At 37.2% G+C, this 72089-nt stretch overlaps 1 protein-coding gene, 1 long non-coding RNA gene and 4 other non-coding genes across 6 annotated transcripts in view; 3 read left to right on the top strand and 3 right to left on the bottom strand.

Moving 5' to 3' along the window:
• LOC149189080 (uncharacterized) overlaps window positions 1-1367 on the top strand; it is a 4260-nt gene extending 2893 nt beyond the window's left edge. The window contains exons 1-2 of the long non-coding RNA XR_016255873.1: window positions 1-28; window positions 81-1367. The exon at window positions 1-28 is cut by the window's left edge and continues 2893 nt beyond it. This is a non-coding gene — a long non-coding RNA (uncharacterized LOC149189080). The remainder of the gene's footprint in view (window positions 29-80) is intronic.
• A 42920-nt stretch (window positions 1368-44287) lies between these two features.
• LOC149189079 (pentatricopeptide repeat-containing protein At3g12770-like) lies at window positions 44288-45340 on the bottom strand. The gene has a single exon (XM_089410118.1). It carries the CDS (start codon window positions 45338-45340, stop codon window positions 44288-44290), a length of 1053 nt encoding a protein of 350 aa, XP_089266244.1.
• A 415-nt stretch (window positions 45341-45755) lies between these two features.
• Window positions 45756-45829, top strand: TRNAR-CCG (transfer RNA arginine (anticodon CCG)). Its single transcript has one exon. It is a non-coding gene; the product is annotated as a tRNA-Arg (tRNA).
• Window positions 45830-55243: 9414 nt separating this feature from the next.
• On the bottom strand, window positions 55244-55317 carry TRNAP-UGG (transfer RNA proline (anticodon UGG)). The gene has a single exon. It is a non-coding gene; the product is annotated as a tRNA-Pro (tRNA).
• A 4338-nt stretch (window positions 55318-59655) lies between these two features.
• Window positions 59656-59739, top strand: TRNAY-GUA (transfer RNA tyrosine (anticodon GUA)). The gene has a single exon. It is a non-coding gene; the product is annotated as a tRNA-Tyr (tRNA).
• Window positions 59740-62005: 2266 nt separating this feature from the next.
• TRNAC-GCA (transfer RNA cysteine (anticodon GCA)) lies at window positions 62006-62076 on the bottom strand. Its single transcript has one exon. It is a non-coding gene; the product is annotated as a tRNA-Cys (tRNA).
• Between the last annotated feature and the right edge of the window lie 10013 nt (window positions 62077-72089).

Here is a 72089-nt window from a genome sequence, read left to right as displayed (position 1 = left end):
GCTCAATGCAATATGTCATTGTATTAAGGTTGGTAATTTTTGATTCATGTTTGCTCAATGCAATATGTCATTGTATTAAGGTTGGTAATTTTTGCAAGGCCACTGGAATATATTTTATCCTACAGTCGTCAGTGTCGTTATTCAAATGTCTGCATAAAATTAACATACTCTCTAGAAGCTGGTGTTAGTCCTCAATACTTATCTGTGGCTGTTGTGGAGCACCTAAGCTGCTGTGCTAATGTGGGTGTCTAATTCTAATACGCATATGGAACTCCTCGTCATAAACAAAAAGCTTACAATTAGTTTACAATTGGAAACACCGCTTGAATGGAATATTCTATATTGGTACATTGCCATACATAACCGCAAAGCTTTGCCTTTGAGCTAATCAGGTTTATTGATACTGCTTATGACGTATTAACTATTAACAGCGTGTTTGTGTCAGTTATGAAATTTTAAATCTGAACATTAGGGATTGAGTATGTTCGCTGCTGGGTTGGTGGACATGAAAGAGTCTACAATATGTATATTGTTATAGTCTACAAATGTGTTTGGATGTAAACTGCTACATGTGCAGTACTTCATAAAATGGGTTGTGGACTGTTTCTAGTTGATGCTCAGGAGATTCAGCAACAAGAGGAGGTTGGATATTTAGGAAGACGAGGGAATGGGTTTTTGAAAACATTCGGTTGTGATGATACAGCAGCATTTCTGGATATGGAGAATTTGCAAAGTGAATCCGAGTCGAGTTCTGAAACTTTGAGGTCACGAGGTTGCACAGTTTAAGTGACAGATGGTTGCTATAGGTTGGGGAGTAGGACAATTTGGGAAGTTTTGAAAGCAGCAAAAATAGTGCAGAAAAGGAGCGTGAAAGGCCGAGAAGGTGAACCAGAGCAGATTTTGCTGATGATGAAGAGGAAAACCGAATGCCATTTTGGTACAGGAATAATGTGTCAGGCAATAGAATTAAGTTGTTGTATAGAGACAAGAATGGCGGATTCTGAAAATAATAATATCCGTGTAACATATATAACTCTTTGCAGTTTTGAGGGTAGCGAAAATAACGCTGAAAAGGGATGTGAAATACGCAGAAGATGAAGCAGAACATATTTTACAGGAGACACAGATAGTGACTGCCTCTTGGTACATGAATAATGTAAAAAGCACTAAAAGGTGTTCTGTAATGCAAGGAGAAAGACAGTGACAGAGATTCAAAAAATTGAGAAAATCCTTCCATCGTATTATGGTTTTGTGTGATTTTCCTTATGTATGGTTTTGGCTAAGTGATGCTAGGCATGGTGTCTGTGAGAGAAAACCCTTTCAATATATATGCTATTGTGTAATAAGACGGTGACTTGCCCTGTGTATGGTTTTGTCTCTGTGATGTTAGGCGTGTTTGTCTGTAAATTTGACATTGTTTTGTGTGTATGCTGTATGTGCACGTATGCCCACAGAAGCAGTGTGGAAGCTATTCCCCATGGCCTCTGCCTGAAGTTATACACATTTGAAGTTTTGTACATTGAACGTGATCGTTGCATATTAGAAGTTAGCAGTGGCATTGAATCATCAAAGGAGCCGTAACAGAGACAAGTTATGTGATGTACTTGAGCTTCATAATTAGATGTCCATGTGGCCTAGTTTAATTTCTAATATATGCTCTATTGATTGTTTAGGCCTAGTTTAATTTCTAGAATATACTGTATTTATTGTTTAATTTCTAATATTTAGTGTCCTTTTGTGGGTGTTGCATAATTTGCATCCCCGTCCCCTGGGAGGACTTGTGGACTGCAAGGTAGGGATAAGTCTCAGTTCCGAAGGGATGTCCTTGACGATACGGGACTTCACCATGTTTTTTATAAAAATCAGTAAATCACATGGGCGAAGCTCGGGCAGACCGAAGTTCAAATCTCATTGAGTACAATGACCTGCTGTGGTGGCGGGTAGAGGGGCGGATTCCCCTTTCCCGTGAGTATGCTCTTCCTAAAATCATAGGAACTTAGTATACCTGACTTGCAGGTGGTTGGTTATGCTCTTGGTGTTATAGGGGCAGCTATGAGGTTTGATCCTGGGTCTCCCATAGATTAGGCCTGTCAGTTACCGATTCACCATGTGGTTAAAAAAAAATAAAAATAGAAGTCGCTTAATCTGCGGCCACAGGTGAAACTGCTGACTTTCGTGCAAGTATTGGTGTTGGTGCTTCCACTGGACAAAATAGTGGTTAAGCTGCTGGTCCAACGTCCACATCCACATCCACATCTGTACCTGTAGCTGCTCTTGCATCAAGGTTTAAAAATGGATTTGGAACGAGTTCTTCAGACGAATCAACCGGAGCTTAATCAACTGCGTAACTGACGGATAAACCAACTGGGTAAAAGGATATTTGTATTATATTAGTCACATTTATGTCTAAATATCTGTGTCCGTAGCTGATCTTGTATCTTGGTCTAAGAATCGATTTGGAACGGGTTCTTCAGACGAATCAACCTGAGAAATTTACGTCTAATCAACTGCGCAACCTACGGATAAACCAACTGGGTTAAAGGAGATATGCCTTCGTAATTTTTGGGAACTCTACTAGTTGTGCCCGTTTGTAATAGAGTACAAATATTTGTGTTTCATATTCCTTAATCCCTTTTAATCATGCATTGCAATTAGCTAGAAATTATGCTAGAATGCAACAATAACTTGTGAAATTTGAAGCGGTGCATTATGATAACACAAAATCAAGTAGGTGCATTATGATAACACAAATCAAGTAATCAAGTATCCATTATTAAGAGCTGGCCAAAAAGAATCTGGGTAAAAGGAGATGTGCCTTCATAAATTTTGGGAACTCTACTAATTGTGGGCGTTTGTAATAGAGTACAAATACTTGTGTTTCATATTCATTAATCCCTTTTAGTCATGCATTGCAATTGGCTAGAAATTATGCTAGAAACTTGAAGAGGTGCATTATGAGAATACAAATCAAATTTGAAGCGGTGCATTATGAGAACACAAAATCAAGTAGGTGCATTATGAAAACACAATCAAGTAATCAAGTATCCATTATTAAGAGCAGGCCAAAAAAAATCTGTGAAATTTGAAGAGGTTCACGTTCGCCAAAAAGAATCTGTGAAATTTGAATAGGTTCACGTTCAGTCGTCACACCGGATGTGTTGATACCTTCGGTAAAAGAAGCATCCATCATCCCCAAAGAAAACCCGGTTGTTACATCCGGTCACTTCTTTTGGGAACCTTGTGTTTCATATTCTTTAATCACTCTCAATCATGCATTTATGAGAGATTATTTATGTCACATCCACTCTCATTTGAATCATTTTTTTTCCTTGATATCAACCAGGCATCAATCATCTCATACCATAGGCCTTCTTCGTGTCGTAGTGTGTTTGGTATCTTCCCCTGCCCGATTATTGCTCCCCATTCGTTTGGGACTATTCTACTAATTGATGAGTGGACTGAACAGATTTAGTCTCACCCTTTGCGTCATCACACTGGTTAAATTGGGACATATTTTCTGAAATTTTAATTTATTTTTTTATTGGGCATATTTGCTTGGTTTCTTGTACTTGAGGGTTACTAGACCCTTTTCTCTAGGATTGCCTAGTGAATCTTTTTTTTTCTTTTTGGCTTCTTTGCAGGTTTTTTAGGCCCTTCCTATTTTAACACAATTTAGTGTAGAACCTCTCCCCACCCCAATGCTAACCTCTGTGCAGATTCTCAAAGTTATAATTTTGAAGAAAGAAAATTGGAACGATTTGGGGCAGTGATGACACCTTCAAGGGATATATAAGCAAGTTCACGACTAGGGAATAAATCTAAGTTTCAGTGTATATCGACTTACGGAGCAGAGATCGCTGGCTTGAAGATCGAAAATAAATGATGTGTTGAAACAAAGAACTGGAAAATTGGCCTCTTGCGTTGCACACCAAAAGCAGTTTTCTAAAGGTTCCCAAGTTTTTGTTAAAGGTGTAGTTAATGAAAGGTAGATGTGATGAATAAGAAAACGAAATTCTTGTTAAAGGTGTAGTTAATGAAGGATAATTGCATGATGAATAAGAACAACCAAATCATGAGAAACTCCAAGGATAACATGTTAGCTTAATAACGATTCTATAACGTGGAATAAATACTTAAAAGAATCAGAGAAACTTGAATACCCAAGAAATCATACCTCTGACCATTGATACTTGCTCACACTCTGATACTGTTTATTCTTTAACAGGGTTACACATTCGATAGAACACCTAACCAAATTGCCGAAACCTAAGCTCAAAGCTCATGCAGTACAAGACTTTCCATTTACAATTTTCTCCAGTTTCTTAGCGTCAATTCCAAATGAAAACAACAATAACAGAAAAAGAAGAGCTAAGCAGATCGTTACCAAATGTGTAAGGTCCTGCAGAAAATGGCACGGAAAGATCTGCAACATTTATCGCGGATTTCTTTCACCTGTTTGGCACTTCCAAACTCTGCTCGCTCTGATTTGATGGTGTAAGACTGAAGGGGATTGAGCGGTGAGCTTGGGGACCAAACAACAGTCTTTATAGCCAAGCTTCCATCAAGCTTGTTGTGGCCACGTGTCAAGTGTTCCACAGAACATGGTAGAGAACTGTAGAAGGAGTAATGGACCACTCTGGGAGCTCCCAACAAGAAAAGGAATCCCGTGAGACGGTTTCTATGAGAACCGGATACAAGGAGCTAACATTCTCCCACTTGGTCCATACTTCTAATCTAAGGTCTCATCTTAAAACCCATTGATACTTTGTATTAAGTAATAAATACATGAATCATGGCGATAAGTCCTTTAATGAGGAGTATTATCTTCCATGTATTACTATGTATTTATTTCTATTATAATTTATGTGGCAACAATTTTTTAATGAATAAACCTTATATCTATTCTTGGTCCTACATAGATGAATTCTCTCAAATCAAATTAAGGTGCACATAAATATGAGGAAAACATCACAATAATTAAGAATTTCATAAAAATAACATTGTCCATACAATGAGAAACTACATAATGGAACCAAGTCCTATATTCATTACATGATTCTTGAATTTTAATGGTGGGATGCCCTTAGTCAAAGGATCAGTGATCATCAACTCAGTGTTGACGTGCTCAATGACCACTTTCTTTTCTTTAACACGTTCCCTTATAGCTAAATACTTAATGTCGATGTGTTTACTTCGACTCCCACTTTTGTTGTTTTAGCCATAAAAAAAACCACTGAATTGTCACAATACATTCTCAAATGGCTTAGAGATAGAATCCATAATTCTAAGTCTAGAAATGAAACTCTTAAGCCATACACCATGTGAAGTAGCCTCAAAACAAGAGACGAACTTGGCTTCCATAGTGGAAGTGGCAGTCAAGGTTTGCTTGGCATTGCTCCATGATATAGCTCTACCGACCATCATAAAAATGTACCATGATGTTGATTTGCGTGAATCAACACATCCAACAAAGTTAGAATTTGAGTAGCCAATTACTTCCAAATTGCCCGTCCGTCTATACATAAGCATGTGGTCTTGGGTTCCTTGAAGGTACCTCATTACTTTCTTTGCAGCGCTCCAGTGGTCTAAACTTGGATCACTCCGATATTGTCCCAACATTCCCACAACAAATGCAATGACATGTCTTGTGCAGGCCTGAGCATACATTAGGCTTCCGATCGCAGAAGCATATGGAATGTTCATTTGTTCCCTTTCAAAGTCGTTCTTCGGGCATTGGTTTCAATTGAACCTATCACCCTCCACAATGGGAGTGACACTTGGTGAACAATCCTTCATTCGAAATCTCTCTAAAATTTTAATAATATAGGTTTCCTGAGACAGACCCAAGATGCCTCGGAATTTGTCTCTATGGATTTTAATGCCAATGACATAAGATGCCTCACCCATATCCTTCATATCGAAATTTTTAGAGAGGAATTGTTTCACCTCATGTAGCAAACCCTTATCATTGGTTGCTAGCAAAATGTTATCCACATACAAAATATGAAAACAGATTTTACTCCCATTGAATTTCAGGTATATACATTGATCCATAATGTTTTCTACAAAACTGAATGAAGAAATTACATTATGGAATTTCAAATACCATTGGCGGGATGCTTGTTTTAAACCGTATAAGGAATTTTTGAGCTTGCAAACCAATTGCTCACCATCACTAGAGCGGAATACTTCAGGTTGTTTCATTTAAACCTTCTCTTCTAGATCTCTATTGGGAAATGTTGTTTTCACATCCATTTGTTGCAACTCTAAGTCAAAATGGGCTATTAATGCCAAAATAACGCGCAAGGAATCTTTTTTAGATACAGAAGAGAAAGTCTCTGTGTAATCGATTCTTTTTTTTCTGAGTGAATTCCTTAGCAATGAGTCTTGCCTTGTATCTGTCAATGTTGCCCAATGAGTCTTTCTTTGTCTTAAAGATCCATTTACATCCAATGGCTTTTGCACCGTTAGACAACTCAACAAGATCCCAGACTCTGTTACTCTTTATAGAATTCATCTCTTCTTTCATGGCATCGTACCATAATTCTGATTCTTTGCAACTTATGGCTTATGAAAAGGACTCGGGATCATTTTCGGCACCAATGTTGTAGTCAGATTCTTGTAGATACACAACATAATCATTAGGAATTGCTGATCTCTTTGGTCTAATAGATCTTCTTAATGTTGTACCATTATCTTTCTGAGAAGTATGTGGTTCAACTCGTTGTTCAAAAGTTATTGGCAACTCTTAAACTACTTGATCCACTGGAATGTTGTCAGCAGCTTGTGGAACTTCAACAATTGGTTGTTCAACACCTGTTTGTACTTGAGGGGTGCTATGAACAATAACCAATCTATCACTTGAGGTGGAAGGTTGAGATTCTGAATGATCATTCTCAGAAACTATGTTTTTGGTTTGATCGCTCCCACTAATCAAGTCATTTTCAAGAAACTTTGCATTTTTTGATCCCACAATCCTAGCGCTGTGAGATGGACAATAAAATCTGTAATCTTTAGACCTTTCAGCATATCCAATGAAATACCCACTAATGGTCCTTGGGTCCAGCTTATTCTCTTGTGGATTATAAATTTTGACTTAAGACGGGCATCCCCAAACGCGCATATGTTGCAAACTCTGTTTCCAAATTTTCCATAATTCAAATGGCGTTTTTGGAACAACGTTGGTTGGAACTTGGTTTAATATATACAATGCTGTCTTAAGTGCTTCAGTCCACAAGGATTTAGGAAGATTGGCGCTGCTAAGCATACTCCACACCATGTCTAATAATGTTCGGTTTCTTCTTTCTGCTACACCAATTTGGTCGGGTGAATCAGGCATGATGTATTGGGCAAAAATCCCATGCTTTTGAAGAAAATTTGCTATTGGCCCAGGTGCCTGTCCATTTTCTGTGTATATACCATAATATTTTCCACCTCTATCTGATCTCATGATCTTAATTTGCTTGCCGCATTGTTTCTCTACTTCAGCCTTAAAGATCTTAAAGGCATCTAATGCTTCGTTCTTTTTATGAAGCATGTAGAGATACATATATCGTGAGTAATCATCTATATAAGAGATGAAGTATCTCTAACCATGTGAGTCCATGTCTGGACTACATATATCAGTATGTGTGATCTCTAATATGTTCGAACTCCTATTGGCACCTTTCTTTGACTTGTTGGTCTGCTTTCTCTTTATGCAGTCCACACAAGTCTCAAAATCAGTAAAATCCAGAGTATTAAGTACCCCTTCATTTACTAATATTTTAATTCTTTCTATGGAGATATGACCTAATCTCTGGTGCCATAATTTAGAGGAATCCTCATTAATAGCACATCTTTTAGTGTCAGTGTGAACATGCATTGAATCATAAGTGACATTGTTTTGTAAATTAATGCAGTAAAGACCATCAAACAAAGTACCATTCTCAACACAATCAGATTTATGAAACAAACTGAAAGATGTTTTTAAAAAGTTAAAGGAATATCCAAAATGTACAAGCCTTGAAACTGAAATCAAGTTTATAAAAAAACTTGGAACATTAATGGTTTTTTCTAATTTTAAAACAAAGCCACTACTTAAAGTTAAATAGCATGTTCTTATAGTTTCCACATGCGAGCCCATATTGTTTCCTGATAAGATGTTTTGCTCACTTCCCGTTGGCTTCCTTAGGTTTTGCAAACCTTGCAAGGAATTCAAAATGTGAATTGTTGATCCAGAATTAATCCACCAGGTGTTAATATTGACATTAACCATATTAGATTCATAACAAACAAACGAGGTTGGATTACCTTTGTCCGCAAGTCATTTTTGAAATTTGGCGCATTACTTTTTCATGTGTCCCTTCTTTTTACAGAAGAAACACTTGGAATCCTTCTTGATATCAGCTTGGGGAGGCATTTTACCTTTCCCTTTCTGATTGGCTTGAGATTTGCCCTTTCCACGCGTTGCCAGCATTGCACTTTCTCCCAGTGCCATCACCAGTCTCCCTTCTTCTTGAACACATATGGTCATGAGTTTATTAATTAACCATTTATCCTTATGTGTGTTGTATGAAATTTTGAAGGGTCTGTATTAGTGTGGAAGGGTGTTCAGGATGTAGTGCACCAGAAAGGACTCTGATATTTCAACCTCGAGTTTCTTCAATTGAGCAACGGTGTCCTTCATTTGCATGATGTGCTCGCGCACACCTTTCACACTGGTTAGCCTTAGGGATGAGAATTTCATGATTAGGGTGCTTGCTAATGCCTTGTCTGAAGTGACGAATTGATCATCAATGGCTTTCAGCAAGTCTCGGGCCTTTTCACGCTGATCAACGGACCCATGAATACCAGCTGAAATTTTAGTTTTAATGAACATCATGCTTAGGCGATTAGATCGCTCCCATCGTTCATAAAGCGTGATGTCCGCTGCAGTGCTGGTATTAGTGAGTGCCGGTGGTTCATCTTTCCTAATAGCATAGTCTATGCCCATTCACCCCTAATGAAAGAGAACTCTCTCCTTCTAGATCTTATAGTTATCTCCCTTAAGTTCAGGGATATCACAACGAATTTCAGAGAAATTTGCAGGTTGTACAACTACATAAAATTAAAGATCACATGCTTATGTTAAATTTGAGGCCTAAATAAAATTTCATGCTTTACCAATGTAAATCATGCTTAAAATTGAATCTAATGACATAAAAATTGTCTGTGGACTAAATTTTCAATTCAAGCAGATTCAATTATTCTTTATGATAGAATTTATCAAATTATTGACTTAATTCATAATTCTAGAGGGTATATTATAATTATAATTTGATATAAATTCTATCTTAGATTTGAACTTTATGATAAAACTATTAATTCATAATTCCTGTGGGTAAGTTATGAATAATTTGATATTTTATCTTAATTAATTATATAAATATAATAAAAATTTCTGTGATATAAAATTTATTATATTTAGTATAATTAATTACAATTAATGTCTAAATCTTCTTTTTGTGATTCTAATCAATCATAATATATAATATTATTTAATTAGAGATGCTGTGGCTATTCTCTAATCAATTAAAAATGCAGTTGTCTATAACACGACTTTTTGAAAGTTTTTCTGGCGGGTTTTTCCGGTGAAAATCCGGCAGCAATTTATTGGAATCGCAAGTTTGATAGCCAGTTTCTGCACAATTAAAGCGTCCCAGGGGTTTTTCAGGGCGCTGAATCCAAATATGCAGTTAAAAAACCATTTTAACTGCAGCAAATCATGATTTAATCTCAATTTCTTCCGCCGGATTCTGTCACCGGATCTCCAAAAAGTCGCATTATAGACAACTCCATTAAAAATTATATGGATCACTAGACATTATTTTTTTTATGCATAAAAATTAACTTGATATGGGAATAATTATAAATTTGCATAAATAAATCTATAATAGTCATGTGTAACATTCAACAATGGGTCTCGTATATTCATCCAAAATAGCATGTATTAATTAGAGCAGAAATAATCAATTCATGCAAATTAAATATGAACATAGTTATAAATTTGCACAACAATTATCCAAATTGCATATAATTAAACCAAATAAATATTATAAGCATAAAAATTGAGCAAAAATTAGACATATATCCAAATAAATGCCTTAATTCAGACAATTCTCGAAATATGGCATTGAGCCAATATGATGGCTCAATGGCGATGACTCAATGGCAATGTCTTCATAACTTGGTCTTATGGGGCTTTTTTCTCTGGTTTGTGAAAGTAGAATACAATGATGAACATGAGCTTATGGATGGTTGGATTCTTAGTTTCCCACTGGAAAAGCGTGTGGATAGCCAATATAATACTTTCACTATTGTTTTTACATGCTGGTGTTATTTTTCAGAATTCGGTCAGCGCTTGCTTTGAGTTATTGAAAGTCTCTGGAGGTTTTACAACACTTTCTTCTTCTGGTTTCTTTAATGGCTTTGGTTTTCTATAGCACTGGCATCAACTACACATAGAAAGCCATCAGACTTCTCTCTTTCTCAACATTACCAGTAGGAAAATGCAAGGGAAAGAAAGAGGGTTGGGCTGCATGCATAAAACCTCTAAAAACAATTTCTACATGATTTCTAATTCAAAACTTAATGAAACAAAGCATAATAACACGGAAATGTCGTTCATAAACACCAACGCAGAGATAAAACTGCTATGATACCAAATTTTCACTGAATAATGATTCTATAATGCGAAATAAATACTTAAAAGAATCAGAAAAACTTGAATGGCCAAGAAATCATACCTCCGGCCATTAATACTTGCTCACACTCTGATACTATTTATTCTTTAACAGGCTTACACATTCAATGGAACAACCAACCAAATTGCCGAAAACTAAGCTCAAAGCTCACGCAGTACCAGACTTTCCATTTACAATTTTCTCCAGTTTCTTAGCTTCAACTCCGAATGAAAACAACAATTACAGAAAAAGAGGAGCTAAGCAGATCGTTCGCAAATGTGTAAGGTCCTGCAAAAAAAGGCACGAAAATATCTGCAACATTTATCACGGATTTCTTTCACCTGTTTGGCACTTCCAAACTCTGCTCGCTCTGATCGATGGTGTAAGACTGAAGGGGATTGAGCGGTGAGCTTAGGGACCAAACAACAGTGTTTATAGCCAAGCTTGTTAGCTCCCTGTATCCGGTTCTTACGGAAACCGTCTTGCGAGATTCATTTTCTTGTTGGGAGCTCTCGGAGTTTTCCATTACTCCTTCTACAGTTCTCTACCATGTTCTGTGGAAAATTTGACACGTGGCCACAACAAGCTTGATGGAAGCTTGGCTATAAAGATTGTTGTTTGGTCCCCAAGCTCACCGCTCAATCCCCTTCAGCCATACACCATCAGATCAGAGCGAGTAGAGTTTGGAAGTGCCAAATGGGTGAAAAAAACAGTGACAAATCTTTCTGATTTATGTTCTTGTTGCAGATTTTTCCGTGTCGTTTTCTGCAAGATCGACCTTTGAAACTTTGTTGTTTCAGCGTCGGGAAGGTCTCTGGTTCAAGTCCAGGCTGCTCTATTTCATTTCCTTCAGTTTGAAACTTTGTTGCTTCAGTATTGGGAACAATCTTCTTCTGTAATTGTTGTTTTCATTGAGAGTTGAAGCTAAGAATAAACAGTCTCAGAGTGTGAGCAAGTATCAATGGTTGGAGGTATGATTTCTTGGGTATTAAAATATACGATTCTTTTAAGTGTTTATTTCGCATTACAAAATTGTTATTCAGCAAACAGTTGATGTTAGAGCAAGTTAGCAAACAGTTGATGTTAGAGCAAGTTTTATCTCTGTCTTGGTGTTTATGAACAACATTTTATCTTTGTCTTGGTGTTTATGAACAACATTTTATCTCTGTTTGTCTTCGAGTTATTATGCTCTGTTTCTTTAAGTTTTGAATTAGAAATCATGTAGAAACTGTTTTCAGAGGTTTTATGCATGCGGCCCAACCCTCTTTCTTTCCCTTGCATTGTCCTATTGGTAATGTTGAAAAAAACAGAAGACTGATGGCTTTTTGTGTGTAGTTGATGCACTGCTATAGAAAACCAAAGCCATTAGAGAAACCAGAAGAGGAAAGCGCTGTAAAATCTCCAGAGACTTTCAATAATTCAAAGCAAGTGCTGACTGAATTCTGAAAAATAACACCAGCATGTAAAAACAATAGTGAAAGTGTTTATATTGGCAGTTCACACACTTTTCCAGTGGAAAACTAAGAATCCAACGATCCATAAGCTCCTTTTCACCATTGTATTTGTTATATACTTAGGGGGGGATAATATGAGGTACAAAGGGAGGTACCCAAGGTAATACTGTAATAATGGGATAAGGCATAGTAATAAATAAGGTGGTTAACCCATATCATGTAAGGGATCACAAGTAGTTAGTAATAATGTAATGGGCCCATGGTATTAGTTTGATAGTATGAGGGAACCATGGTAATGATTCATGGTATTGTATGTATGAGGTCTATATAGAGGCTAGAGACTTCAAATGGAGAGGTGTCAAGGAATATTGTATGAACATGCATATGGCTTGTGGAGTGTTCTCCTTCTTTAAGGAGTGAATGTATGATGTTGTCCTACCTTAAGGGTTTGATATTAATAAAGAAACATTTCTATCTATTTCTATTTTATTATTTTTGGGTTTTTTTCTATTATCTTATATTTTTGGATTAGATCTATAACAAGTGGTATCAGAGCACTTTCTTGGGCAAAAGTGGAGATTTTTTTTTTTTGAAGGAACTTTCTAGGGCGGTGAGTTTGTAGATCATATCTGGACGTCTTGATGCAAGATCTGTGGAATCTAATTGCAGATCTGGATTCTTTGTGAAAAAATACCTGATTTAAAAAAAATCAGTTGAATCGGAGTTCGGATGAAGGAAATATCGCTGATCTAAAAATCAGTGGTGTTGTAGACAATTTTTCAGAGTAGCGAGTTTGCGGCACAGATCTGGAGGTCTTGGTGCAAGATCTATATAAACTAATTGCAGATCTGAATTTTTTGTGAAAAAATACCACTTGTTATAGATCTCACCCAAAAATATATGAAAATGCAAATAAACCCAAGAAATAGCAAGATTGAAAGAGATAGAAATAATTCTTTATTAATATCAAACTCTTAAGGTAGGACAACACCATACATTCACTCCTTAAGGAAGGAAAACACTCCACAAGCCATATGCCTGTTCATACAATATTTCTTGACACCTCTCCATGTGGAGTCTTTAGCCTCTATATAGACCTCATACATACAATACCATAGGTCATTACCATGGTTCCCTCATACCATTGAACTAATACCATGAGCCCATTGCATTATTACTAATTATTTGTGGTCCCTTACATGGTATGGGTTAACCACCTTATTTATACTATGGATCATTCCATTATTACATTATTACCTTGGGTACCTCCCTTTGTATCCCATATTATCCCCCTTAGGTATATAACAGTATTCTACTTTCCCAGAATTAAAGCATTTATTTAGAAAAGTCTAATTTTTGCCCAATTTCTATGCTTATAATATTTATTTGGTTTAATTATATGCAGTTTGGATAATTGTTGTGCAAATTTATAATGATTTAATTTGCATGAATTGATTAATTCTACTCTAATTAATACATGCTATTTTGGATGAGTATACGAGACCCATCGTTGAATGTTATGCATGAATATTATAGTTTTATTTATGCAATTTATAATTATTCTCATATCAAATTAATTTTTATGCATAAAATAAATAATGTCTAGTGATCCATATATTTTTTAATAGATTAGAAAATAACCACAACATTTCTAATTAAATATTATTATATATTATGATTGATTATGATCACATAAAGAATATTTAGACATTAATTGGTATTAATTATACTAAATATAATAAGTTTTATTCCACAATAATTTTTATTAGGATAAAATATCAAATTATTCATAACTTACCCACATGGATTATGAATTAATAGTTTTATCATAATCTTCAAATCTAAGATAGAATTTATATCAAATTATAATCATAATATACCTTTTAGAATTATGAATTAAGTGAATAATTTGATAAATTCTATCATAAAGAATAATTGAATTTGCTTGAATTGAAAATTTAGTCCACAGAGAATTTTTATGTCATTAGATTCAATTTTGAGTATGATTTACATTGATAAAGTATGATTTTTTTTTTAGGCTTCAAATTTAACATAAGCATGTGATCTTTAATTTTATGCAGTTGTACAACCTGTAAATTTCTTTGAAATTCGTTGTGATATCCCTGAACTTAAGGGAGATAACTATAAGGTCTGGAAGGAGAGAGTTCTCCTTCATTTAGGGTGGATGGACATAGAGTATGCTATTAGGAAAGATGAACCACCGACACTCACTGATACCAGCACTGCAGCGGACGTCACGCTTTATGAATGATGGGAGCGATTTAATCGCCTAAGCATGATGTTTATTAAGACTAAAATTTCTGTTCGTATTTGTGGTTCCGTTGATCAGCATGAAAAGGTCCGAGACTTGCTGAAGCCATTGATGATCAATTCGTCACTTCATACAAGGCACTAGCAAGCATCTTAATCATGAAGTGCTCATCCCTAAGGCTCACTAGTGTGAAAGGTGTACGCGAGCACATCATGCAAACGAGGGACACTGTCGCTCAATTGAAGAAACTCGAGGTTGAAATATCAGAGTCCTTCCTGGTGCACTACATCCTGAACACCCTTCCGCACCAATACGGATCTTTCAAAATCTCATACAAGGATAAATGGTCAATTAATGAACTCATGACCATGTGTGTTAAAGAGGAAGGGAGATTGATGATGGCACTGGGAGAAAGTGCAACGTTGGCAACGCGTGGAAAGGGCAAATATCAAGCCAATTAGAAAGGGAAAGGTAAAGTACCTCCCCAAGCTGATATCAAGAAGGATTCCAAGTGTTTCTTCTGTAAAAAGAAGGGACACATGAAGAAGGAATGCGCCAAATTTCAGAAATAGCTTGCAGACAAAAGTGATTAATCTCATTTGTTTGTTATGAATCTAATATGGTTAATGTCAATATTAACACCTGGTGGACTGATTTTGGATCAACAATTCACATTTCAAATTCCTTGCAGGGTTTGCAAAACCTAAGGAAGCTAGTGGGAAGTGAGCAAAGCATCTTATCAGGAAACAAGATGGGCTCGCATGTGGAAGCTATAGGAACATGTTATTTAACTTTAAGTAGTGGCTTTGTTTTAGAATTAGAAAAGACCTTTTATGTTCCAAGTTTTTCTAGAAACTTGATTTCAGTTTCAAGGCTTGTACATTTTGGATATTCCTGTAACTTTTCAGAAACATCTTTCAGTTTGTTTTATAAATTTGATTGTGTTGGGAATAGTACTTTGTCAGATGGTCTTTACTGCATTAATTTACAAAACAATGTCACTTATGATTCAATGCATGTTCACATTGACACTAAAAGATGTGTTATTAATGAGGATTCCTCTAAATTATGGCACCAGAGATTAGGTCATATCTCCATATCTCCATAGAAAGAATTAAAAGATTAGTAAATGAAGGGGTACTTAATACTCTGGATTTTACTGATTTTGAGACTTTTGTGGTCTGCATAAAGGGAAAGCAGACCAACAAGTCAAAAAAAGGTGCAAATAGGAGTTCGAACATATTAGAGATCATACATACTGATATATGTAGTCCAGGCATGGACTCACATGGTCAGAGATACTTCATCTCTTTTATAGATGATTACTCACGATATATGTATCTTTACATGCTTCATAAAAAGAACGAAGCATTAGATGCCTTTAAAATCTTTAAGGCTGAAGTAGAGAAACAATGCGGCAAGCAAATTAAGATCGTGAGATCAGATAGAGGTGGAGAATATTATGGTAGATACACAGAAGATGGACAAGCACCTGGGCCATTCGCAAAATTTCTTCAAGAGCATGGGATTGTTGCCCAATACACCATGCCTGGTTCACCCGACCAGAATGGTGTAGCAGAAAGAAGAAACCGCACATTATTGGACATGGTGCGGAGTATGCTTAGTAGCTCCAATCTTCCTAAATCCTTGTGGATTGAAGCACTTAAGACGACAGTGTATATATTAAACCGAGTTCCAACCAAGGCTGTTCCTAAAATGTCATTCGAATTATGGAAATGTTGGAAACCGAGTTTGCGACATATGCGCGTTTGGGGACGTCCGTTTGAAGTGAGAATATATAATCCACAAGAGAAAAAGTTGGACCCAAGGACCATTAGTGGGTATTTCATTGGATATGCTGAAAGGTCTAAAGGTTACAGATTTTATTGTCCATCACACAACACTAGGATTGTGGAATTAAGAAATGCAAAGTTTTTTGAAAATGACTTGATTAGTGGGAGGGATCAAACTAGGAACATAGTTTCTAAGAAGGATCATTCAGAATCTCAACCTTCCACATCAAGTGATAGATTGGTTATAGTTCACAGCGCCCATCAAGTACAAACTAGTGTTGAACAACCAATTGTTGAAGTTCCACAAGCTGCTGACAACATTCGAGTAGATCAGGTAGTTCAAGAGTTGCCAAGAACTTTTGAACAATGAGTTGAACCACATACTTCTTAGGAAGATGATGGTACAACATTAAGAAGATCTATTAGACCAAAGTGATCAACAATTCTTGATGATTATGCTGTGTATCTGCAAGAATCTGACTACAACATTGGAGTCGAAAATGATCCCGAGTCCTTTTCACGAGCCATAAGTTGCAAAGAATCAGAATTATGGTACGATGCCATGAAGGAAGAGATGAATTCTATAAAGAGTAACGGAGTCTAAGATCTTGTTGAGTTGCCTAATGGTGAAAAATCCATTGGATGTAAATGGGTCTTTAAGACAAAGAAAGACTCATTGGACAACATTGAGAGATACAAGGAAAGACTCGTTGCTAAGGGATTCACTCAAAAAGAAGGAATCGATTACACGGAGACTTTCTCTCTTGTATCTAAGAAAGATTCTTTGCGCGTTATTTTGGCATTAATAGCCCATTTTAACTTGGAGTTACAACAAATGGATGTGAAAACGACATTTCTCAATGGAGATATAGAGGAGGAGGTTTACATGAAACAACCTGAAGGATTCCCCTCTAGTGATGGTGAGAAATTGGTTTGCAAGCTCAAGAAATCTTTATACGGTTTAAAACAAGCATCCCGCCAATGGTATTTGAAATTCCATAATGTAATTTTTTCATTTGGTTTTGTAAAAAACATTATGGATCAATGTATATACTTGAAAGTCAATGGGAGTAAAATCTGTTTTCTTGTTTTATATGTGGATGACATTTTGCTAGCAACCAATGATAAGGGTTTTCTGCATGAGGTGAAACAATTCCTCTCTAAAAATTTCGATATGAAGGATATGGGTGAGGCATCTTATGTCATTGGCATTAAGATCCATAGAGACAGATTCCGAGGTATCTTGGGTCTGTCTCAAGAAATCTATATTAATAAAATGTTAGAGTGATTTCGGATGAAGGATTGTTCAGCAAGTGTAGCTCCCATTGTGAAGGGTGATAGGTTCAATTTGAACCAATGCCCGAAGAACGACTTTGAAAGGGAACAAAGGAAGAACATTCCATATGCTTTTGCTGTCGGAAGCCTAATGTATGCTCAAGTCTGCACAAGACTTGACATTACATTTGTTGTGGGAATGTTGGGACAATATTAGAGTAATCCAGGTTTAGACCACTGAAGAGCTGCAAAGAAAGTAATGAGGTACCTTCAAGGAACCAAAGACTACATGCTTATGTATAGACGGACGAACAATTTGGAAGTAATTGGCTACTCAGATTCTGACTTTGTGGGATGTGTTGATTCACGCAAATCAACATCAGGATACATTTTTATGATGGTCGGTGGCGCTGTATCATGGAGCAATGCCAAGCAGACCTTCACTGCCACTTCCACTATGGAAGCCGAGTTCGTCTCCTGTTTTGAGGCTACTTTACATGGTGTATGGCTTAAGAGTTTCATTTCTGGGCTTAGAATTAGGGATTCTATCTCTAAGCCATTGAGAATGTATTGCGACAATTCAACTGCTGTTTTTATGGCTAAAAACAACAAAAGTGGGAGTCGAAGTAAACACATCAACATTAAATATTTAACTATAAGGGAACGTGTTAAAGAAAAGAAAGTGGCCATTGAGCACATCAGCGCTGAGTTGATGATCGCTGATCCTTTGACTAAGGGCATGCCACCGTTAAAATTCAAGGATCGTGTAATGAATATGGGACTTGGTTCCATTATGTAGTTTCTCATTGTATGGACAATGTTATTTTTATGAAATTCTTAATTATTGTGATGTTTTCCTCATATTTATGTGCACCTTAATTTGATTTGAGAGAATTCATTTGTGTAGGACCAAGAATAAACATAAGGTTTATTCATTAAGAAATTGTTGCCACATAAATTATAATAGAAATAAATACATAGTAATACATGGAAGATAATACTCGTCATTAGAGGACTTATCGCCATGATTCATGTATCTATTACTTAATACAGATTATCAATGGGTTTTAATATGAGACGTTAGATTAGAAGTATGGACCAAGTGGGAGAATGTTAGCTCCCTGTATCCGGTTCTCACGGAAACCGTCTCGCGGGATTCCTTTTCTTGTTGGGAGCTCCCGGAGTGGTCCATTACTCCTTCTACAGTTCTCTACCATGTTCTGTGGAAAACTTGACATGTGGCCACAACAAGCTTGATGGAAGCTTGGCTATAAAGACTGTTGTTTGGTCCCCAAGCTCACTGCTCAATCCCCTTCAGCCTTACACCATCAGATCAGAGCGAGCAGAGTTTGGAAGTGCCAAACGGGTGAAAGAAACAGTGACAGATCTTTCCGATTTATGTTCTTGTTGCAGATCTTTCCGTGCCGTTTTCTGTAGGATCGACCTTTGAAACTCTGTTGCTTCAGCATCGGGAAGGTCTCCGGTTCAAGTCCAGGCGGCTCTATTTCATTTCCTTCAGTTTGAAACTCTGTTGCTTCAGCATTGGGAACGATCTTCTTCTGTAATTGTTGTTTTCATTCGGAGTTGAAGCTAAGAATAAACAGTCTCAGAGTGTGAGCAAGTATCAATGGCCGGAGGTATGATTTCTTGGGTATTCAAGTTTAGGATTCTTTTAAGTGTTTATTCCGCATTACAGAATTGTTATTCAGCTAACAAAGCTTCTATCAAGCTTGCTGTGGCCATGTGTCAAGTGTTCCACAGAACATGGTAGAGAACTGCAAAAGGAGTAATGGACCACTCTGGGAGCTCCAAACAAGAAAAGGAATCTCGCGAGACGGTTTCCGTGAGAACTGGGTACATGGAGCTAACATAACACACATGGATGAACCTGGAATTAGAATTGTAATCTTATGTCTCGGAAAATAATATTTCATGAAGAAACTCCAAGGATAACACAAATAGATGAACTGGGAATTAGAATTGTAATCTTATGTTTCGGAAAATAATATTTCATGAAGGCTATTTTGTTAAACTTTATACCAGTAGTTGTTTAAAAAATTCAATCAACGAGCATTTTGTATAAAAAAGGCAGTGTCAGTGATATGCAAATTTTGTACTGATTCGCTGCTTTTACATGTGGCCTTGTATTAATTAAAAACTCAACGAAACAACTGTTTTAATTACTATGTTTCACTCTTCATATTCTACACCATCTCCTTTTTATTTGAAATCATTGTCCAAGAGTAACACATAATAGTTGAAATTATTGTTAAAGTTTTGTTAGATGAAATTATTGTTAAAGTTTTGTTAGAGTTGAGTGGGTAAAAAAATTATATATATATATATATATATATATATATATGAATATGTTTGTATAAACTAGAAAATTTCAATAATTTTATGATAGCATATATTTTAACGGGTGCAGTGTAATTTATGATAGCATATATTTTAATGGGTGCAGTGATAATTATTTTTCACCAAAATCCAATGATCAAATTTCAAGCAAGATTGTGATTTTCTTTTGTTTAAAATACATTTTTGAATGCATATAAATGAATTCAGCACCCTGAAAAACCCATAAGGCACTTGAATTTTGCAGATTAAACAATTTTAATTAAGTTACAATTTTAATTCAAGTTTTTAAAAATATGTACTGGATTTTGGATAAAATTAACCCGAAAAAATGCTGTGAAAAAAACTATTTCATCTATTAATTAGACTATAGTGAATGCATTTTGGTTTAGTGCTACCTTTGTAAATTTAAAGTATATAGAAGTTTGGGATGACTAATAATTACACTATTTAAGTCTAAATATTCAAACAATGTTAAATAACATTTGCATTATTATGATTTTAATATATTTCAATTATTGAGTTAAAACTGCAAGTTTGGTAATAGTAAGATTCTTCATCTCGGGTTCGAAATGCGTTGACAAATGAATTTTGATGTGATTATCGCTAAAACAACATCTCAAAAACTTGATATGGATCATAGAAGCTTAAATTCAATAATAGTAAGATAGTTGATCTTAAACTTGAACACTAGTCAAACCATGAATTTCGTTCCTGAAAACATAATACTTTTATAATGCATCTAAAAGGCACATACAAAATCTCAGATTTTGGATTTGATTTCTCTCTTAGCAAAATTTCACAGCGTCTCATTCGATATTTATATAAAAATTGTATCCAGTATATATTGTTGCTTCTGTAAAAATTGTATCTAATATATATAGTTGCATCAGATGACAATGCAAGGAAGAACATTATGGACACGGCTATTAGTTTATGATTCTTTCAACTTCACAGTGCCTTGATTAATATTAATGTAAAATGATACCCAACATCTATAGCTGAATTTTTTTAAAGTAAGAAAAAACGTTGCTTAATATTAAGGAGTATAAAAAGCAGTACATCATGTTCAGTAGGCAGCATCATAAATATTCTACCATATGAGTCGATCCCAAGTGATACACTGTGTAATAAAATGCAATGTAAACCAGAATATACAGGTTGTAGATCCACCTAGGCCACAACCAAAATATGTACTTAATATTATCTTCTCGTGGAATGTAAGACCAAAAATAGTGAAACATAAATGCTATAACATAACTCTGTGAAAGAAAACATAGAAGAGCAGAAGTCAATGTATTTGGTGTCAACATTGACCATACACTGTGTGGAGCATAAAAACAAAAAAAATTATCTAGGTAGTGGCATGGATCCAACATTCGTATTTGAGTTGCACATCCCAAGAGTGATATGCATGCTACCAAGAGGATCCAATGTGCCCAGCTTTGACATATCATTTGCAGTTGTATTGAATTCTCGATGAATATGCAGGAAGTTAATGTTTTGAAAAGTTCCTTTAAGATACTCAATGTTCCTAAGCCATCGCTGTAAATGTGGATGGGAGATAGAGGACGATCCCAACACATGGTTGATAATGCCTTGTGAGTCCCCATAAATTTGAAAATTTTGAATATCCAGGAAACTAACAAACCACAATAACCCCCATAGTGCAATGACTTCAGCTCTCATATTAGTCCCATTACCTCCAAACCAATGTATTCGATAGTGTTGATTTATATTATGTAAATCCACACACTGCATCCACATCTCCCACCCTGTTTTGCATTGTTGAAATACCCTGCTGGGAAGGAAATATTCGGGGCAATTTTTTTATGCGAAACTAAATTTTGTATTGGATAGTCTGCAAAAAAGGCCTCAAATAGGCAACTATGTTGCTAATGATGTGATTTAGATTGAAATGTATTGCTTTAAAAAATAATGGAGTTTCTTGCTTTCCACACCTCCCAAAAAATCACAACGGGAATAGACATTTTTCTTTTGGGTCTCTAGCTCCACCATAACAAACATGCATCAATAGAGTCACATGCAATGTGAGTGAAAGAGAATATAGAAGAGATCCTAAACCATACCTGTATAGCTCTTGGGCATAGCAACAAGATATGTAGATTGTCCTTCTTCAATCTACAGAAGACACATAGTCCAGGTCCATAGACGCCTCTCTTCCTCAGATTTTTCCAAGTTAAATTCTTATTTTTCCATGCTAGCCATGTAAATAAAATCATCTTGTATGGGACTTGGACCTTCTAGAATCTAGCAAACCAGCGAATGTTCTGAAAATTGAGGGTGTAACAAAAGATGTATAAGTATGTGTACGCAACAGATATAGAACCCCTGTGTAACCTCTCGTCCCACCCAATTTTATCTCTAATGTCAGCTTTGCGAATGCCTGATCTGCACAGGGCATTTACCAAACTGTCCCAACTTCCAACATCTTCTCCAAACAATCCAATCTCCCTTGCCCTCTTCCATATTGGTGTAATACCATTCCATGATTTTATTGCCCGTGCCAAGTAGAAATACCCTTTGGTGTTTAAATTGTGTATAAGGGATTCTGTGTAGTGCATCTCAATCCCTGTACCTAGGACACGGTCCTTGCCTATAATTATCTCCTTCCCCGAACCAAATATCCAATATGCTCGCTTTAACAGAAAGTATTTAATCTTATTGAAGCTGATCCATATGGTGGATCCATTAGTTCTTCTGATGAACCCATCTCTCATTCAATGCCCCACCTCAATGCCCCCTAAATATTTCGATCTGATGGTATCTACCCACAGACAGTTGTCGAATAAGCCTCGCCATAAGGATTTGATTTGATAAAAAGAGCCCATCCAAATTATTTCAGATTCAGAATCGCCCAACCTCCTAATCTCTTTGGAATGGTGAGGTTTTCCAGCTTGGTTAGATGGAATTTGAATGATTTTTCGGATCTTGTCCATATAAACCTTGCCATAATACCATTTATTTTTTTAATATTTGTGGCAGGGAGACAGAAGAGATGAGCCCAGTACACCGCTAATTGTTGTAGGACCGATTGGGTGAGCGTGTCTCCGCCTCCAAGAGTTGAGCATCGATTTTCCCATCCAGAAATCTTTTTGTGGAATCTGTCGAGAATCCACCACCAGTGATTGACTTTGTAATTGTTTAGTTTAATGTTATAACCCAAATATTTTAAACCAAAGCAGATCGGTTGGGTATCTACTCCAAATAGATTTGCAATGTATTCAATGTCCTCCTGTTGCCCCTCTGCAAATAAAATCAAGGATTTTCCCTTATTAATGAGGAGTCTTGAAACGCTGCCAAACATGCAAAAAATATGATGCAAAGTAACCCATTTTATCCTCGAAAAATACCAAATACCAATATGTCATCCATAAAAAAGCTATGTGAAACTCTAATGCTGTGGCCAACAAAGAGCCCACAAAAATTGTGCTCCAAACAAGAATGTTGTATTTTACGGCTGAAGCCATCCATGATTAATATAAATAGCAATGGTGACAGTGAACATCCTTAGCGGAGTCCCCTACCAGCGCCAAAGAACTTGGTGGGATAACCATTTATAATGACAACATATTTAACAGATGTGACGCAGGCCATAATCCACTCAATATTTTGTATCTCCACACCAATCTTATGAAGGATAATGCAGAGGAAGTTCCAGTTGACATTGTCATAAGCTTTTTGTAAGTCCACCTTCATGACGATAGCTTCCATTTTTTTAGTGTGGATGGAATGCATGCATTCCTGCGCTGTAGCAACCGCATCATGTATCAATCTGTCTTGTATGAAACCATATTGCTTCGAAGATATATATGTGGGCATGGTACTCTTAATCATGAGTGCAATGATCTTAGAGATAAGTTTATAAACTAGATTACATAGTGAAATGGGTTTGTAATTTGTGAAGGAGACCAACTCACTGTGTTTTGGTATAAGTGCAATGAACGTGGAATTGATAGCCGGGGATGCACCTCTCAAGCATGGATTCTTCTACCATCCGCACCAAGTCCGGTCTGACCAAATCTATAAAATGCAAGGAAAATTCTACCGTCCAACCATTTGGTCCAAGGCATTTATCTTTCGTAAAAGATTTTAGGATCGAATGTGCTTCCTCCAAGTTTATTGGCTTGTATAACTCTTTATTTTTCCTTGAATCAAACATGGTGGGATATGAATCCGATCCCCATATCTGATCCTCTATATATGTACCCCTTCTTGCTTTGTAGGCGTCCTCAAAAAAAGTTATCGCTGCATTTTGAATCTCTGGAAAGGTATGCACCATGTTTCCACTTGAGTCTTTAAGATTCCAAATGGTATTAACTTGCCTCCTATAATTAGCATACATGTGGAAATTTTTTGTATTTATGTCCTCTTTTAACCACAACGCCCTGCTTTTTAGTCTCCATGTTACCTCCTATGTGTGGAGTATCTTTTGTTTCCTATCCTCCAATTCCTTGATGCTCCTAATGAAGTATTGGGTAGGATTCCCAGCATCCAATTTCCTGCTCAATTTTTCCAACTGCGCTTTACTTTTTGTTAACTCCTTAATCATGTTTTATTTCTTTTTCTTGGGCTCCCATTTCCTTACTTCCGCTCTTAAAGCAAGTAGTTTTCCATGCATGGGGGATATAGCTGACTTTATGAGGAGGCTGCACGGGAGACAACATACTTGGGGGGAGCTGTTAGGTTATGATTCTCCCTCGGCAAATTTTAAGAGCATCTCATTCAGTATTTTTCTAGAATTATTCCCAACATCTATGGCCGCCTATATAATGAAACATTGAAACTGAAAGGGAGAGTTGTTAACATGTTAATGTTAATGTAGACGAGGGTTTGGAAAGAGATACGAGGGTTTCTCAAATAAATATACAACCAGATTTGGAAGGGGGTATTTCGAGCCTTTATTTTAAGTCCACATATTTCTTGCTTTCAGTGGAACATTTTAAAGCTGACAGTTGCATATCTATTGCACGTTCACCCGCACATACACAAACATGCATCTCTCATTGTAACAGTAGACTGTAGTACCTTTGACTGTGCATTGCATGTCATTTTGAGAAACCATTTCTATATCAGCCTTTTGAGGAAACTAGAAAGGCGACGAGTAATAATAAAACTAAGCGGCAATAACATGTGAGTGCGATAACTGAAGAACTGGAAATGAGGCCAGTGGCAATAACATGAAGCAAAGCATAGCTTGTGAATTGGGTGTGAATCACATGTATAAACAATAAATAGAATCATAATCTAGATATCCAAAATTAGAGTATTAGAACCTTCGAATCTCTATTCATGTGTAAACAATATAACTTTAAAATGTTTCATTTTGTTATATTCAGGTCTTACCTCAGCAAGGTCCCAATTTTTTGTTTTTGGACATAATTATTTTGTTTACGGGGATAATTTGCAGGCCAACGAAATTTTATCTCCGATGGAGCCTTCTTGATGAGCCAGACAACAAGCCAGAGATTCCGCTTTAGTCATGTTTTGTTTAAATTAGTTTACCTTTTTCCAGAGCTCCTAGTGGACTTTTACATCCTGAAATTCTACAGTCTGATTGATGATATGCCCTCGATAATAGGTGTCACAATACACCTCTTGAATTGATTGCTTAATGCATTTAAAAATTTATATATTAAGTTTTGGAAGCAAAAGCAAGTTGTTTGTATTCAAATATGGGCATTTGATAAACTCTTTTGTTATAGGCATTAATATACAGGGGAGATTCATGGACTGTTCGTGAAACCATATATGTTTAGGATTATATTTCTGTGAGTTTTTGCACTATCATTGTATTTCCAACGCATATAAGTTTATTCTAAACTATAATGTAGATCATTTATTCCACCGTTTCACAGATATTGCGCAGTATTGATGTATAGTCAGTGCTGGGAGAGTACAAATTTCCTTTTATATTGACTTTCAGTAATAGCGAATATAGACATTTTCTAAATGCATAGCGGAATTTTCATTTTCTGGTTTGGCACTTTTCTTTTAATGAAACTGAGATGTTTGTATTAGTAAAAGGCGACATCTTTACTCGATATGTAGAGAATTACTAAAACTATTTCAGATGCTTTACAGAATTTGAAACTCTTAAAAAATATTATTAAATAGAGAGTACCGAGAATTACTACAACTATTTCAGATGCTTTACAAAATTTGAAACTCTTAAAAAATATGTTTAAACAAAGAGATACTACCAATTGCATGCAGTGGCCATGGACTTCATAAAAACCAAAGAACCCAAGAGTCGATTGATTCTCCATTGGCATTTGTATGAGGGCGAGCATCCATTACACAAGTAGATTGACATATTTTCAGGTGTGGACAATGATGCGTGGTGTGCTCTCCTCATTTTTTGCTCGGACCCGACACATTGGAGTATCACATTCTTGTTAGTGTTGTTGTTGTGTCTTAGCTTCAACACTTTGGTTCAATTTATAATTTTCTTAAGCTAAGATTGACTGCTAAAATTAGCTCAAGTTAACTGAAAACATATTACTTAACTGTGTTTTTTTTTTGTTCCGTGTGTTTTACATGCATGTCTCATGCATGTTATAGGCAATTCATCTACATGCATGCAACTCACTTGCACACTTCATGTGTTGCATGCAAACTCACATGCATGCTTTGCATGTCGCATACAATTAACATGCAAACTCACATGTTGCATGCAACTCACATGCATGTCGCATGCAATCAACATGCAGCCCTTGTATGTCGCATGCAAGCTTTTAAAGAGGCAAAACAAGGTATTTCTAGTCAAAACACAAGGCTAGAAGTACTTGTCCAAGCTTCAAAAACCCGACACATTGGAGTATCACACTCTTGTTAGTGTTGTTGTTGTGTCTTAGCTTCAACACTTTGGTTCAATTTATAATTTTCTTAAGCTAAGATTGACTGCCAAAATTAGCTCAAGTTAACTAAAAACATATTACTTAACTTTAGTTAACTTTTTTTTTTTTTTTTACATGCATGAGATAGGCAATTCATCTACATGCATGCAACTCACTTGCACACTTCATGTGTTGCATGCAAACTCACATGCATGCTTTGCATGTCGCATACAATTAACATGCACTCACATGCATGTCACATGCAATCAACATGCATCCCTTGTATGTTGCATGCAAGCTTTTAAAGAGGCAAAACAAGGTCTTTCTAGTCAAAACACAAGGCTAGAATTACTTGTCCAAGCTTCAAAAATCAACACTCCCTCTTAGTGAGGGAGTATTTCTGGATCTATTTCTAATCTCACCATGTCATCCACTACTGAAGCTATTCCCATTGAACTATAGAACTTCTCTGCTACCATTAGGGGAGTTTTGAAGTCTAAAATGGATCTCCTAAGGAAACTATAAAATAATAGTGGAAATAATAAAATAAGATTAGATTACATCATCAAATTTTAAAGGGAAAAAAGAAAAAACATATTTTTTTAACTCATATTTTCAACTTATCTCCCTATGGGTTTATTTAAATTTCGAGCGAAAACACTCATTGGATGAATAATTTGGTCCCTCATCCAAGGAGTACTCATGTTGCATACTTTCAATGGACTCTATTACAAGAAAAATGAGAAATACATGAAAAACGTGATTGCAATCACATTTTTTTCATATATTTCTTGTTTTTCTTGTAGTAGTGTCCATCAAAAGTATGCAACATGGGTACTCCTTAGATGAGGAACCAAACTATTCATCCAACGAGTACTCTCACTCGAAATTTTAGAATATGAATTGAAAAGTAGTTCTATTATTTTATTATTTTTTAATCTTTTTACTTTTCTACTCCAAAAATGGTGAATCATCCCCCATGGTTGACATCATCATCTTGAATCCTATTGGTTCGTATAAAGATTATTTTGGTTTTACATTTTTCTTATGATGCCCATTTTAGACCTCAAAATTCCCCTAATGCTACTTTAGAGTCTAATTTAAAGACTTGTTCCTTCCAACCATGCTACTAGGATTTTGCTCTCGGGCATCCATCAATGTTAGCTCATATCAATTGGTCTTGACAAATCTAGAAGAGGCCTCCTATCTATTTTTCATATTAAAATGTTGAATCCCTAGTGTCAACTCAGTCTTCAAAGCTTCTTGCTCAATCTCCGTAACTAACATCAATCTTGTGCTAAGTTCTTCTAGCATAATTGTGGTTCTTGTCTCGGTCCTTCAAGACACCCACGAACTATGTTGCTAATCCGCCAACTGGTATAGTCTACCTCTAAAGGTTGCCAATCCTGTTTGCTGTTGGTACTGTCCTTTATACCTATTATTAATTACTACTAACTGTTCCATCAACTTCTGGAGCATGCTTGTTGCGACAGATCTTATATCCAATGACTTTGCTCCCTCTTGCAATTGTTTGATCATGTCTAGCGTGGCACGTTGCTTGTGACGTGATCCTCCTTGCTACTTTGATACCATGTTAGGTTTTCCACAAATCCAACACCTGGTATTTAATTCCACACAATTAATCACTGAACAAATACACAACTAGATTTCTAACAAAAATATTTAGCGAAAGCAAAATTGCTCGATCTGAATCACAATGGAACATAGATTTATGCCCAACAAATTAGTTTATCATTAGCAAAACTTTGAACCTACTTGGTTCCCATCTTGAGATAATGGCCCAACTAAAGAATTACATATACAATAATAAACTTAGAGTTATCCAACTGATCAAGCCCTAGATATGTCTTTCAATCTTCCTCGATGGATTTGGATCTGTCTTCGCCGCTGCTCCTTGCACCTTCTTCAGATGCAACACATTGGAGTATTACACTCTTCCTCCTCATGAGGCTAGTATCATTCAATTTATAAGTTTCCTAAGTTAAGATTGAAGACCAAAATTAGCTTGTCAACTGAAGATAAGTTACTTGACTTTAGTTAACTTTTTCATCTTTAGCTTTATTTATTTTAATTCAAGTATAAGTCATAAATTGTTTTACATGCATGTCACATTCAACTCATTCGCACACTCTGCGTGGCGCATGCAACTCACATGCATGCCTTATGCGATCAGTGCGCATACAATGCATGTCGCATGCAAGCTCTTAAAGGGGTAAAACAAGGTCTTAGTCAAGACACAAGGGTAAAAGTCCCTGTCCAAGCTACGAAATCAATAGGACATTTAGGAGCATACGACTTCTAGGAACAAGTCAAAGGGGGGGGCAAGACTTAGAGCATATTTCTGAACCATGTGGCAAGGAAGGCTTCCAACTTAGAGGGAGTAGCCATTGCAATAGATGCTATTCTAGGATTAAAGTTAATTCCAGGGGGCAAAAATACCTCCTTTGCTAAGATAAAGTGTTGATGTTTGTAGTTTGAGAAGGAACTTCTACACATGCCTAAGTGTTTACGCATGCAAAAGCGCCCCAAGATCTCTTTAGGACACTTAAGTTTAAGCAAGTTGCTAATCTAACTTATTCTAAATTTAACTTGAGAAATCTCATAAATAACATAATTGATTATGTTGGCTATTCGGTTAAAAAATAGGAAAAATAAACTATTTACTTTAATGATTATGATTTAATCTCAATTGTTGATCACAAGCGAGGTGACATCTTGTTGTCAATCACTTTGGAGATTAGGTTTAGGGATTTAACTCAATGTAAAGTTATAGAATAAAGGCCAAGGAGAGGAGAAAGACACACCACACAATAACATTGACCATTGAGAGAGATCTTCTCAAGTGAGTTGTGTGTGACACTCAAGTGTGCTGACTTTGGGGAAGGTACAAGGGTGCAACATTGGAAATCCAAATAAATCAAGGAGATCGAGGACAAATCTAGGTCCTAATTCGCTAGATCAAGCCTATGGCATGTTGTATTTGTAATTTTCTCAGTGGGGCCATTATCCTAGGACATGAGCCCAAGTAAGCTTATATTTAATGGAAAATTGTAGATTTGATAGAATTTGTTTGTCACTTCTATTGAGATTGGTTGTGTAATTTTTCTTTTGCTAATTCAATGAAAAATTTAGTCATGCATTTATTCAATAGATCTACAATCTACTAGGTTAATAAATTGCCAAGAGCCAATTCACAAGAAATTTAACACTAATTACCAAGATATTTCCTATATCTCACTTGCAACTAATTAACACTAATTACCAAGATATTTCCTATATCTCACTTGCAACTAATTAACACTAATTACCAAGATATTTCCTATATCTCACTTGCAACTAAAATATTCTTTTTATAGGTCCCTTGTGATTATTAAGGGTTATGAACACAACTCTCTATTAAACCCTTAGTAAATGTTACAGATAAATTAATTAGTTTTTGGCCTTAATCCATGCTTTGGGCAATGACAGACTTTAAAAATGTCAAAACTATGACCATCTCCCACACATACACCAAAGATTAAATATGTAAATGGTGTTTGTAATGGTTTTTGACTTCATGCATATCCCATAGAAAGTATTTTTACAATGTAACATTAATCCAAAGATTATCTTTACAAGGGCTATATGGTGATTCGACACCTTGTGTAGGGCTCATCAAGATTAAAGGCAACTCTATGGATATGCATAGTTTTCATCCTTGAACTATAGATTGCGACATGAACCCCACCCATCTTGTGCCAAATGCTGATATTATACCCATATCACACTCATACGAAAATGATTATTTCTATAATGCCTACGTCATGGTATGCACCCCATACATGGCCCATTAGATTTAGAAAAGCTTATTAAGGATTATGTCCTTAACTTGAGCACACAAATTGTGAAAATCATGCCCATATCCCATTCGTGAAATAAGTGTTCCCTATAATGGGATTTTGCACTTTTGCAATAAATTTAGACTATTTAATAGTTTGAATTTCAAAAGTGATTAAGAGGATACGAGTCTATGATTGTTAGTCTTAAAGTAACCAATTTTTGACCTTACACCATGGTTTCATCTATAAACACTAGTTATTAACAATGCGTACACATTTCTACATGTCTAAAACTCACACACATTATTTATGAACTGATTTTCTTATGTACTTATGTCAAATGCATATTCTTAGCCTCATATAAGAAAGCAAATCCATTATGTTTTTATTATAAACAATACACACATCCCAGTATTATCTTTGTCCATATACCTATTAAAAAAATGCAAAGCAATATTGAACTATTGGGAATAGTTCAACAATTAGAAATCTAGCAAAAGCTTCTGAAAACTATAAGAAATGTTCGTATTTTTGAAACAACAAAAGACATTTTGTTCTATGGGTAATATTATTGAGTTATGGGAGGTATTTTTGGCGATGATATGATCAATGCGTAAGGAATGACCAGTAATTTTGACTCTTCATTATTTGTATGTAATGCTTATTTATTTTTGTTTTTTTGCCTCTAAGGATGGAAAATATAAAAATATTTTTTCAGCACAAAAAAAAAGAATCATAGCCTTTTAGGGGCCCTGAATCTCATATATGTTGCCACCTTATAACAATAGAGCCACATTGACATGGAAATCCATTTCTAGCATGTAGAATGGAAATACAACCCTAACTCGATTGACTTGGCCCTCGGGCAATCTATCTCAACCAAGTTTTAGCCGGAAAATTATGAGAGATGTTTATATGTTTTGAAACAACAAAAGACATTTTGTTCTATTGGTAATATTGTCGAGAGTGGGGGCCTTTTTGGCGATGATATGATCAATGCTCAAGGAATGGCAAGTACTTTTGACCTTTCATATTTTTATTTAATGTTCTGCTCAAGGAATGGCAAGTACTTTTGACCTTTCATATTTTTATGTAATGTTCTGCTCAAGGAATGGCAAGTACTTTTGACCTTTCATATTTTTATGTAATGTTCAATTTTTTTTTTTGCCTTTCGGGATAGAAGATACAAAATCCTTTTTTTTCAGCACAAGAAAAGAGTCATAGACTTTTAGGTTTTTGAATCTCATATATGTTGTCACCTTATAACAATATAGCCACATGGACAGAGAAATCCATTTCCAGCATGTAGGAATCTGAATGATGGAAATATAACCTTAACTCAATTGACTTGGGCCCTCCGGCAATATATCTCAACCAGGTTTTAGCTTTAGTGTCTCTCAAACCCCTCTTTCACCCATCAATGTATGTTTGCCAAGTAAATATCTGAAGTTCAGAATCTCCCATGCAGAAGATAATTAAGCTAAAACAACATCCGTACAATATTAGAGAGATAATACTTCAAATCATTCTCTAAACTACCGTCCCACTAATAGGTTTGGTTGTTTCTCAAGCATTCTTTCACCTATTCAATGTAGGTTTGCAAAGTAAATGTGTAAAGGTGAGAATCTCCCACCCAGAGGTAGTCAAATTAAAGCAACATCCCTATGATATTAGAGAGACACTTCTTCAAATTGTTTTCAAAGATACGGTCCCACCACAGGGCATACATGGACGTTACGACATAAAATGCATAGGCCTTTTATGACTTGAATCCCATTCAATGAATCATACTTCGAGCAGCAACTCACAACACCACTTGTATTTATTAAAAACTAAAATCCATCCAACCGTGAACTCAAGGCAAGTTTCATAGATAAACTTCTTATCGCCAAAAACCTCAAGTGCATAATCTGTCCTTGAAATAATAGAATTGACATGTCCTTTGGCAATAATTTCTCTCTTAGAATCACTAATATATACATATTGCTGCCATGGCAGTCACCACACACACAAAGGTTCTTCACAATCTGGGCAGTAGTCTTATGGCTTATGTTGAGATGTCGAATGCAATGACTAACTTTTCAATCTTATGGTGTAACATGTCGTCCCTTGCTGTTAGTTTGACAACGAATTAATAACTTTAGGTAAAATGTAAGTAGACAATTTTATACCGAATAATTAGTTATGTAATGACAGTTGATGATATAAAATCTATCAAATGCCCATGAAATGTAATGTGTGGAGATTCATTGTTGAATAACAAATTCCAATTCAGTTTCGTGTCTTGGTCATTCTGTTGTGGTTTCTTTTCCTATTTTTCTCCCATTCTACCAACAAGTGGTATCAGAGCCAGTGAATTGAGTCGGGAGTCCTGGAGTGCTGTCGAGAGATTGAGTCTGGAGTCCAGGAGTGCTGTCGAGAGGCTGCATGAAGGGAGGAAGTCGAGAAAACTGAGCCAAAACCTGTATTCTCTGCGTGAAGGGTCTCTCCGTCTCTGCGTTCAGCGTGAAGGCTGCATTCTCAGCGTGAAGGTGTCTCTGCATGAAGGCAAGCAGATCTCTGCGCCCAGCCAAGTTCCACGCTGCCAGACCTGCGTGAAGGGTCTCTGCGTCCCTGCGTAAAGAGCCAGATTGCTGCCAGTTGAGTTTGCGTGAAGCGTCTGTGTGAGGCGTTTTTTCTTTGCTGCGTGAAGGAGCCGAAGTTGCTGCCTCCATGAAAGATCCTATCCCTGCGTCCCTGCGTGAAGTGCCAGATTGCTGCCCGGAGTGAGAACCTGCAGTGCGAGTTGAATAATTCCCTGTGTGAAAACCTGCTTGATGAGAACCTGCAGTGCGAGTTGAGATTGCCAGATTGCTGCCCAGAGTGAGAACCTGCAGTGCGAGTTGAATGATTGATCTGCGTGAGGCGTTTTTTCTTTGCTGCGTGAAGGAGCCGAAGTTGCTGTTAAAATCCAGGTATTTTTTAATTTAAAGAATTTTTTGTTTAAAGGGGTGAATGTGAGAAAGTCAGGAAAAAAGAAAACAGTTTTTTTTTAAAGGAAAGGAGAAAAGAAGTTTTTCTTAAAAAAGGGTTTTCTTTGAATTAAAAAAAAAACAGAGGTTTTTCCCTGGAAAAATTATTCAGCAATTGAAGTAGGGAGAGTTAAAACTTGGAAATCCTTTGTTGGCATTGGAAATTTTTTTTTTTTGGAAGAAGAAAATTGAAATATTTTTTTTTTAAACCCTAGACTGAAGATTGAAAGTCTTAGAAAATGGCCAAGATGTCGAATGCAAAATTTGAGGTGGAGAAATTCACCGGAAAGAGCAATTTTGCTCTTTGGAAACTGAAGGTTAAGGATCTGCTTGTGCAACAAGGGTTGCACAAGGCATTGGATGGGGTAACTAAGAAACCTGCAACCATGAATACTTCAGACTGGGAGGACTTGGATGCCCGAGCTCTCAGTACCATCCGGTTATGCCTAGCGGATGAAGTTCTCTTCAACATTGTTGAAGAGACTACGGCGTCAGGATTGTGGGAAAAACTTGAAAACCTCTATATGACAAAATCATTAACCAACATAATTTATCTGAAATGACAGTTATACAGTTTTCGAATGAAAGAAGGTTCAAACATTGCAGAACATTTGAATGTTTTTAATACACTAATATGTCCATTAACAGATATGGAAGTCAAAATACAGGAAGAAGATAAAACCATAACCTTGCTGTGTTCTCTGCCTGAATTATGGGATCACTTCGTAACTTCAATCAGCTTCAGCTTTGCTGATTCTTTGAAGTTTGAATCAGTCGTGGGAGCTCTTCTGTCTGAAGAAGTACGAAGGAAATCCAGCACTGAAATCGCTGCATCAGAAGCCATGGACGCTAGAGGACGCTCAAAGGAAAGAGGAGAAAAACCAAGGGGGTCTTCCAGATCGAAATCGAAGGGAAAGAAGTATAAGGCAAAATGTTGGAACTGCGGTAAAGTTGGACACTTGAAGAAGGACTGTTGGAAACGAAAGGAATCCGAAAACCCGAAGAACGAAGCGAATCAAGTCGACTCAGGTATGATAGACGAAGTTTTATCCGCTGAAGAATTATGTATGATAGATGAAACTTCACCTGAATGTAATATCTCTCAGGGTTTTGATAGCTGGCTGTTAGACTCTGGTGCTTCGCATCACATGTGCCCACATAGAAATTGGTTTACCTCGTATGAAAATGTAAACAGTAGTTTTGTGTTTATGGGTAACAATGTGTCATGTCAGACTGTTGGGATGGGAGATATCAGGATTAAGATGTATGATAACACAGTTAGGACATTAACTAGTGTTAGACATGTACCTGATTTGAAGAAAAATTTAATCTCTTTGGGAGTGTTGGATTCAGATGGTTATAAGTTTACAGGTCAGGATGGTGTCTTGAAAGTCTTTAAAGGAGCCCTTGTGGTTATGAAGGTAGAAAAGGTCGGAAATCTTTACAGGTGAAAAGGAAGTACTCAGGTCAGTGAAGCAGCGATTGCGTCAGAAAAGGAAGAAGCAGGTACTTGTCTGTGGCATCAGCGTCTCAATGAATCTCCGCACATTATAAAACTGTCTAGTTACATTTTACCTAAAGTTACTAATTCGTTGTCAAACTAACAAACTCCACCTTGACAACAATTTTCCTAATTTCTTGCCCATGCCCATTCATCATATTTTCTGCAAGCCAAGAGAAGCTAAACACCACCGCAGCTTCTCTATCGTAACTGGCTTTGTGAACATGTCTGCACAATTCTTTCGTGTATGGACCTTTTGAAGAGCTACTTTTCCGCCATCGATCACATGTCTCAGAAAATGATACCTTACATCAATGTGCTTGGTTCTGCTGTGATAAGCAGGATTTGTAGCCAAGTGAATAGCGCTTTGACTGTCACAAAGTACATTCACTTTCTCTTGCGTCCTTCCAATCTCATTGAGCAGACCCTTTAACCAAATTGCTTCTTTACTGGCATCTGAAGCAGCTATATATTCAGCTTCGGTAGTGGACAGCGCAACTGTTTCTTGAAGCTTTGACATCCAACTAATTGCTCCACCTGCAAGAGTAAAGACATAACCTGTAGTAGATCTTATTTTGTCCAAATCACCTGCATAGTCAGCATCTACATATCTGCAGACTGATCCTTCACTACCATTAAAGACGATGCAATGGTCACTTGTGCCTCTTAGATATCGAAGCACCCATTTCACTGCTTGCTAATGTTCTTTACCTGGATTTGCCATGAACCTGCTGACAACTCCAACTGCATGTAAAATGTCAGGTCTTGTAGATATCATTGCATACATTAAGTTGCCTACAGCATTTGCATATGGTACATGAGACATATACTGCTTTTCTTAATCAGCTCTAGGACTCAAAACCGAAGAAAGCTTAAAATGGGAAGCTAAAGGAACATTAACAGGTTTCACATTATTCATAGAGAACTTTTCAAGTAACTTCTCCACATACTTCTGTTGTGACAACCAAAGCTTACCATTTTTCCTGTCTCTGTGTATCTCCATGCCCAAGATATGTTTTGCTACTCCAAGATCCTTCATATCAAACGTCCTAGAGAGTTGAGCCTTTAATCTGTTGATCTCTTCCATGCTTTTGCTTGCAATAAGCATATCATCAACATACAAAGCTAAGATAATGAATATGCCATTGAAACTTTTGAAGTACACACAATGATCATACTCACTTCTTATAAAGTTCTGGCTCACCATGAAGGAATCAAACTTCTTGTACCATTCTCTGGGAGACTGCCTCAGACCATACAATGATTTCCTGAGCTTGCAAACTAATCGTCTGCTGCGACCTCGTACAAAACCTTCTGGTTGTTCCATATATATCTCTTCGTTCAAATCACCATGTAGAAACGCTGTTTTAACATCTAACTGTTCTAACTCAAGATTAAGAAACGCAGTTAGTGCCAACACAGTACGTATAGAAACAAGTTTTACAACTGGAGAAAAAATCTCATGAAAGTCTATACCTTCAACCTGAGAATACCCTTTTGCTACCAGTCGCGCCTTATACCTTTCAATACTACCATCAACTTTCCGTTTCAGCTGGAAGACCCATTTACATCCAACAACACTTCTCCCTTTAGGAAGCTCTACAAGATCCCAGGTATTGTTCTTGGCTAAGGAGTCCATTTCTTCTTCCATAGCCATTTTCCATTTCTCGCTATCTGTATCATCTACTGCTTCCTGATAACAAGAAGGTTCCCCATCTTCAGTAACCAAAGCAAAAGATGTAGCAGAATCTTCATACCTTTTGGGAGTTTTCCTTTCCCTTGTAGACCTTCTCAGAGCGACTGGTTGCTGAACTGGTTCAGAAACTTGCACTGGTTCAGAAGCTTCAACGGCTTCCTTTGTGTCTTCAACACCTTTTTCTCCAGAAGTCTCTTCTTCCTTTCAACTCTCACTGAAAGGTCTAGCCTCCAACTGAACTCGTTGACTCGGCGATACCTGTTCCTGTTCAATTCTTTCAACATTTGATTTTAACAAAGAGGATTCATCAAATGTTACATCTCTACTAATGACTATCTTCCGCAATGTAGGATCCCACAACCTATATCCTTTCACTGCATAGTCATACCCAACAAAGACATAACATTTCGACTTTGGATCTAATTTTGAACGCTAATTTTTCGGAATAAGAGAATAAGCATCACAGCCAAATATCCTCAAATGTGAATAGTCACAAGACTGACCTGTCCAAACTTCTTTAGGAATTTTACAATCAATTGCTACTGAAGGTGACTTGTTAACTAAATAACAAGCAATAGATACTGCTTCTGCCCACAACTCCTTTTGCAAGTTAGCATTGCTGATCATGCTTCTGGCTCTTTCCATAAGAGTCCGATTCATACACTCAGCAACACCATTTTGTTGAGGATTATAAACAGCGGTTTTGTGTTTCACAATGCCCTCATCCTTACAGTATTGTTCAAATTCAACAGAAGTGAACTCACCACCATTGTCAGTTCTTAGACATTTAATAGATTTTCCTGTTCTTTTCTCTACCATTACTTTAAATTGTTTAAAGACATTTAATACACCAGCTTTCCTTTTTAGCATATAGACCCAAACTTTACGGGAGTAATCATCAATGAACGTTAAAAAATACAATGCACCCCCATATGACACAACAGGGGAAGGCCCCCACAGATCATAATGAATGTAGTCTAAAACATCTTTACTATTATGATTTCCAACTTGAAATCTCTGTTTACACTGTTTTCCATACACACAATGTTTACAGAAATCTAAATTCAAGGATTTCAGACCGGGAAGAGATTTACGTTTCATTAGTATATGAAGATCTTTCTCGCTCATATGACCCAAACGTTGATGCCACAGACGAGTACCTGCTTCTTCCTTTTATGACGCAACCACTGCTTCACTGATCTGAGTACTTTCTTTTAACCTGTAAAGATTTCCGACCTTTTCTGCCTTCATAACCACAAGGGCTCCTTTAAAGACTTTCAAGACGCCATCCTGACCTGTTAACTTATAACCATCTGAATCCAACACTCCCAAAGAGATTAAATTTTTCTTCAAATCAGGTACATGTCTAACGCTAGTTAATGTCCTAACTGTGTTATCATACATCTTAATCCTGATATCTTCCATCCCAACAGTCTGACATGACACATTGTTACCCATAAACACAGAACTACTGTTTACATTTTCATACGAGGTAAACCAATTTCTATGTGGGCACATGTGATGCGAAGTACCAGAGTCTAACAGCCAGCTATCAAAACCCTGAGAGATATTACATTCAGGTGAAGTTTCATCTATCATACATAATTCTTCAGCAGATAAAACTTCGTCTATCATACCTGAATTGACCTGATTCGCTTCATTCTTCAGGTTTTTGGATTCCTTTCGTTTCCAACAATCCTTCTTCAAGTGTCCAACTTTATCACAGTTCCAACATTTTGCCTTACACTTCTTTCCCTTCGATTTCGATTTGGAAGACCCCCCTTGATTTTTCTCCTTTCCTTTGAGCGTCCTCTAGCGACCATGGCTTCTGATGCAGCTGTTTCAGTGCTGGATTTCCTTCGTACTTCTTCAGACAGAAGAGCTCCCACGACTGATTCAAACTTCAAAGAATCAGCAGAGCTGAAGTTGATTGAAGTTACGAAGTGATCCCATGATTCAGGCAGAGAACACAGCAAGGTTATGGCTTTATCTTCTTCCTGTATTTTGACTTCCATATCTGTGAATTGACATATTAGTGTATTAAAAACATTTAAATGTTCTGCAATGTTTGAACCTTCTTTCATTCGAAGACTGTATAACTGTCGTTTCAGATAAATTCTGTTGGTTAATGATTTTGTCATATAGAGGTTTTCAAGTTTTTCCCACAATCCTGACGCCGTAGTGTCTTCAACAATGTTGAAGAGAACTTCATCCGCTAGGCATAACCGGATGGTACTGAGAGCTCGGGCATCCAAGTCCTTCCAGTCTGAAGTAGTCATGGTTGCAGGTTTCTTAGTTACCCCATCCAATGCCTTGTGCAACCTTTGTTGCACAAGCAGATCCTTAACCTTCAGTTTCCAAAGAGCAAAATTGCTCTTTCTGGTGAATTTCTCCACCTCGAATTTTGCATTCGACATCTTGGCCATTTTCTAAGACTTTTAATCTTCAGTCTAGGGTTTAAAAAAAAATATTTCAATTTTTTTCTTCCAAAAAAAAAATTTCAATGCCAACAAAGGATTTCCAAGTTTTAACTCTCCCTACTTCAATTGCGGAATAATTTTTCCAGGGAAAAACCTCTGTTTTTTTTTTAAATTCAAAGAAAACCCTTTTTTAAGAAAACCTTCTTTTCTCCTTTCCTTTAAAAAAAAACTGTTTTCTTTTTTCCTGACTTTCTCACATTCACCCCTTTAAACAAAAAATTCTTTAAATTAAAAAATACTCGGATTTTAACAGCAACTTCGGCTCCTTCACGCAGCAAAGAAAAAATGCCTCACGCAGATCAATCATTCAACTCGCACCACAAGCTTTCACTCTGGGCAGCAATCTGGCAATCTCAACTCGCACTGCAGGTTCTCATCAAGCAGGTTTTCACACAGGCAATTATTCAACTCGCACTGCAGGTTTTCACTCCGGGCAGCAATCTGGCACTTCACGCAGGGACGCAAGGATAGGCTCTTTTATGGAGGCAGCAACTTCGGCTCCTTCACGCAGCAAAGAAAAAAATGCCTCACGCAGACTCAACTGGCAGCAATCTGGCTCTTTACGCATGGATGCAGAGACCCTTCACGCAGGTCTGGCAGCGTGGAACTTGGCTGGGTGCAAAGATCTACTTGCCTTCATGCAGAGACACCTTCACGCTGAGAATGCAGCCTTCACGCTGAACGCAGAGACGCAGAGACCCTTCACGCAGAGAATACAGGGTTTGGCTCAGTTTTCTCGACTTCCTCCCTTCATGCAGCCTCTCAACAACACTCCTGGACTCCGGACTCAACCTCTCGACAACACTCCAGGACTCTCGACTCAATTCATTGGCTCTGATACCACTTGTTGGTAGAACGGGAGAAAAATAGGAGAAGAAACAACAAAGAAACCATAACAGAATGACCAAGACAGGAAACTGAATAAAAAACTGAATTGGAATTTGTTATTCAACAATGAATCTCCGCACATTCAATATTTAACTTCAATCCAGAGACCACCTTCTTAAAAGTTCCTCTGCAGAACTCAATAAAAATATGTTTAGGGCATGCATGGCTTACACGCTCCTCCTCCTCAGCACGCAGCAACTCACGGTCTAACACGCAACAAAACGCGCTCTAGTCTCCTCCTTGCAAACCGTGTCACCTCTGGTTTGATGGTTTTTTCCACGCAGAACGCAGATCACACCGCAGGTGTTGCCCTCCTCAGGCAGGGCAGACCCCACACACGCTCACCTCTGGTTCGATGGCTCTGGAGATGAAATTCGTCCGACAGAGATAAAATTCAGCGCTCACAACTTCACCAACAATGGATAACCATAAAGAAAAAACCCTCGTTCGGTCTAAACTTGCAGCTTCACGTACTGTGGTTTCTGGCTCTTTTAGACTTGTTCGTTTCAAAAAAAAAAAAACGCAACGTCTTTCTCTTCGAGGGCTCCTAGGCAGAGTCACGGGCTCTGATCTTCACGCAGGGTAGAGCTGGGCAAACCTTCGCTCCTCCTCCTTGCATACAGGCTCCGATATCTTCAGGCAACAAACCGCTCGCTTCTGGAGAGACTTCACCAACAATGAATCTCCCTTCAGAGAATAGACACAGAGCCTCTGCACCAGCACGCAGAGACAATAAGCGGCAGAGCGTTTGGCAACAACTCCACGCAGGCAGATGGCTTTCATTCATGCAGCAAAGCCCACGCACGCCTCTTTTCGCTCCTCACGCCACGCAGCAACGTCCTTTCTGCCACTCAGCAGCAAGTCTTCCTCTCTTACACGCAGGCAACAACATGAAGTACACGCAGGGTGCAGCGACGGTGGTCTGACAGCCTCTCTTGCACGCAGAGGTCTCTGGTCATGCGTCTCTGGTCACGCAGCACTCATACAAGTGGTCTTGCACGCAGCACAATCCTCCTTCAAGCTTTGGCAATATGCCACGCTGGTCTTTTAACAGGCAACAACTCAACTTTCAAAATTTAATTTAAATTTCCAAAAAATATTCCCAGGGCTTGCATTTTCTTCTTCAAAAAATATTCTCATGGCTTGCATTTTCTTCTTGCTCCTCATCGAACCATCACTCAACGGACATCGCTGGTTTGTGCAACGAGCTATTGCTTCAACCAGTGCCACCACTTCGTGGATGGGAACATTTCGAACAGCTATCCCAGGCTCTTGCCAACCAGAGCTCTGATACCACTTGTTAGGGTTCAAGAGAAATAAATATCACAATCAAGAAACACACATTCAAACCATGTACACCATGATGGTCTGGAAAACCCCAATTTTGGGGAAAAACCAACCAACAATAGATCTATTATTGTCCTTAGCTAAAACACAGCCAAGCCGGCCAACAACCTGAGCTTTCACCGCTCAACCATGGCTACTTACAATGGAGAATACACAAGCCCTTTAAAGGCTTCAACTACATGTAATACCATGAGCTCAATACCATGAGTCACCAATACTAGGTGCCCAAAACCACAACTGTTAACCATAACTGTTGACATAACCTCAACTCCACCATAAGGTCAAGTTTATCTAACAATCCCCCCTTTAAACTTGACTTTGGGTATTCCTTGGCCAAATCTAGCCAAATTTGCCAAGTGAGCCAGCCACCACTCACCTCCAGGCCCTACCCAGTCAATGTTAGGGTATTTAATAATCTCACACACTATACTAGTTCAGCATGCTTCATCATACCACCACATGCGTCCCCATATCACCCAAGTGGACGTTCAGACTTTACCAATGATTTACCGGGGTACACATGCCTTACCAGGTCTTACAGTCATATACCTATTTACATAAAAATTTCCACTTCAACAGAGATTAGATTTGGCAGACTCTTCATGCTCTGCTCATGCAGCACTTCACGCAGAGATGGGGAAATGGCTATGGAAGAAGAAATGGACTCCTTAGCCAAGAACAATACCTGGGATCTTGTAGAGCTTCCTGAAGGGAGAAGTGTTGTTGGATGTAAATGGGTCTTCAAGTTGAAACGAAAAGTTGATGGTAGTATTGAAAGGTATAAGGCGCGACTGGTAGCAAAAGGGTATTCTCAGGTTGAAGGTATAGACTTTCATGAGATTTTTTCTCCAGTTGTAAAACTTGTTTCTATACGTACTGTGTTGGCACTAACTGCGTCACTTAATCTTGAGTTAGAATAGTTAGATGTTAAAACAACTTTTCTACATGGTGATTTGAACGAAGAGATATATATGGAACAACCAGAAGGTTTTGTACGAGGTCGCAGCAGAAGATTAGTTCGCAAGCTCAGGAAATCATTGTATGGTCTGAGGCAGTCTCCTAGACAATGGTACAAGAAGTTTGATTTCTTCATGGTGAGCCAGAACTTTATAAGAAGTGAGTATGATCATTGTGTGTACTTCAAAAGTTTCAATGGCATATTCATTATCTTAGCTTTGTATGTTGATGATATGCTTATTGCAAGCAAAAGCATGGAAGAGATCAACAGGGTAAAGGCTCAACTCTTTAGGACGTTTGATATGAAGGATCTTGGAGCAGCAAAACATATCTTGGGCATGGAGATACACAGAGACGGGAAAAATGGTAAGCTTTGGTTGTCACAGCAGAAGTATGTGGAGAAGGTACTTGAAAAATTCTCTATGAATAATGTGAAACCTGTTAATGTTCCTTTAGCTTCCCATTTTAAGCTTTCTTCGGTTTTGAGTCCTAGAGTTGATGAAGAAAAGCAGTATATGTCTCATGTACCATATGCAAACGCTGTAGGCAACTTAATGTATGCGATGGTATCTACAAGACCTGACATTTCACATGCAGTTGGAGTTGTCAGCAGGTTCATGGCAAATCCAGGTAAAGAACATTGGCAAGCAGTGAAATGGGTGCTTCAATATCTAAGAGGCACAAGTGACCATTGCATCGTCTTTAATGGTAGTGAAGGATCAGTCTGCAGATATGTAGATGCTGACTATGCAGGTGATTTGGACAAAAGAAGATCTACTACAGGTTATGTCTTTACTCTTGCAGGTGGAGCAATTAGTTGGATGTCAAAGCTTCAAGAAACAGTTGCGTTGTCCACTACCGAAGCTGAATATATAGCTGCTTCAGATGCCAGTAAAGAAGCAATCTGGTTAAAGGGTCTGCTCGATGAGATTGGAAGGACGCAAGAGAAAGTGAATGTACTTTGTGACAGTCAAAGCGGTATTCACTTGGCCACAAATCCTGCTTATCACAGTAGAACCAAGCACATTGATGTAAGGTATCATCTTCTGAGACATGTGATCGATGGCGGAAAAGTAGCTTTTCAAAAGGTCCATACACGAGAGAATTGTGCAGACATGTTCACAAAGCCAGTTACAATAGAGAAGCTGCGGTGGTGTTTAGCTTCTCTTGGCTTGCAGAAAAGATGATGAATGGGCATGGGCAAGAAATTAGGAAAATTGTTGTCAAGGTGGAGTTTGTTAGTTTGACAACGAATTAGTAACTTTAGGTAAAATGTAACTAGACAGTTTTATACCGAATAATTAGTTATGTAACGACAGTTGATGATATAAAAACTGTCAAATGCCCATGAAATGTAATGTGCGGAGATTCATTGTTGAATAACAAATTCCAATTCAGTTTCTTATTCAGTTTCGTGTCTTGGTCATTCTGTTGTGGTTTCTTCTATTTTTCTCCCATTCTACCAACACTTGCCTCTTCCAGATAATGGAACAACACTCCCAATAGTCACTGAATTGGGTTTTATGCCTTGCAGTAGCATATGAGCGAATAGCTTTGTGGCTACATTGGCTGTTCATTAAGCAGATAACCAGCAATCATCGCATTCCATGAGACCACACTTCTTTCAGGTATCCTCTCAAACAATTTGCGTGCTATCTCTAAAGTCCTGCATTTGGCATACATGTCAATGAGGGCATTCCCAACAACAACATTGAGCTCTAAGTCATTTCTAATTACATTACCGTGGATCTCCTTACCTTGTCGCAGAGCTGGTAAACAGGCACACACGGGTAGAACACTTACTACAGTAACAACACCAGGTTTCATACCTTGCCCCTGCATTTCACCAAAACATTTCAAAGCTTTGTTGGCATGGCCCTCCTGGGCATACCCTGTAATAAAGCATTCCAAGAAACCACATCTCTGTCACGAATGTTGTCAAACAAGACCTGTGCAGTCTCTAACCTTCCGCATTTGGCATACATATCATTAAGGGCATTGGACAAAACATCTGACTCCAATCGCCTCCTGATGACAAAAGCATGAATCTCCTTACCATGTTGCAGGGCTGCCAATTGCGTGCAAACCGAGATAACAGTCACCATCGTAACGGCGTCTTTCTTTACCCCTTGCCGCTGCATTTCTCTGAAAAGCATCAGAGCTTCACCTGCAAGTCCATTCTGTGAATACCCAGCAATCATAGAATTCCAAGATACCAAATCTCGTTCAAGCATTTTGTCAAACACTTGGCGTGCATCCTCCACTCGTCCACATTTGGCATACATGGCTATAAGTGAATCCGCCACAAAAATGTCCGATATAAACCCTGTTCGAACTATATGGCCGTGAACCTCAATACCCACTTGCAAATTCAATAGGCTCGTGCATGCTTTGAATAGAGACGGAAAGGTAAACCTGTTCGGTTTCATATCTACCAATTCCATTTGTTTATACAATTCACGCGCTTGCTCTGGGAAACCATTATTTGCATACCCTCTGATCATCGCATTCCACAATGAAACATCGCGCTCGCATGTTTCATCAAATAGAAGGCGTGCGCAATCCATTTCACCCAAATGAGAGTACGTTGCAACCAGTTTTGTGAGCAAAAAGGTGCTGTGATCAAGTCCCGTTGTGATCATGCGGGCATGAAGCTGTTGCAGTCGCTCTATGTGGGTACAAGCCTGCAAAACAAAAGCGAAAGCGTTGGGATTGATGTTCCTGGAATAGGGTTGACGTTTGCCAGAGACGGCAATGGCAGAAGCAGTGTGATGCAGAAGTTCGGCACTTGTATTCTGAAGCGAGAAGAGTGTATTGGTTTGATTGCTTAAGGTGGAACTGCTAGAGTTACCCAAATTTTGATATAATAACTTAGGAGACTGGAAGGGCGAGTCCATTGCACAGGCCATGACTGCTTTGGAGTTTATATCAAACTGAATCGAATGGTTGAATAGAGTGCCTATGCACCACATGGCCTAATCATTTAAGATAATTTCAAAACAGAAACTGAAAAGATTCATTATTAAATTATCTAAAATCATTTTATCCAGTGACTTTCATTCTACCAATCGGACTCGGCCCAATCTTTTACTACTACCCCAAATATTAGTCCAAATCGTGAGCGGAGATATGGAATTTCAGATATCAATATATGGAATTTCCATATATTAATATCTATATATCAATATCTATGTAGATATTGATATATAGATATTTCCAAGGTTAAATATCTCAAACAGAGTTATTTATGAAAATTTTTTTGGGTCAAGCATTCGATAACGAATCCTATTCATCCTTTACAATGATCTTATAGATCATTCGATAGGGTTGGTAGCTCAGCGGATCAGAGCTCATGGTTCCGGACCGTGAAGTCAAGGGTTCAAATCCCTTCTAGCCCAAAAGATGTTGTATTTTAAATGAAAATTCCTTTCCATCGCGGTATAGGAGAGAATCTTTCTTTATAATAGAATAAAGTATTCTATCATAATCCCGGATCGATACTTCAGATTCCTAATCAATAATGAATGGAAATGATTTCTCAATGATTCATTCCACTATTGATTAATAATTTTCATCATTGTATTTATACTTATACGACTTCTCTTCATACAAAATAAGATAGGAAAAGTAACAATTTTCACCTTTATATGGAAGGAAAACTCTATGTCTATAAAGGAGTGGTTCGAAGACAAGCGTAAAATAACTGCATTACTAAAAAATTCGGTCGAAAGGGATAGTAAGGATGCCAATGAGACGGAGAAAAACAAGAATAAAAGTATTGATTACGCTAAAATTAAGAAGTTATGGGCTCAATGCGATAATTGCGAGAACTTACTATATCTCAAATTCTTGAGAGAGAATCAAAGTGTTTGTAAAGAATGTGGATATTATCTACAAATGAATAATTCAGATAGAATAGAACTTCCAATTGATCGTGACACTTGGCGTCCTATGGATGAAGACATGTACACTCTAGATGTTCTTCAATTTTATTCTGAGAATGAACCTTCTCATTCTGATAATATTAATTCTGAGGATGAATCTTATAAGGATCATATCACTTTCTATCAAATAGAGACAGGTTTAACTGATGCTATTCAAACAGGCATAGGTCAATTAAATGGTCTTACTATCGCACTCGGAGTTATGGATTTTCAGTTCATGGGAGGTAGTATGGGCTCTGTAGTAGGTGAGAAAATAACCCGTCTGATCGAGCGCGCTACCGCGGAATCTCTTCCATTAATTATGGTGTGTGCTTCCGGAGGAGCACGTATGCAAGAAGGAAGTTTTAGTTTAATGCAAATGGCTAAAATAGCTTCTGCATTATATATTCATCAGAAGGAGAAAAAGTTGTTATATATATCGATTCTGACGTCACCGACAACTGGTGGAGTGACTGCTAGTTTTGGCATGTTGGGAGATATTATTATTGCCGAACCTAAAGCGTACATTGCATTTGCAGGTAAAAGAGTAATCGAACAGACATTAGGTCAGAAAGTGATTGAAGATTTTCAGGTGACTGAGCATTTATTTGGTCATGGTTTATTTGATCTGATCGTTCCACGTAATCTCTTAAAAGGTGTTCTGAGTGAACTATTTTGGTTTTACGTTTTACGGTCTTCCTTGTAAATAAATAAAAAGAAAAAAATGAACGTTGAGTTTCCTTATCAGGAAAAAGGATCAAATCGAGTTCCTTGTAACGGAAGTGACAGTGATACAGTTTCTTATCGCGGCGAAGGAGAGAATTGCTTTTCACCCCCTTCTTATTAACAATTTATGATCCTCGAGCCTATACTAACAATCCATATAGCCAATTCTCCGCTTTCAGAAATCAGAGAAATTTTGGTCAGGATTCATGTTCTTCCACTATTTTACTTATATAGTAAGTGTTCTAATGGATCTCTATGTTGTAATATAGAACTCATTGTTGAACTCATCGAGATCTTATTAAAAAAAAAAAAAAAAATTGCCCCAACTGGAAATGCTTTTTTAGTATTTTCGGGAGAGACGGGGAAAGGAACAACGAACACTTGCATACATGTATTCTATGAAGAAGGACGAATGGGACCGCTTATTTGGTCCCATCACTTATTTGACCTTATAATTATTCTTTGTAATATGGATAAACATTTCATTGATTAAGTAAGGTACTCGTTCTATGATAATTCCTAACCTACTCCCTAACCTACTCTCTAACCTACTCTCTAACCTACTCCCTATCCTACCCTCTATTTTGGTGCCTTTAGTCGGCTTATTACTTCCGGCAATTACAATGGTTCTTTCTCATCTGTATATTCAGAAGGACGAGATTTTATGAATCTGATCAAATCAGATTTAATAAATGGGTTTAGATCTTTCAATTGCAGAACAGATAGGATATCTATATCTATTTTAGATGATATAAGATAGAACTCTTATAGACACAAAATAGGTATAAATATCCAAATTATATATATATGAATATGGATATTTATTCATATTCATATACATATACAGATAGGATCTACACATATGTCAATAAATAGGTATGGGTCAATATGTTAATGTGGTCGGTTTTATTTTTTCATACGGTATAGATATCTATTCCAGGAGATATTTATACTCCACTGATCCAATGTTGTTTCTAAAATTGAGAAATTAGGGAAGGACCCATTTGAAATGGATGGTAAGAATGGACAAGAAGACAAACTTGGCTGACTTAACTGAAAATTTATCTATCTATCTATCTATATAGATAGTTCATAAGAGTTTGGGAACCAAAGGATAAAAAAGTTGGCTATTCCCTCAACTTCAATAGGATGGAATTGAATACAATTTTTTATGAATCGTCGATCCAAATGGCTCTGGATAGAACCTATAACAGGGTCTCGAAAAAGAAGTAATTTCTTTTGGGCTTGTATCCTCTTTCTGGGTTCACTAGGATTTTTCCTAGTCGGGATCTCGAGTTATTTTGGTGAGAACCTGATACCCCTATTGTCATCTCAGCAAATACTCTTTGTTCCACAAGGAATTGTAATGTGTTTTTATGGTATTGCAGGTCTGTTCATTAGCTCTTATCTGTGGTGCACAATTTTGTTCAATGTGGGTAGTGGCTATAATAAGTTCGATAAAAAAAAAGGAATTGTATGTCTTTTTCGTTGGGGATTTCCCGGAATAAATCGTCGTATTTTCCCACGATTTCTTATGAAGGATATTCAGATGATCAAAATGGAAATTCAAGAAGGTATTTCCCCTCGTCGTGTTCTTTATATGGAAATAAAGGGCCGACAAGACATTCCTTTAACTCGTACTGGTGATAATGTGAACCTAAGGGAGATCGAACAGAAAGCCGCTGAATCAGCCCGTTTCTTGCGTGTATCCATTGAAGGGTTTTGAAATCGGGGGTGTCTTTATCCTCGACATATATTCAAATGTAAAAACATTTGAATGTATGTCGAGGATAAAGGAACATGAATAAATATCCAATCAGGAAATTTCAATAAATATTCCATTTTCATACAATGAAATTTCAATAAATATTTCATTGTATGAAAATGGAACGATATAGGATCTTTACGAACAATATACTATTTTTATGAAATAGTATAGAAAGAGGTAATATAGAAAAAGCAATAAGTTAAAATAGAACTGGTACCAGTAGATGAATATGATGTCTCAGAAACAACAATTACTAGATAGAGTGGTCCGGTTTCCCTAAAACTAAAACGCTTTTTTCCTCTCATCACGATCCAATTATGACTTTTTGTCGTTCTCTCATTTTTCAAGAGCGTTTGTCATCTTTGGAGATAACTGGGGAAATATTCGTAAAGGATCTAGTGATCAGGATTCAAAAGATCTTGGCAATGAATAAGACTTATGTTACTTCAAGTTATTCTTCTAAAAAAGAAGAAGATGAAAAAAATTAATAGATAATTGGTCCATATATAAATGATTTGGAATGATCTCCTTATGCTCCGTCTCACCCATTTTGAACAAACCTTTTACTTTTTTCCCGAGTATATTTTTTTGATCGGGATCAAACAATTACGCAATAGATCAATCTATGGATCCCATACCTCATTCTATCACTCGTACTTTGTCTAGATTTCGGACAGAACTGACAAGTGAATCAGGTTCGTTAGCGATTCACGAATTGGAAGTGTCCGAATATAAAGCATCAGCTTCCCTACGATATCTCGCATGTTTAGTAGTACTGCCTTGGGTAATTCCTATTTCATTACGGAAAGGTTTGGAGCCTTGGGTTACAAATTGGTGGAATACGGTTAAATCTCAGAAAATTTTTGATTATCTCCAGGAACAAAATGCTCTGGGAAGATTTGAGAAAATAGAAGAACTATTCTTGTTAGAAAGAATGGTGGAAGATTCTTTGGGAACACATTCACAATCTATTCGTATAGAGATTCACAAAGAAACGATCCAATTGGTCGAAATGTACAATGAAGATTGTATCCAGATAATATCACATTTATTAACAAATATAATAGGTTTTGCTTTTATAAGTGCTTATATCATTCTGGGTAAGAATAAACTCGCTATTATCAATTCTTGGATCCAAGAATTCTTCTATAGTCTGAGCGATACAATGAAAGCTTTTCTAATTCTTTTAGCAACCGATCTATGTATTGGGTTTCATTCACCCCATGGTTGGGAACTGATGATCGATTCGATCTCCGAAAGTTATGGATTTGCCCATAATGAACGAATCATATCTGGTCTTGTTTCAACTTTTCCAGTCATCTTAGATACGATTCTTAAATATTGGATCTTCCGTCGTTTCAATCGTATATCTCCTTCACTTGTAGTAATTTATCATTCGATGAATGAATAAAGAATAGGTAGGTTGTTTTCTCCGACCGAAACAATTGAAACAGAATAATAAAGTGTTTTCCGTGTTCAGGAATTAGCTATTCCTCCCCTTCATTCTTCTCCTGGTGCGAGACTTCCGATTTCTTATTTTTAGGTTTGGTTGAATCAATATAGTAGCAGAATTTTTGACAGGTAACTATGATAGCTACCTACTCTCACCCCAAAAATGATTTGGAACCAATAATTGAACCATGCAAAATAGAAATACTTATGAATGGGCGAAAAAGATGACTCGGTTAATTTCCGTCCTGGTCATGATACATATCATAACTCGGACATCCATTTCAAATGCATATCCCATTTTTGCACAGCAGGGTTATGAAAATCCCCGAGAAGCCACTGGACGTATTGTATGTGCCAATTGTCACTTGGCAAAAAAACCTGTGGATATTGAGGTTCCACAATCCGTGCTTCCCAATACCGTATTTGAAGCAGTTGTTAAGATCCCCTATGATATGCAGATGAAACAAGTTCTTGCTAATGGCAAGAAAGGGGCTTTAAATGTAGGAGCTGTTCTAATTTTACCCGAGGGCTTTGAATTAGCCCCTCCGGATCGTATTTCCCCTGAGATTAGACAAAAGACGGGTAATCTTTATTTTCAGAACTATCGTCCCAATAAAAAAAACATTATTGTAATAGGTCCTGTTCCCGGTCAAAAATATAGTGAACTTGTGTTCCCCATCCTTTCACCAGATCCTTCTACTGATAAAGAAGCTCACTTCCTGAAATATCCCATATATGTGGGTGGTAATAGAGGAAGAGGACAAATTTATCCCGACGGGAGTAAGAGCAACAATACGGTCTATAGTGCTTCAGCAACAGGAAGAGTGAGCAAAATTTTACGTAAAGAAAAGGGTGGATATGAGATAACTATCGATAATACATCAGATGGTGGGCAAGTGGTTGACATTGTACCTCCAGGACCGGAGCTTCTTATTTCAGAAGGCGAATTGATCAAGGTCGATCAGCCATTAACGAATAACCCTAATTTGGGTGGATTTGGTCAAGGAGATGCAGAGATAGTACTTCAAGATCCATTACGTGTTAAAGGTCTTTTATTATTCTTAGCATCTGTCATTCTGGCACAGATATTTTTGGTCCTTAAGAAGAAACAATTTGAGAAAGTTCAATTGGCCGAGATGAATCTTTAGGTCCATAGATTTTTGAACATGAAGTTTACTTATTGATTCAAAAATTAATACCCCTTCGGAGCCTTTTATCCTTCTTCTCCCTTATATATTCTTGATAAAATGTTCATTTAGATCTAAAAATGTTCATTTAGATCTAAATTGGAATAAAATTGAAATAGGGAGTGACTCCATAAGCACTGGAACAGATCAACTTGTTGAACGATCCCCGATATGCTATATCGTGTACTATATACATGCCATTCCCTCCTTTCCTTGTCCAAACGATCCGGCCGGAAAATAGAGATAGATCGTAGGGAGGAGAGATGAGGAGAATAACTAAGCAATCTTGGAGAAGATTCCTATTTTCTCTGATCCCATTCTCCTATTTCATTATTCGAAGAACTAATTTTCCGATCTTGTCCTATTCGTCAATTCCTTCGTAATTTGAAGATTATTTTGTACGTTATACTGAAAATTCCTAAAGAAGGAAGAGCAGACAAGTAAGGGGCAATATCACTCATAAAAAAAAAAACCTATAAAACTTTTGATAGGGTTTGTTCCTAATGAGAGAAAATGAAGAAAAGGTGTTTTTCCTCCTCTTTTATTTTGTAAGCCAAAAAAATAGAAGAAAATAGAAGAAAATATTCTATATGCACATTTAGATTCTCATAGTATAGTTCGGGTTTTTACAAAAACTTCGCATAATCTTCCATCAGATAAATGAGCAAATATTTAGTACTTAATATTATCCGTTTTTCTGTTGTTCCTTCGACAGATATTTAAATTTGATCGATACAAATTTTTTCTGATCATATAGCGGAAGAATAGATTGGTTCATCACTTGACTGAAAGGCATTGAATGAAGTAAATGACATAGTCATTTTATTTGTACGAATCTTCTCTTCTAATTCAGATTAATATAGAAAGAATCTCAAAAAGAGATTTCGATAAGGCCTTACCCTTCTTTGAAGGGTAAGGCCTTATCGATTTTTAACTTTCGCATGTATACTATTTCCCACAGACAGTAAGTGCATTTCCCCTACTATAGGGATGACCCTAATCCGGAATATGAACCATAGAAAAAGACACCCAGTAGACCAATCACGATAATACCAGTTACAGTACCTATCAACCAAAGAGGGATCCTTCCAGTGCTATCGGCCATTTCTCTCACTCCCTTTCAAATTTTCTTAAGTGGTCATACTCGAGACATAAACAGTCATAGCATAGATAATTATGCGTATTGGATCTCTTCGAATGGAGTGAGAATATTATCATTGTTCCTAATTGAAAAAATAATTGGAGAATGGAACAGCAAGTACAAAAATTAGTAGCAACCCCCAGTAGAGACTGGTACGATTCAATTCAACATTTTGGTTGTTCGGGTTCGGTCGTGTCATATCTACATACTTCCTCTTCCTTTAGTATAGAGTTTATCGTTGGATGAACTGCATTGCCGATATTGATCCCAAGAAAAAAACTGTAGGGATAGCTAGCCCGTGAACGGCCAACCATCTAACTGTAAAAATTGGATAAGTTCTATCTATAGTCATTAGTGCCTCCTAAAAAGATCTAGTAAATTCATCGAGTTGCTCTAACGGATCGAAACGGCCAGTTACTAATGGAACCTCTTGTCGACTTTCTGTGAAATACTCATTTGGCCGGGGGCTCCCGAACACATCATAAGCCAAACCCGTGCTTACAAATAACCAACCTGCAATGAATAGAGAAGGTATGGTAATGCTATGGATAACCCAGTATCTAATACTAGTAATAATGTCAGCAAAGGAGCGTTCTCCCGTATTCCCAGACATGCTCAGCTCCATATATTATTGTAAAGTCAGTCAAGGGGGAATTGATCCCATGAAAGATAGAGATCAGGAAATAGAAAACTACTGATATCTTCTCCAATCCTTGTTCGATTGTCAATGTTATACCAAGGGTATCTTTAAAGTCTACTGGACCAGTATAGCTAGCTTTCTTCTGACACAGCAATACAATTTTGATGAGTATCGAGAAGGAACGGGATAGAATGATTCTGTTCCTGCCAGCAGTTATTCTATCTCTGTTTGGTCGACTAAATCCCAACAGAAAGAAGAGAATATTGCATGTTCCGAGGTCCATCCGGGCGTAAGGAACCCCAACTCCCTCAATCGATGTTGTAACAATAGCATAGTGGAAATTTTCGATTGGAATTAGCTTCTGCATACGGGTGACTTTAGAACCGAAAAAGAGGATGAGTGCCGCTTGCAAAGGATATCAATCACTATCAATAAAACTCATCCAGAATATTATTCTTTTATATTCTTCCTTTTTCATTCCGACATGACATTATGCCCGTGTAGATGAACCCAGTAATTCAAATTGCACGGGGATCATTGGTGCTACGCAGATGAGATGTATGTTGCTTTTCCAATAGTATCCGGCACAGATGGAGTTATGCCACAGACTTATTATATAGTACCTTGTATTAACGAGTAGGTGTTACTTATTAGATAAAACCAAGTGGATAGTGCAATAGAACCTAGTCAATTTTAGGTATGTTAAATTACAAGTTACTCTTTTCAATAGGTGGAATTTCTGTAATATCGGGCTCTACTCGCTATAATAATTAATATTGAAAAAACCTAATCCGTCTAGAGGGTCGAATGATTGGATCAATAAGATCGAGAAATGAAAGGACAAACTGGATATTCATATTCTTTCTTACACCTAAACGTGAAATTCACAAAACTTTGGCTATGTCTGTGGAGAGTTTTCTTCCGGTCCAGTCTCTGGACCGATAGCTGCTGGTAAAAAGATAATGCCAGGTGATCCAATCGTACTGATTGAGAATTCATTCACCCTGTAAGAAGATTACATTCGACAATTTGTGAAGGGGTTTGCCGGTGCTATTCATTAGTTGCTCGATGAATGATTTCTAGGATAATGAAGAGATTTCTACTATAGATCTCCTCTCATCCATGTTCATTCATACATATCCTATAGTAGATATAGGATAATTGGTACGAATTGGGACAATTGATCTTTTGTATTCTGATCTCAAGGTTACGAAAATAAAAATTTAGGTAATTGTCTCATGAAGATATGTATAAACCATATTTCATTCAGTCCTTCCACGCCTACTATAACTATAATTAGTTATTTCGGTTTATTATTGGCTTCTATCATTTTCACCCTAGTCCTATTCATTAGTTCGAGCAAGATACAACTTATTCAAAATGAAGGAAGGGGAAACCCTCTCAGTTCACTATTTAAATTTCAATAATTTTGTTTATTCCCTCTATATAAATTTCTGATCATTGAGATTCATAGCAAATTAAGGGTACTATCCAGTATAGCTATTATCCCTACTTATTCCGTTGAATAGAAATGATTGAGGCTTTGCCATCCGGAATTGTGTTAGGTCTAATTCCTATAACTTTGGCCGGATTATTCGTAACTGCATATTCACAATACCGACGTGGTGATCAATTGGATATTTGATCCTGGAATATCCTCCAATTTCATTGGCCTCCTACTTTTCCTAGGAGGTCAGATTCCATTGCTCGTTCCAGTTGGAATGAATTATCGATAATTTTGAGGGTTGGATTTGATAGGAACAGAATCACGCTCTATAGGATTTGAACCTACGACATCAGGTTTTGGAGACCTACGTTCTACCGAACTGAACTAAGAGCGCTTTCTTTAATATTCGGAGATGAAGGAAAAATACCTTTTGTTGATACTCTTAGAGCAAAACACTTTCGCATCTGATACGATTCAATTATTTAATGATCTTTCATTCCTTTCTTTCCATAGAAAAGAAGGGAAAGGTAGGGATGACAGGATTTGAACCTGCGACATTTTGTACCCAAAACAAACACGCTACCAAGCTGCGCTACATCCCTTCTAATCATTAGACTATGTTATTTTAATTTTATTTTATAGAATTCGAAATATGTTTCCCACATTTTTCCACCTTCATTTCTCTTCGGTCTCGTGAGTGAAAAGACTTTATACATGTAAGGTCTATTATCTAGAATATCACTATTAATTATGGTGATGAAACATCTTTTTCCTTTTCTATAAATAGGACCACAGCCCGGATCACATTATATATATATTCATCAGTTCCGAGCTTTCTCTAGGATTCATAACTATACTATTGATACGGTTGAATCACTTACACATTATGATCAATAAGGAGAATTTACAATGCAAGATCTAAAGACCTATCTTTCCACAGCGCCTGTGTTAGCTATTTTATGCGTCAGTTTTTTAGCCGCCCTATTGATAGAAATCAATCGTTTTTTTCCAGATGCTCTTTTTCTGGATCTTCGCTTTTTTTCATTTTAAAGCCAAGGGAAAAAAGATTGTGCTAGATTGACTTCTCCTACCTCTTGGAGAAATTAGTGCATTCAGCCCCAAAAAGGATCTAAGTTTAGGACTGGAAGGGGGTAGAATTCAAGTAGAAATATCGATCTAAAGATTCTTTCCACATTCAATTTTGTAAGTAAAACTGAAAACTCACTCCTGATCAATCATTTTTTTACTTTCAAATGTTTCACCGTAGGATCTCCGGCTATCAACTTCTATCCCTTTTTCCCTTTTTATTTTTGAGGTCGAAAAGCAAAACCAATATTCAGAGTAAGTTTATGGCCAAGAGCGGAGATATAAGAGTAACAATTACTTTGGAGTGCACTAGTTGTACCCAAGATAGTGTTTATAAAAGATTCCCGGGGATTTCTAGATATACGACTCGGAAAAATCGACGCAATACACCTATTCGATTGGAATCAAATAAATTTTGTCCCTATTGTTACAAGCATACCATTCATGGAGAGATAAAAAAAAGAGATTAAACGTACTACCCATGGATAGGAATAAATCACAGATATAAAAAGAAATGGTATTTCAACAAGATCTTTAATGGAACAATATTTTAAAAAGATTTGGAATAAATAGTATTCAAAAGGTTCATGAAACAAACTATGGATAAACCCAAGCAATCTTTTCGTAGACATTTGAAACCAATTCGCAGACGTTTTAAACCAATTCGTAGATATTTGAAACCAATTCGTAGACATTTGTCACCTATTAGGTCGGGAGATCGGATCGATTATAAAAATATGAGCCTAATTAGTCGATTTATTAGTGAGCAAGGAAAAATATTATCCGGCCGAGTGAATAGATTAACTTCAAAACAACAACGTCTAATGACTAACGCTATTAAACGAGCTCGTATTCTATCTTTGTTACCTTTTCTTTATAATGAAAACTAATTTGATCCATGGGAAATAAGCCTACTCCTTAATCAAATCGGAGCTGGAATATATGTTCGATAAAGATGCAGATCTTGAGTCTATTGTTGAAAAAGTCAACAGGATTTCATTTTTGGAAAAGAATTGGATTGAATTCTTTTCGTTCATTTCCAATCCAATATGAAAAAAACTTTTCAATATTTCGACCTTCCCGGAGGGAATTCTCCGGGAGAATCTGTTCTATCCATTCCATCTTTACCTATTTATTTCATCTATACCTAACCTATTTCATCATACGATAAGTTGTTAAAGATGGTGGAAAAGCAATTACTATCTAATACAGCTATTTGTGCAAGTGTTTTACGATTTGGAAGCAACTGCCTCTTGTACAAATATTGGATGAATCTATTATAAGAAACCCCATTGGCACGAGCTGCTGCATTGATCCGAGTAATCCACAAACAACGAAGATCTCTCTTGCGTTTACCTCTATCTCGGTGGGCGGAAACTAAGGCTCTAGCTTTCCGTTGGTTAGCAGTTCGAAAAAGTTTCGAATGGGCCCCTCGAGAGCCTGATACAAATGCAAGAATTTTTTTCCGACGTTTTCGAGCTATATATCCACGTTTCACTCTGGTCATTGAAGTTTACTCTCATGAATCGCTAATATTTTTCTCGGTTAGTCATTTGTTTTGTTTGGTCCATTGAGAATAACACTGATTCTTCTTATTTAGAAAATAAAAGTTCCAATGGCTTTTGCTACTGCAACCTTCCCAACCATAATTCCCTTTGGATAGGCATCTTCCTGGTAGGCAAGGACTGGGACCTTGTACTGAGAATGAGAAAAAATCATGGGTTTCATCGTTTCTATGGTTCTTTCTCCAACGGTAAGGTCCTCTCTATACGCCGGAGCCTTTTATTCATTTCCGAAATATGAGATGAGTATGTTATCGGTAACTTGTACGGTTTACCATCTCCAGCTCTACTCTTGAATCATTAAGTAATAAATACTCTCATTTCAAGATCTATTAATACAGTAACGACATGTAATTCTGGGGTTGGCCAGGTAGCTGACCCGTTGTTCCGTTCTCGCGGCAATATGAGCATAAACTTTATGCTTCTTCAATTTGCATGATTTCCCCGCTCAATGGATTGATGACCATTCGCTACCAATGAGGAATTGCTTTTCATCCCACATCAAGGTGATTGGATTTGCACCAATGGAAACCATAAATTTCATCCCCGGTAAGGTTAGATGATGGATCTTTACTTGATTACAGCGGGAAAATTCTTCTGTTATTCCGTTGTAAGAATTTCCCAGTCTGTTTAAGTTTCTGATCCAAACGAGTCGCACATACACCCTAGCACATACTCCTCTACGCTGAGGACATCCTCGAAGAGCAGGAGATTTTTTTCTATTCTCTATTGGCTGTCTTGCATTTCTAATAAGTTGTTGAATAGTGGGCATTCTAGCTGTATTGTATGCGGAATCAACTGGTTCGGATTGATCCTAACCATACCATATCAGGTGATTATGAAATGAATCACTTCCCCCCCCCTTTTTTTTTTTGAAAAGGAACAAAGAGATCACAGTTTACAAATCATTATAAAAATAAATTAAAAAGAGAAATTCAAAAGAGGATCTTCCGCTACGACATCAACAATGCCATAAGCTTGGGCTTCTGTTGCTGACATAAAAACATCTCTGTTCAGGTCCCGTTGAATTACCTCTCCGGGTTGTTCCGTTCTTTCTATATAACATCTGGTTATGTAATCGCGAAGCATCGTTACGTGTTTCGATTCGTTATGAAAATCTGCAGCCGATCCGTCATAATAGGAACTAGCAGGTTGGTGGATCATAACCCTAGCGTGAGGTAATGCTATACGTTTAGGCATTTCTCCCCCGATTAGGATGAAAGATCCCATTGAAGCAGCTACCCCCATGCATATTGTATGTACATCTGGTACTATTGCTTGCATCATATCGAAAAGACCTACCCCTGGTATTACTGATCCACCGGGACAGTTGATAAATGAGAAAATATCTTTATTTGAATCTTCTGCACTCAAATATACCATGAGACCCATGAGTTGATTTGCAATCTCGTGATTGATATCCTGAGCCAAAAAAAGTAATCTCTCTCGATAAAGTCGGTTGTATAAGTCGACCCAAGTTGCATCTTCATCTCCAGGGGCTCGGAAAGGCACTTTTGGAACACCAACGGGCATTTGTTTTAATGGAAAGAAGTGAAGCACTATACTCTAATATGGGAACGTAAAGTATATGAAGTTGTGTAACATATGAACTCTGGATGGATGGTATAGGGGAGGTTTTGAACCTATCTGGAAATAGAGCTTTAGATGGATCAAAGATCCATGTAAAAGATCCTTCCATTATTCGAGTTGATAATGTAACGAATCACACTTTTACCGCTAAACTATACCCGCCACGATCCGATTGTAACATACGGATCGATCTTTTGTCCAACCAACCCATTTATATTTTTTTGAGTCTTTTCCGGATAACTTCGATCAGAGAACGATAAGCCCCATTCACTATTTAAATAATTTAAATTATCAAAATTATTTAAATTATCAAAATTATTTAAATTATCAAGTATGAAACATTTTGTATAATTTGAGTCCATAAAGTCTTTTTTATCGGAACTGGGCCGATGGATCACAAATATAGATTCCGTAAATTGCTTTAGAGTTGTTTTAGTTGCAATATTTAATTTCTGAAGGGACTCCATTTTATCGATAGGCAAGTTTATTGAAAAAAACCTTGAGGAAACCAAGAATTCTTGTAATATTATTGACAACTTCCCGATCACTTTCATATTATAAAGAATAGATTGGTGGCCCCTATCGTCTAGTGGATCAGGACATCTCTCTTTCAAGGAGGCAACGGGGATTCAACTTCCCCTGGGGGTACCATGATCCATTCGTTAGGTATCCTAAATAATTTTAAATTACTGTCTTGTTCCTGGGTCGATGCCCGAGTGGTTAATGAGGACGGACTGTAAATCCGTTGGCAATATGCCTACGCTGGTTCAAATCCAGCTCGACCCAACCAATATCATCAATACCAATCTATCGGTATGGTTATATTCATGCTAATCATGAATGAAAAGATAATTGGTTATTGAACCCCGACATCGATATCTATTCATATCGTAGATGCCCAATTCCGTATGAATCGATACATTTCAAAAATGAAAGAGAAGGATAAGATATTTAATCGACCTAGCACTCGCATAATCTATATGACCTATCTAGCACCTATCATGAAATAAATATTATCTAATAGTAGGTGAACTGTACTGTATTGGGATTGTAGCTCAATTGGTTAGAGTACCGCCCTGTCAAGACGGAAGTTGCGGGTTCGAGTCCCGTCAGTCCCGATCCAATAGTAAGTGAACTGTGAATGATCATGTCAGGATCTGGACGGACTAGTCCTTATCATTCCAGGGTCATGGGTGGGCCTCTGGATAAATTCGATATGGGATACTTCTTTCTATATCATCACCGAAGCGGGATAGATTCACAATTCCATCTAAATCGTGGAGATCCAAGCAAAATATCTCTCATGTCTGACGAACGTCTTCTGGAGGAGCATAAGGTTCTTATTCGTACGAATCCTATTCTTTCGAAATTATACCAGACATGTGTTGATCGGAACGTTTTCTGATGCACGTAAGTTTTTACTACTAGTCTTATCAAAAGTGATCGTATTAGGTTATACTATTTCCATCGAAGAATTCATTCAATCCATTAGTTAGATTCCGTTACTCGAACCAATTCTATCAATGACATACATCTATTTCATGGATCTTGAAAGAAAGATTCATTCATCTCTATGAGATCAAAATGAGATCAAATCTCGAGCTATTTTTGAACAAAGTTAAAATAAGGAGATCATGGAAGTAAATACCCTTGCATTTATTGCTGTTCTACTGTTCCTTGCAGTTCCTACTGCTTTTCTACTTATCCCTTACGTCAAAACGGCCAGTGCAAGCAGTGGAAGCAATTGATTTTGATGAAAATCAATTGATTGCTGATCACTAGATAGATCTTTATGATCCAGATCATAAGTATAAAATAGGTTATGAGATCTTTTATATTACAACAATATAGGGTGGATCTATTGTATTACAACAATACAGGGTAGGGATTGCTTTTAATTTTTTTTGAAAAGAAAAGAAGAAGTAGTACGGAGGAAAAGAATATCTAACCTTTTCTTTTGTACTACTTCTTCTTTTACACCCATATATGGATAAATATATCTTAATGGTACTTATCCATATATGGTAAATGTAGGATGAAGGACCTCGTACCATAAAATAGCGGAGCTGATCACATCACCTTCTTCCTGCTCCTGGAAAAATAGACCCAATGCAGACAGACTTAATTCTGAACGTACTTGCGGATTCTTTAGGATCAAAGTTGAACATCTTTTTTTCGGTACGAACATCTATATCTAGCACATGTTAGATATAGCACTTGAAATGGTATATGAAAAAGCAAAGGAATCTATGACTTATGTCCCATATTTTTCCGAGAACGGAATTCATATCAGATCCGATCAATTCAATTCGGAACCATCCGATAAAACAGGGACTCTTTCTATTCCTACTAAGAAAGAGAAGAGAGATCGTTCTTCAGTGGAAGAAATGATATTATCGACTCATTCTAGAAAAGAACTAATGAATTCAAACCTGTTGAAGAAAATAAGATTTTTCATAGGAAAATGATAATGATAAGGGATTACGTACATCCCTTACGGGGATAAAGAGGAAATAATTCCATGTAGAGTGTTTCAATTTGGAACGAAGATTCAATATTACTGGATCCTTATGGAACAGAATATATTACCATGCATGATATGGAAGGAACGCAATAATTGATTCTTAAGCATTACCATTATAGCCCACTTCTCCCCCATACTACGAGTGAAAGGGAAAATGTAAAAACTACCATTAAAGCAGCCCAAGTTATACCGACTATATCCATACGGATCATGTTCTCTAAAAAATAATGATTTCATCATCGAGATGATAAGGGAACTATTAACCATAGTGCAAAGTTGAAGTTGAAATGAATGGTCCACCTTTGCATTCTGAACGTTACTGACGTTCGAGCTGATATGAGAGATCAATAAATCCATTTGTTCATTGACCAACAAGTTACTATAACTAACTCGAGGGTCGTACATTCACGACGGAATCGGGATCAAATGTACGTAACTCACTATCTATATTGGTAATATGTACCAATATGTCTCCAGAGGTTCTGTAATGGAAATACAGACTTTTCCTTCCATTTACTTACCTCAACAAGGCGACACCCGGATTCGAACTGGGGATGGAGGATTTGCAGTCCTCTGCCTTACCGCTTGGCTATGTCGCCGAGATATGGGAATCCCATGGACAGATCGAATCTTTTGTCCTTTCAAGTCATTCGTCCGTCCTTTAAGTATAGTATGAGATGTATGCTAAAGTCAACCATAAAGGAAATGGATCTAATTTGTTCTCCGTCTTTCTTTCGATCTGACTATTTTCATTAGGAAATTTTATAAGTGAGATTAACATTTAAGAATGGTTTGATTCATTCGTTCATAGCTCCATTTCACGTGGTTGGAAGAAAGTATCAAAGTACCTCTTCCTTATCCTTTTTTTTTTTTAATTGGAAGTATATCTGGATACGGGTAGAATTTCATGGGATATAGTGAAGACTGAATATACATCCGAATCTTTTTTGTCGGATTGATCCATATAGATCAATCGGGAATAATTTAATAGATTTTTCTACATACAGATGGGAAACTTCCAATGCGATTAGATGAAAATGAGGGAGCGTTTACAATCCCTGAATTTGGTAAGATACAATTTGAAGGATTTTGTCGTTTTATCGATCAGGGCTTGATGGAAGAACTTCATAATTTTCCAAAAATTGAGGATATAGATAAAGAAATTGAATTCAGGCTTTTTGGTAATGAATATGAATTAGCAGAACCTTTCATCAAAGAGAGAGATGCTGTATATCAGTCCCTTACATATTACTCTGAATTATATGTACCAGCAAGATCGATTCGGAGGAATAGTAGGAAGATACAGAAACAAACTGTATTTCTCGGAAATATTCCTTTAATGAATTCCCATGGAACATTTGTAGTAAATGGGATTTACAGAGTCGTAGTTAATCAAATATTAATAAGTCCTGGTATTTATTACCGTTCGGAATTAGACCATAATAGAATTAATTATATATATACTGGCACTCTGATTTCAGATTGGGGAAGAAGATCGAAATTAGAGATCGATGTGGGAGAAAGGATATGGGCTCGTGTAAGCAGAAAACAAAAAATATCTATTCCAGTTCTATTATCAGCTATGGGTTTAAATCTCGAAGAGATTCTGGACAATACTCGCTATCCCGAAAGATTTTTATTTTTATTGAAGAAGAAGGAGAGGTGGGAGCGGGAGGAATATCTATGGTCGAGGGAAAAAGCCATTCTGGAGTTTTATAAAAAACTCTACTGTATAAGTGGCGATTTGGTATTTTCCGAGTCTCTATGTAAAGAATTGCAAAATTTTTTTTTCCGAAAAAGATGTGAATTGGGAAAGATTGGTCGACGAAATCTGAACCAAAAACTGAACCTTGATATACCCGAGAACGAGATTTTTTCATTACCACAAGATGTATTGGCTGCTGTGGATTACCTTATCGGGGTTAAATTTGGAATGGGTACACTCGATGATATAGATCACCTCAGAAATCGACGGATTCGTTCTGTAGCAGATTTATTACAGAATCAATTTAGATTAGCTCTAGGTCGTTTAGAAGATGCAGTTAAAAGAACTATACGCAGAGCAACCAAGCGCAGATCAACTCCTCAGAACTTGGTCACTTCAACTCTATTAAAAAACACTTTTCAAGATTTTTTTGGTTCACACCCCTTATCCCAATTTTTGGATCAAACTAATCCATTGACGGAAATAGCTCATGGGCGAAAATTGAGCCATTTAGGTCCTGGGGGCTTAACAGGGCGAACTGCTAGTTTTCGGACACGGGATATTCATCCCAGTTATTATGGGCGTATTTGTCCAATCGATACGTCCCAAGGAATGAATGCTGGACTTGTTGCATCATTATCTATTCATGCAAAGATTGGTGATTGTGGTTCTTTACAAAGTCCATTCTATAAGATCTCCGAGAGATCGAGAGAAGAACATATGGTTTATCTACTACCGGGAGAAGATGAGGATGAATACTATCGGATAGCTACGGGAAATTCTTTGGCGTTAAATCAAGGAATTCAAGAGGAACAAATTACTCCAGCTCGATACCGACAAGAATTTATAGTTATTGCATGGGAACAAATCCATTTCAGAAGTATTTTTCCTTTCCAATATTTTTCCGTTGGAGTTTCCCTTATTCCTTTTCTCGAACATAATGATGCGAATCGCGCTCTAATGGGTTCTAATATGCAGCGTCAAGCAGTTCCACTTTTTCGACCCGAGAAGTGCATTGCCAGAACTGGGTTGGAAGGTCAAGCAGCTCTAGATTCAGGAAGTGTAGCTATAGCTACACAAGAGGGAAGGATCGAGTATATCGATGCTGTAAATATAACTTCATCGGTTAATGGAGACACTGTACGAACAGAATCGGTTATATATCAACGTTCTAATACCAATACTTGTACGCATCAAAAACCTCAAATTCATCAAGGGGAATGTGTAAAGAAGGGACAAATTCTGGCGGATGGTGCGACTACGGTAGGCGGAGAACTATCTTTGGGAAAAAACGTTTTAGTAGCTTATATGCCATGGGAAGGATACAATTTCGAAGACGCAATACTCATTAGTGAACGTCTGGTATATGAAGATATTTATACCTCTTTCCATATCGTAAGATACAGGATTGAAATCTGTATGACGAGACAGGGTCCTGAAAGAATCACTAGAGAAATACCTCATTTAGATGCTCATTTACTTCGTCATTTGGACGAAAATGGTCTTGTAATGCTAGGATCTTGGATAGAAACAGGTGATGTTTTGGTAGGTAAATTAACGCCTCAAACAATAGAAGAATCATTATGTACCCCAGAAGGAAGATTATTACAAACCATATTTGGTATTGAGGTATCCACTGCGAGAGAAAATTGTCTCAGAGCACCTATAGGTGGAAGGGGTCGAGTTATCGACGTGAGATGGATCAATAGAGTAGATGATTCCGGTGATAATGCGGAAACAGTACACGTATATATATCACAAAAACGTAAGATACAAGTGGGTGATAAAGTAGCTGGAAGGCATGGTAATAAAGGTATTATTTCAATAGTTTTGCCCAGACAAGATATGCCCTATTTGCAAAATGGAATACCAGTTGATATGGTATTGAATCCATTAGGGGTACCTTCACGAATGAATGTAGGACAGATCTTTGAATGTTTGCCCGGTTTAGCAGGAAACCCGATGAACAAACATTATAGAATAACACCTTTTGACGAAAAATACGAGCGAGAAGCTTCGAGAAAACTAGTGTTTCCTGAACTTTACAAAGCTAGTGAGCAAACAGCTAATCCATGGGTATTCGAACCAGATCATCCTGGAAAACATAGATTAATTGATGGAAGAACAGGAGATGTTTTTGAACAACCTGTTACAATAGGAAAAGCTTATATGTCGAAATTGAGTCATCAAGTTGATGAGAAAATACATGCACGTTCGAGTGGACCTTATGCACGGGTTACACAACAACCTCTTAGAGGAAAATCCAAACGAGGGGGGCAACGAATAGGAGAAATGGAAGTTTGGGCTCTAGAAGGTTTTGGTGTTGCTTATATTTTACAAGAGATGCTTACTCTCAAATCTGACCATATTAGAACTCGTAATGAAGTACTTGGTGCCATTATCACTGGAGGGCCAATACCTAAACCTGACACTGCTCCAGAATCTTTCCGATTGCTCATTCGAGAATTACGATCTTTAGCTCTAGAATTGAATCATGCTATTATATCTGAGAAAAACTTTCAGATAGATAGAGAGGAAGTTTGATCACAATAAATTGAGATCTTTTATGATTGACCAGAATAAACATCAACAACTTCGAATTGGATTAGCTTCTCCCGAACAGATTTGTGCTTGGTCCGAAAATTTTTTACCTAATGGTGAGATAGTTGGACAGGTGACTAAACCTCATACTCTACATTATGAAACTAATAAACCAGAAAGAGATGGATCGTTTTGTGAAAGAATCTTTGGACCTATCAAAAGTAGAGTTTGTTCTTGTGGAAATTCTCCAGGGATTGGAAATGATAAGATAGATGCAAAATTTTGCACACAATGTGGAGTTGAATTCGTTGATTCTCGAATTCGAAGATATCAAATGGGATACATTAAACTGGCATGTCCGGTGGTTCACGTATGGTATTTGAAACGCCTTCCCAGTTATATTGCGAATCTATTAGCTAAAACTCGGAAAGAATTAGAAGGTCCAGTATACTGCGATGTGTGACTTGATCACAAGTTCCGATCATACAGATCCGTAATCAGGAACTGTCATCCTATTAAATCTCATTGGGATGCCTTTAGCTCTGACATGACCCTCCAGAGGAGTAGCATGAAGCTCAGAATTATAAGCATCTTTTCAAGATGCTGAGAAAGAGGAATTAGTCCAGGGTTTAGATATTATTTATCAAATTGCTAATTGAACTTCGTGAAAACACTTCTTTCAGATAATGGAATTTTAAATTCATTCTCTTTTATTTGGGTTAGCCCTGAATAGAGGTATTCCGGACCGAAGATATGGCTATAGGAGTCTATTCATCGCACATATGCTTCGATCAATAGTATTGTAACCATCGAAGTAAAGCAAAGCAAGCAGGAACCTAAAGGATCAAATGGAACGAGATAAAGACAAGTAAATCCCTAATTGAAGGTCTTTCAAGAAGAAAAGGATTGTTCGAAAGGGAGGAGACTGCTCAATAATTCCATATCTATGTTGTAGAATCATAACATAAAGGAATACTCAATTTCACTTGGAACTTGAGCAGAGAGTAGCGATCTCTCTTCAGAGCGAAAAAGAGTTTTTGCATCTTTTTTTTTAGTTACTTGAGCCGGATGAGAGGAAACTTTCACGTCCGATCCTGAAGGGGGGGAAATCTTAGAATAACCTATCCAAATCTTTTTCTTGCTAGGCCCATAGCTAACAAACCAACTTTATTGAGATCACGGGGTACATTCGATTATGAGATTCAATCCTGGAGAGAGATTATTCCTCATTACCTCTCTGCTCGTCCTTATTACCTCTTTCCTCGGGGTTCTGGAACATTTAAAGAGAGAGAAATAGCTACTGGGGGAGATGCTATCGGGAAACAACTAATGGGTCTGGATCTGCAAATGATTATAGATCGTTCACATATGGAATGGAAGAACTTGGTGGAATTGAAATGGAATAGATTGGAAGAGAACCAAGAATCTACTGTGGATAGATGGGAGGATGAAAAAATTAGAAGAAGAAAGGATTTTCTGGTTGGACGCATGAAATTGGCTAAACATTTTCTCCGAACAAATATAGAACCAAAATGGATGGTCTTATGCCTATTACCAGTTCTTCCTCCCGAACCGAGGCCAATCGTTCAATTAGGTGAAGGTGGACTTATTACCTCGTCAGATCTAAATGAACTTTATCGAAGAGTTATCAATCGGAATAATACTCTTACAAATTTATTAGCAAGAAGTGGATCTGAGTCATTTGTTATTTATCAAAAAAAATTGATCCAGGAAGCCGTAGATGCACTTCTCGATAATGGTATCTGCAGAAAACCAATGAGAGAGTCATAATAGGCCTTATAAATCGTTCTCAGATGTGATCGAAGGCAAAGAGGGAAGATTTCGTGAAAATTTACTAGGCAAACGAGTTGATTATTCAGGTCGTTCCGTTATTGTGGTGGGTCCCTTTCTATCATTGTACCAATGTGGATTACCCTCAGAAATAGCAATAGAGCTTTTTCAAGCATTTTTAATTCGTAGTCTCATCGGACGACATATTGCTCCCAACCTAAGAACTGCTAAAAGTATGATTCGAGATAAGGGACCCATTGTATGGGAAGTACTTCAAGAGGTTATGCAAGGACATCCCATATTGTTGAATCGAGCACCTACCTTACACAAATTGGGAATACAAGCGTTTCAACCTATTTTAGTAGAAGGACGTGCCATTCGTTTACATCCATCGGTTTGTGGGGGATTTAATGCAGACTTCGACGGAGATCAGATGGCTGTCCATGTACCTTTATCTCTGGAAGCTAAAGCAGAAGCTCGTTTACTCATGTTTTCTGAGACAAATCTTTTGTCTCCAGCTATCGGGGATCCTATTTCTATACCGTCTCAGGATATGCTTCTTGGACTTTATATATCAACGGTCCAAAATAGTCAAGGTATTTATGGGAATAGGTACCATCCGTATCACTCGGAAAATAAAATCTTTTCTTGTAAGAAACCTTCCTTTTATAGTTATGATGATGTGCTCAGAGCTTACCGACAGAAACGAATTGACTTATACAGCCCCTTATGGCTCCGGTGGGGGGAAGTGGATTTACGTATCATTACCTCAGTAAACCAAGAAGCCCCTATCGAAGTTCAATACGAATCTTTGGGTACTTTCCACGAAATCCATGAACATTATCGAATAAGAAAAGGTAGAATGGGAGAAATCCTTAATATATACATTCGAACAACTGTTGGTCGTACTCGTTTCAATCGAGAAATGGAAGAAGCCATACAAGGGTTTGCCTGTTCTGAACACCCAAATAAATCACTACCAGCTCTCAGGATCTAATGTTATTTATTGATCTTATGATTTTTTAATTAGTGCAGATATAGAGATCGAGGAAGCCTTCGAATAACCGGCTTGAACCCATTGCTTAATCCTGCTCATGAAAATATGGAGATTTTTCCTTATGAAGAAACGAACTAGATTGCCCTTTGATAATTTGCCCTTTGATAATTTGCCCTTTTATAATAAAGTGATGGATAAAACTGCCATTAAAAAGCTTATTAGCAGATTAATAGATCACTTCGGAATGACATATACATCGCATATCTTGGATCAACTCAAGACTTCGGGTTTTCAACAAGCTACTGATACAGCTATTTCATTAGGAATTGATGATCTTTTAACAGCGCCTTCCAAAGGATGGCTCGTCCAAGATGCGGAGCAACAAGGTTCTGTTTCGGAGAAACAGAATCATTATGGGAATGTACACGCAGTGGAAAAATTACGTCAATCGATTGAGATATGGTATGCTACCAGTGAATATTTGAGAAAAGAAATGAATCCGAATTTTAGCATGACTGATCCCTTAAATCCAGTACATGTGATGTCCTTCTCAGAAGCTAGGGGAAGGACATCTCAGGTTCACCATTTGTAGGTATGAGAGTATTTTGGTCGTACTCGTTTCAATCGAGAAATGGAAGAAGCCATACAAGGATTCGCCTGTTCTGAACACCCAAATAAATCACTACCAGCTCTCAGGATCTAATGTTATTTATTGATCTTATGATTTTTTAATTAGTGCAGATATAGAGATCGAGGAAGCCTTCGAATAACCGGCTTGAACCCATTGCTTAATCCTGCTCATGAAAATATGGAGATTTTTCCTTATGAAGGAACGAACTAGATTGCCCTTTGATAATTTGCCCTTTTATAATAAAGTGATGGATAAAACTGCCATTAAAAAGCTTATTAGCAGATTAATAGATCACTTCGGAATGACATATACATCACATATCTTGGATCAACTCAAGACTTCGGGTTTTCAACAAGCTACTGATACAGCTATTTCATTAGGAATTGATGATCTTTTAACAGCGCCTTCCAAAGGATGGCTCGTCCAAGATGCGGAGCAACAAGGTTCTGTTTCGGAGAAACAGAATCATTATGGGAATGTACACGCAGTGGAAAAATTACGTCAATCGATTGAGATATGGTATGCTACCAGTGAATATTTGAGAAAAGAAATGAATCCGAATTTTAGCATGACTGATCCCTTAAATCCAGTACATGTGATGTCCTTCTCAGGAGCTAGGGGAAGTACATCTCAGGTTCACCAATTAGTAGGTATGAGAGGATTAATGTCAGATCCTCAAGGACAAATCATCGATCTACCCATTCGACGGAATTTACGCGAAGGGCTCTCTTTAACGGAATATATTATTTCCTGTTATGGGGCTCGTAAAGGAGTTGTGGATACTGCTGTACGAACAGCAGATGCTGGATACCTCACACGTAGACTCGTTGAAGTAGTTCAACACATTGTAGTACGTAGAACAGATTGTGGCACTATCCAAGGTATTTTCGTAAGTCCCATTCGAGGTCGAGAGAGGGACAGAAATGAAATTGTTGTACGAACACAAATACTGATTGGCCGTGTGCTAGCAGACGATGTATATATAAATAGGAGATGCATTGCCACGCGCAATCAGGATATTGGAGTTGGACTTGCCAATCAATTAATAAACCTTCGAACACAACCAATATATATACGAACCCCCTTTACTTGCAAGAGTATATCTCGGATTTGTCAATTATGTTATGGTCGGAGTACTACTCACAGTCACTTGATTGAATTAGGAGAAGCAGTAGGTATTATTGCGGGCCAATCCATTGGAGAACCAGGAACTCAACTAACACTAAGGACTTTTCATACCGGGGGGGTATTTACTGGTGATATTGCAGAACATATACGAGCCCCTTTCAATGGAAAGATTGAATTCAATGAAAATTTGGTTTATCCCACACGTACACGTAATGGACATCCTGCTTATCTATGTCATAATAACTTATCCATTACTATTGATGGTCAGGATCAAGTACAAAACTTAGCCATTCCCCACAAAGTTTGCTTTTGGTTCAGAATGATCAATATGTGGAATCGGAACAGCTTATTGCCGAGGTTCGTGCTAGAACATCTTCCTTCAAGGAAAAAGTTCGCAAAAATATATATTCTGACTTAGAAGGAGAAATGCACTGGAGTACCAATGTGTGTCATGCACCTGAATATGTACAGGGTAATGTTCATCCTATACTCAGGACGGGTTATCTATGGATATTATCGGGAGGTATATACGGATCCTGTGTAGTACCCTTTCCATTTCATAAGTATCAGGATCAAGTATCTGTTCAACCTTTTGTTGCCAAACATCAATCACTTTCCGATTCTTACGTGGATCAAGTGGAACATAGATCAGGTGACTCAAATTGCTATGAGAAGGAAGAACAAATCTTCAGTTATTCAGAAACTGAAACTGATCGGACCATATCCAACAAGCATCGAGACTCTATTTATGTCTTTTACCCTAATAATTACAATATTAAGGGGAAAAAGCAAATGAATCGATTCATCGTCTCATTGCAGTGTGATAAAGAATGGGAAAAAAGAATAATACCTTGTCCTGATGCGATTCTTAGAATACCCAAAAGTGGTATTCTACAGAGAAATTCCATTTTTGGATATTCTAACGTAGAACATGGAATACCTGATGGGTCGAATATGACAACACCGTTTTCCCTAGATTTATCGAGGGAAGGGGACAACTTGCAGATTCAAATTAGCTATTCTATTTCGTATGAAGACGGTGAACGAATCCAAGTAATGAGTGATATAAGTATTCCATTGGTTCGAACTTGTATAGGATTTGATTGGGAACAAATAGATTCTATAGAATCTGAGGCTTATGTTTCTCTTATTTCAGTAAGAACAAATAAGATCGTTAACAATATGGTTCAAATTAGCTTGATGAAATACCCCCCTTTTTTCATGGGGAGAAGGGACAATAAAACAAGTCCAAATTTGATGGTCCATAACAATTTGGACCACACTAATCTTTTATCTTCCAATGGGGCGAGTCAATTAATTAGTAAGCATCAAGGAATTATTTGCTCATTATCTAATGGGGAAGAAGACAGTGGATCTTTTATGGTTCTATCACCATCCGACTATTTTCGAATCGTTCTATTCAATGATTCTAAATGTTATGATACGGGAAATCAATCAAATAGAAAGGATCCTATGAGAAAAATCATTGAATTTTCAGGTCTCTTGGGTAATTTACATAGTATAACCAACCGTTTTCCATCCTCCCATTTTCTAACTTATAAAAAAGTATTATCAAAGAAACATTCCATTTTCCACAATTCTTTCAATACTTTCCAAGTACCTAAATATTATTTCATGGACGAAAATATGATAATTTATCATTTCGATCCGTGCAGGAACATCATTTCCAATCTATTGGGTCCAAATTGGTGCTCTTCCTCATCCGAATCCGAATTCTGCGAAAAAAAATTTCCAGTAGTTAGTCTTGGACAATTGATTCCTGAAAGTGTATGGATATCCGAGGATGAACCACTCCCCG

This window comes from Pinus tabuliformis, chromosome 3_1 (genome assembly GCF_031772625.1).
Source record: "Pinus tabuliformis cultivar Carrire ecotype Pingquan chromosome 3_1, CPIR1, whole genome shotgun sequence".
NCBI classification, from domain to species: domain Eukaryota; kingdom Viridiplantae; phylum Streptophyta; class Pinopsida; order Pinales; family Pinaceae; genus Pinus; species Pinus tabuliformis.
This window is presented reverse-complemented; position numbering and strand designations above follow the sequence as displayed.

Excerpts from the sequence above, each read along its gene's own strand:
- LOC149189079 (XM_089410118.1), bottom strand. The coding sequence starts at position 45,340 with ATGGCCTGTGCAATGGACTCGCCCTTCCAGTCTCCTAAGTTATTATAT.